A 62353-nucleotide genomic window follows, 5' to 3' on the forward strand; every position below is an offset into this window, starting at 1 on the left:
CTGGAGCTTGATGCCCTGAAGATGAGAGGAGACAAATCAGGTTATTAGATATAGAAGACGTGGACCAAAAAGGACAAGTAGAGATGTCAAAATGAAAAAAGGAGGTGAGGGCAGCTCCAAAAAATCCTGAGGCTGCTGACACACCCATGTAGCTGGTGGCTACATTCATGCCTGCTAAGACTTGGATGTATGGGGTTGCTAGCCAATTCCAACATGTGCCCAGTGTAGGGGGCACACAACAACATATTCAAGCTTATGTACAAGGCATTTGAAGTTGAAAAAATACTGAGGCACTGTGCACTGTGTGCGTGTTTTTTGTGCATGAGACTATAACTCCTTGACCCTGAAAACAGGACAAGGAGCAGAATGTGTGATAAGGGGCGCTGAACACAGCCTCCTAAGAAGGTGGTTTGAGTGCTTTTAGATGTAATAAACAAGGCCATATGTGCCTCATGACATGACTGCAAAAAGCCACCTGGTGGATGTCTTTTGTTTGTCTGAATTGTAGTTTAACAAGCCTCTCAATAGACACTTGGTGGACAGATCTTGGAGCAGCACTCCCTGGAGGAGCTGATCCCTGCCCTGTTCAGCTGTAATTGTCTCAATACTTATTTCTTGGCATTCACTGCAGAGCAAGCTGCAAGTGGTGACCCCAATGTGATCGCCGTGAAATTTCTCGTAGAGTAGAATGACACACCAATCTTCGGGGAATACCGATAAGGGACAGTCCTGACCCATTTTCTTTTCTTTTTTCTTTCTTTTTTTTTTTTTTTTGAGATGGAGTTTCACTCTTGTTGCCCAGGCTGGAGTGCAATGGTGTGATCTCAGCTCACCGCAACCTCTGCCTCCCAGGTTCAAGCAATTTTTCCTGCCTCAGCCCCCTGAGTAGCTGGGATAACAGGCATGCGCCACCACGCCTGTTAGTAAAAACACTAATTTTTTTTGTATTTTTAGTAGAGACGGGGTTTCTCCATATTGGTCAGGCTGGTCTCGAACTCCTCATCTCAGGTGATCCACCCACCTCAGCCTCCCAAAGTGCCAGGATTACAGACATGAGCCACTGCTCCCGGCCAGTCCTGACCCATTTTCAGGACAGGACCGATGTGTATAATACCAGGGCTTGGGTTACCATGGGTCAGAAATTGACCAAATAGCAGAAAGTATTTTTTAAAATGGTGCAACAACTGCTTAAGGATATCCAGTGCACCATAGAGTCTGAAGCTTTGCATAAGCTTACGCTTTTAGTTTGGCAGGAATGCCCTTGGTTCCCTAATCAAGGAACATTAGACTTAAAGTCATGGGAGCAGGTGGGTCGTTGCCTGAAAAGAGGATTTGAGCAGGGCCATTTTACTAATGTTACCATTTTGACCACCTGGAGTATGATCTGCATTATACCCCCTTTATATGCCAGATCGCAGTAAGTCAGACCGCCCATTTTCTCCACCTGAAGGGAATTCAGAAATTTTAAAGAGAAAAGAAAAACAGGAACCAGAACAACAGGGAGGGGCTCCTCCCCCCACTTCACTCCCTTCTGTGGGGCATAAAGAAAAAACTTTTTCTAGTGATGATGAGGACGGACCGGAGCTTTTTTCTCCCCAGTAAAAAAGCCATTGCCCTTACCTGTCTCATAACCCCTCTAAACACATACAAAAGACCACAGATTTAATAGCTTCTTCTCGTAAAGGAATGCTGACGTTGCATCCAATTGTCAGAATATGACCCTGCTACTCTTTTCCTACCTTTAAGCAAGTAATGATTTCATACTCTCCTAGCTTGTGATCTTGATTAGCAAGTAGCAATGGCCGATTGTATTGGTAATGTCAGCTTCCATTTATCAGCCTCTAAGCTCCTGAACGTTTTACAAATGTGCCTGTTAAATTTGTATCTATTGTCTCTAACCCCTTGCTTCATGCCATTATTGTCTTTACAGATGGCTCAGGAAAAACTATAAAGGCACCTACAGTGTGGCAAGATGCCATGCAAAACTGTAGCACAAAATCCAAGAACATTTCAAAACCATGCAACAGGCAGAGTTAAGTGCCCTAACTTAACTTTTCTCACCAAGACATAAATATAATTAGTGATTCCGCTTATGCGGTATATCGTATTACTCATTTAGATCTTTCATATGTGAAGAGCATTACTAATGAACCCCTACTAGCTTTATTTCTTGCAGCATAAGAGTTCTTCTATGCCTGTCATCACCCTCTTTACATCACACACAATCACTCTCATTGTAGGCTACCTGGTCCCTTGTCAGAAGGAAACGCTTGAGCTGATGCTCTGGTACAACCACCAATGTGGCTGGCAGACTCTCCTGCCTTTTTGTGAGCTCAAGCTAATCATTCCTTTTTTCACCAGAATGCCCACAGTCTTAAACGGTAGTTTCATTTGATGCTCACTCAAGCTCGCATGATCATTAAAACCTGCCCTGATTGCGAATGGCATTCTCTCTCCCCTTTTTCATTAGGACTTGGTGCCAACCCACAAGGTCTAGTACCTAATGCTATTTGGCAAACTAATGTTACTCAATATCCACCCTTTAGATGCTTCAAATTTTTCCATGTTACTGTAAACACTTATACGGGCTTAATACATGGTATCCCCCAGACCAGAAAAAAAAAAAACTAAAGATGCAATTGCTCATCTTTTTGAATCCATTATGGCTTTAGACCTTCCACAAACTATAAAAACTGATAATGGACCTTGCTGTCTTAGTGCTCAATTTGCATATGCATTGCAACTTTGGCACATACAACACAAAACCCAGATTTAAAATATGAATCCAGATTATTACATGACCCAACCTTCTTGTTTCTTCTGACCTGCAGCCAGAGATTACTGGTTGGTTCAAAGGAATAAGCAGAGTTAACTTAAAAACAACTGATGAGACTAGAATCTAATAACAGGTGTACCATCATATTCGAAACATAATTTTTCTCTCTCTAGCCCTAATCTTTATTAAAAACAAATTACAATAGGGCAGATTTGTTTGTCAAATAAGCTTTAGTATTATTATACTTGGCTTGATTACTTGCATAAAGCACAGCAAGAATAATTATTTGCCATATAGGTTCCTATTAAAATTGTCTTTGATGGAACTTTGTTTCATAAGGAATTTCAGATAAGATGTTTTTAAAGCCTGGAGCCCAGTCATGGGTTTGTGCCATCAAATATCTATATTAAGTGGGTAAATTTCTCTCCTTTTGAGGTCCCAAGATAACTTGGATCTCCTGGGCCTGTCAGAAAGTGACATTCTTTACTTACTACAGGACTGGAACCCTGTACAGGGACTGTGTAGACAAGGTATGAGGCCAGTTTTCCCAAAGAGCTTGTATTGGCTTTATAAGTCAAATTTGATTCTTTAAAGGAAAGCACACCATTCCAGTCAAAGCCTTGGTAAAATATCCAGTTTCTCCAATTGTGTTTTGTTGCAAGAGAAAACAGATTCTTATTGTACTTATGCAAATAACTGTATTGCCATAAGTTAAGAATACTCACAAATAGTTTCCAAATCCTGGAGAAATCCAGTAGAGAGAAATATGCTCTAAACTTTGTTTATAGGAGTATACTTTACTCATTTGTTAAGAGCTATAAATAGATGGATTATTTCAGTCTTGTATTACTTCAGTCCATGCAGTTAACTTCTGTTCTGCCTGATATTCATAAACATTTCAGGTATCCATGAGAGTCCTAAAAGTTTTTCCTTTATTCTACTGTCACAGTCTCCAAAGTTATTAAGAATCTGCATTCAAGATCACCTGTCAGAGTTCTATAGATGATTACAAAACCACCTTCTAAGGGGATAAAAACAAGACAACAATTGTCTATATAAATAACAAGGAGTCTTAGGGCAGCCACAGTCAAAGACACAATTGACCAAGAAATTTATTACCTCTGTGGCACCCAATAATTTAATGATTATAATTATTACTAATAATATATACTAAGTTATATCAGAATTATAGGAGTTTCACATAATTTTGAAATATATACCAATAACACATTTATAAAGAGCAGGTTAATACTTTAATAGAACTCTGTTGTGCTTTTATTCCAAAGTTCAATTTACAGAAAATCTAAATAATATCCCTTTAATTTTTAATCTGAAAAGAGGATTTGAGCAGGGCCATTTTACTAATGTTACCATTTTGACCACCTGGAGTCTAATATGCTCTGCGTTATACCCCCTTTATGTGCCAGATCACAGTAAGTCGGACTGCCCATTTTCTCCACCTGAAGGGAATTCAGAAATTTTAAAGAGAAAACAAAAACAGGAACCAGAACAACAGGTAGGGGCTCCTCCCCCCACTTCACTGCCTTCTGTGGGGCATAAGGAAAAAACTTTCTCTAGTGATAAAATTTAATTTTAGCTAATATGCTCACACACAGAAATTCTTTTGCAAGATTAATCTTTCATAAGCCTTCTACCACTGGCTTAAAGCTTCAGCTTTATCTTAGCTAACTTAAAACTATCCTTTAACCTTCTAAACTAGGCAAAAAAAATCCATATTCCCATGTCTTCTTATGATCTTTTACCAAAAGCACATTCTACTTTCCTTAAATGCCTTGCATGTAAAATTGTTTTTCCAGTAGTCTCAAGCCTAGAACACCAGGGAGGAATGCAGATAAGGTCTGACTCATTCCCACATAGTTAGGGGGCATGGCTAACTCTATATGTCCCCAAGCCTTAACTAGCTTTAAAGCAGGCCAGTTGCACTGTTAAGAGTCATACTAGCAGTGTATGAAATGCTTAGTAGGCCTAATAACCTTTAAAACTGTATAACATTTCTTTCATACATTCCCTTTCACAACTTACACAGACCATCTATGCTTTGACTTTTGGACTTGTCCTAAATGTCCTTCTTTTTAGACAACCAGTTATTTTACTTTAGGACAAGAATTTACCATACAAGACCCTTGTCATACAAAATATATTTTCTTTTAATGTTCCTTACCCAAAATACCCCTTTACCTTTATAACCTTTGAATTAGACAAAAGTCATTTTCCTTCTGTTAGAAAGTTAAGGTTTGTACTGCATGTTGCTGAGTAAGTCCTGTGAAGGGGAAGAAAATTAGGAAGTTATCTGTGTACTGTAGAAGTTATCCCCCCTCAAGAGATTGTTCATTTAGATTTTTCTAGGACTTGTCTGAATAAGTGTGGGCTATTTGTAAGCCCCTGAGGTAGAACTGTCTAGATTGAAGTTATTGGTTAAAGATCTAGGTAGCTTCCCCAAGAGAAATAGGGATAGAGAGAAAGATGAATTCAGAGATTGGGTAAATATTTAACAGGCACACATCTTGAAAAGCATATTTTTGCCCCAAAGAGGTGTGGGGTATTTAGACATTACGAGGGACTGGTGGGAGAATGGCAATTAGCCCCTTAAGTAATATAAAGGAGTGTGAATCTTTTCTTTTGGAGGGAGGGGTGCCATTTGTCCCCTTTACCTGACAGAATTTGAAGGAGAGTTGCTCAGAGAAAAAGATTAGCACAAAGTAGGCAGTTGTTGAACCTGAAAGGGAATTATAATTGTACTTGCCACCTCCAGAGTTTCCCTTGACTTTGTCCTATTGATGGTGGTGTGTAATTTGGAAGCCAGGCAGAGTAGAGAGAGCTCAAGGCTGTCAGGCATTGGGATTCTGTCCCAGGGGCCCTTTAGCCTTTTAAAGACAATCCTTTTTCCAGTGGCTGAGCTTGTGGTAGAGGGGACAAGCCGTGCAGGTATTTTTCCCATTTATCCCATTGGGGCAGTTTACCTTCCAGCGGCCTGTCTTCTTGCACAAATGGCAGTTGCCTGGAGGGGGCTGGAGAGCTTGTAAAGCAGCCAGTAGTTGAGACTGCCTCTTGTCCCTGCATTTCTCCTTCTCTTTGGTTCTGTCCTCCTTATTCTGCTCTCAGTTATAAAAGACTGAGGAGGCTAATTTGAGGATTTCCTGTATAAGGGGACTGGGTTCTAAGGGTGACTTTTGTAATTTTCTCTGTTTATTTTTAGGCCAGACAGTATTACAAAGGAAAACTAGTTTCTTGTTTCAAGGGTTGAGGAAATCAAACTTTTCTCAGTTTTGGGGGATGCATCCAAAGGTCATGTCCTGTGGTATGGAGACGTGATTACCTGTCTGTGAAAAGAGAACAGAACAGAATAAAAGGAAAAAAGAAAAAGAACATGTCCCCTCTTACTTCCTTTTATCCGGAATAAGGTGTTCCTCTAGTCATCCTTAGGGTTCTGGAATGAACCAGTCTTACCATTTACCCTTAACCTTGGTCCTGTCTCATCACAATTACCCACTTGAGAATAGAGGAGATACTGGAGTGAAGAGGGGGACTCCTGTTCATTCTTGGGGCTCCAGAATAAGCTGGTCTTACCATGTGCCCCTAACCTTGCCTTTATCTCTGTTCTAATGGTAATCTGTTAGCCTGGGACCAACCTTCATCTCTGTCCTATGACTGTCTTACTCCTGTGGCCTTGGGCCGGGCTATATCCTTGTCTCCATGACCTTATAGTGATGCTTGCTTGGAGCATTCTAGCAACAAAATGATTCTCTCTTTTCTCAGATTCCCATTTCCCACATTTTTTAAGTAGATAAGAAGACTTTTTTTGATTGTTTGTTTTGTTTTGTTATGTTTTTTTTTGTTTGTTTGTTTGAGACACAGTCTTGCTCTGTCATCCAGGCTGGAGTGCCTGGCATGATCTCGGCTCACTGCAACCTCCACCTCCCGGGTTCAAGCCTCCCAGAAGCCTCAGCCTCCCAGAAGCCTGTTTTTTAGCTAGTCGGCAAGTAGCTGGACTTCCCTTTCTTTGAATAGGACCTTGAAAGCTTTGATGAATGTTGTGAAGGGCGTGGAAGTGGTTAGAGAAATGGAGGCTACTGGAGGAAGAGGGAGGAAGTGAGCGAGATACTCACAGAAAGGCTTCATGTTCTCACAAAAACAGCAGCCTTTGGATTTGAGAGGACAACATTTATTTGCCCTCTTAACATAAAGTAGTAACCTCTGGAGGACTTGAGGCTTGGAGTAAAAATGCACAAATGGCAAAGGAAGAATTTTCCCTCCTCCCAAAGGGGTGCTAACTCAAAAAATCAAGTAGGCAGGGTTCTTAAAGGACCACAGAGTGAGGTCCTACGTGGGTAGACAAACTGCTTCAGAAGGCACCAGAAAATTTGGCCCTGGGGCATAATGGGGATAAAAAGCATATAGTAAGTCATAAGGAAATGGCAGAGCTGAGATTCCCATTAGTATCTGTCCTGGCAATGTGCCAGCAGACAGGGGAAGGGTTGGAGGTCATCTGAGCTGGTAGGGTAAGAACAAATGTAAATCTCGAGGCATATCCAGAAGGGAGCCCATGTCTTTGCTGCTACACAAACACAGCAAGAGCCATGGGCCACAGCAAGAGCCACGGGCACAAGAATAACAGGGAGTGTGTGCCTAAGAAGTTACATGGCATGCAAAATGAAAACAGAGAAAAGGCAAACTTGCCCCTGGGGTGGACGGTTCAGTGAGTGTGCAAGGCCGTTTCAGAATACATCCAGAGAAAACAGGAGAATAGGCATCATGGGTTTTGGGGAAAGAGCCAATTTTAGTTGAAAAAGGGGAGGAAACCCCAGAAATTGCACAGTCTCAGGCTTTAGCCCTATCACTCTTGCAAGCCTCCTGTCCAGGACGGCTGAGAGGAATTGTTTTAGGGGTTGGTTAGTAAGCAGGAGAGCAAAAGGGAGAAGAAAACCACATATGTGGGTTGAATGACTCCAGCCAAAGAAGGCGAGGTGTAGAGATCTCTTACAACCAGAGAACAAATCTGAGTCATGGAACCAAAGTACTTTAGTGTCCCTTCTCCCTGATTCTTTCCTTGGAGTGGGCTGTCTGTGTGCGCAGTGGCCTGCTAGTACTTGGGAGGGGCCACACATTCAGTGTGTTCACCGGAGTTGTATGCACGCTCACTTGAGGCGTTCTTCTTCTCTTCTTTCTTTTTTCTTTGAGACAGAGTCTCACTCTGTCTCCCAGGCTGGAGTGCAGTGGCATGATCTTGGCTCACTGCAACCTCGGCCTCCTGGGTTCAAGCGATTCTTATGCTTCAGCCTCTTGAGTAGCTGGGATTACAAGTGCTCACCATCACGCCTGGCTAGTGTTTGTATTTTTAGTAGAGACGGGGTTTCACCATATTGGTCAGGCTGGTCTCAAACTCCTGGTCTTAAGCGATCCGTCTGCCTTGGCCTCCCAAAGTGTTGGGATTGTAGGCATGAGCCGCCATGCCCCGGTGCTGGCTGCGACCAATTATTATTTTAGAGAGGCACATTAACAATTGCCTGACCATCACCTGATGGTCGCCTGTCATTGCTGGTGGTGTGGGAGGCTCTCTCCTGCCCTGCTCATGTCTGCCTGACTACCTACTGTAACATTAGCCACCTGTTCTCATCAATTGTATCTTCTGGGAGATCGACCCTGTTCCTGTCTTTGCTCTCATTGTTTTTGGGGAAAATTTATTGGAATGACTTCGCTTTCTCTCACTCTCCATGCACTAGCAAAGCTGTGCCCATTGCGGCATTCAAGGCCCTGCTTAACCTACCAGGGGTCTGTCTTCCATCCTCAGCTCAATATGATACTCCTCCTTGAACATTTTTGGGCTACTCAAGGCCCTATATTCTCTGAGTTCCTAATTTCAGATTGGCATGACTCTCATAGTGTTTCTTATGTGTTCTCCATTTCTTGTAGGCATATTGCAGACCCCTTGATGCCCAGAACCTTGATAACCCCAGAGTCTGTGTGCATAGTAGTTAGGCATGCCAGCTGGAGCATCAGACAGATGTAGATTTGAATTTTGATTCTGGCTCTAATTAGCAAAATGCCCTTGGGCAAGCCATTTGACTTGTCTGAACCTCAGTTATCTCTTCTGTAAAATAAGAATAGTGTTTATAAATATCCTCATTGGAATTTTGGAGGATTATTATTTTGTTGTTTTGTTGTTGTTTTTGTTTTTGAAAACTGCTCCTTCTGTAAAATGTTGGAGGATTAAATGAGATAATATAGGCAAAGGTCCTGGCAAGTACTTGACTTAGTAGATACACAGAAAATAATAGCTTCTGTCATTACTATCACTTTGTCAAAGTCAGGCAGTAGGTCGAGTGCCCACCAGATTAGATACTGAGAGGAATGTGTATTTTAATTCACATCATGAGGTTTGTTGACCTGTACTTCATCTTCTAGGGTCTTTGCAGCCCCACCTCTGGGTATGCCCAAACTTCAGGGATTTCTGCAACCAGGGCTTTGGTGCAAGAACAGCTGATTCACCTAGGGCAGGGAGAGGGCTTCTGAGCTTTTATTGGTCACTCCTCTCAGACTTGTTTCTGAATCTATGCAGAAGCCTAACCAGCTAGTCCTGAACCTCAGAATGGGCACTCATAGTACTTCAGTGCCCACTGTTACCATGCAAAAGGAGGAAGACTCCTTGGCTTAAGTTTATATTTCATCCTTTGTTTTAACATCAGCCCATATCCCATGGCTATTAATTCACATCTAAGCTGACTGTTGAGAATTATTTAGCTGTTTACTTGTCAATCTAAAAGGAAGAGGCTGAAACACAAAATATGATTTGAAGACTTTACTTGAGCCAAAGGGAGGACAGCTGCCTGGAAGACTCAGACCCAAGTAACCTTGGATTTGAGCTCTGCTCAGCCTTTGTTACAAGCAGGTTTTTAAAGGCAAAAAAAAGTGGGACAGGGAGTGGGCTGATACAAAGTTGTTTTTTTGGAATTCTCATTGGTTTACAGAAATAATATTAATTAGTGATTGGTTACATATTGTTAAGCTGTAAGGTGTGGGTTATATGTCCAGTGCAGCATTATTAGATTAATTTATGGTTACTTACAGCAATAGCAAGTAGTTTTAAGAGATGAATACATAGTCCAAAGGTGGAGTAGGGGGAAGTAAAATGTGATTTCTGTCTCATTTAAATGTCTCTCTGATAATTTGAAAGGGCTCACATTCTTCAGATAAAAGTTCTTTCCTTTCTTCAACTTTTCACAACAATCTTTAAAGGAGGTATTTTAACATTTATTTTTATTTTTACTTTTAGTAGAGATGGGGTTTTGCCATGTCGCCCAGGCTGCTCTCAAACTCCTGAGCTCAGGCATTCTGCCCTCCTCGGCCTCCCAAAGTGATAGCGACAGGAGACAGACAAATTCCTGGGCAGACAGAAAAGGGTCCCTGTTGAAACCAGACTTTCAAGCCAAAGACAGTTGAAAGCCTGAAAACTGGGCTGCCAATTCTGGGTAGAGTACACAACTAGAGTGAGAACTTCCTTGATACCTTTTAGCTAATCGAATGGTGCTTTCTCCAGGCCTGCCTATGGACAAATCTGAGCCCATGAAAACCCCAGACTCAGACTCACAGAGGGCTACCTGTTTTTGGGCCCCTCTCACACAGTGGTCTACCCACTGTCAGGTCCCCTCTTTGCTGAGAGCTTTCCTTCTGTCACTTAATAAAATTATTCTCTGCCCTACTCACTCTCCGTTGTCTGCATGCTTTATTCCTCTTGGTTGCAGGACAAGAACCCGGGACCTGCTGAGCTGCAGGTGGCAGGAACAAGCTGTAACATACCCCTATTTGCTGAGCTGTGGGCACTGGGACCAAGTGAGAGCTGTGACACACCCCCATTCACTGAACTGCAGGCAGCAAGACTAAATAAGAGCTGTGACATGCCCCCATTTGCTGAGCTGCAGGCAGTGGGACTGAACAAGAGCTGTGATGTGCCCTCGTTTGCTGAGCTGCAGGTGGCAGGAACGAGAGAGAGCTATGACATTTCTTGGGGTCTCAGACCTTGGGATTCCCCAGGCAGAGCTGTAACACCCTTTGGGGCTCTGCAGTTGCTGGCATCTCCGAGTTTCTTAGTGCCACTGTGTTCCCCTCATTTAGACACTGGTGCCTAAGGTGGAAGCAGGTCACAGCATGCCCGGTCCTGCCACTGACTGAGTGTGGATCCCATGGCTCAGGAGTTCAAGACTAGCCTGGGCAACATGGTGAGACCTCATCTCTACAAATAATTTAAAAAAAAAAATAGCCACGCGTAGTGGTCACTGTACTCCAGACTGGGTGACAGAGTGGGAGCCTGTGCCCACCTCCCCCCAAAAAAGAGAATGTAACATTAATTTACAGGGTCTCTTTTAAAAATTTAACACAATGTTATCTTTTTCTTGCTGAAGGAGCAGGGTTGTATCCTAAGGTTAAATCAATTTACTAGGAAAAATATAACATCCAGTTCCAAAGTGTAACAATTTGACCAAGAGGAATTTGATTCTGGCGCTGTTTCAAATTTTGCTTTGCAGCGTTCTTTCTTTTCACTTTTATGTTTTTTCCCTTTTATTTTTAGTTGCCATATAATAATTATACATATTTATGGGATACAGAGTAATATTTTGATACATGTATACAATGTGTGATGATCAAATCAAAGTAATTAGGATACCTATCACTTATCACCTCAAACATTGATCATTTCTTTGTGTTGGGAACATTCCAAATCCTCTCTTCTAGCTTTTTGAACATATACATTAAATTATTCTTAACTGTATTCACCCCATAGTGCTACAGGATGCTGGAACTTATTCCTCTTCTCTAGCTGTAACTTTGTATCCATTAACCAACTTCTCCCCATCCTCCACTTCCCTCTACCCTTCCCAGCCTCTGATAACCACAATTTTACTCTCTACTTCTATGAGCTCATTTTTTAAGCTTCCATATATGATTGGGAACATGTGGTTTTTATCTTTCTGTGCATGATTTATTTCAGTTAACATAATGTCCTTCAGGTTTGAGGATTGAGAAGCGCAGACATTTTATTATTCATCTCCATGTTGAGAATCAGAAATGTCCCCAGTTGAAAAATGATTACAAATATGTTATATCAGGAATTGTGGCTTGCCTATGGGTCCTGGGTGGGCAAATAACTAATTTACATTCAATAGGAATGAGCTTGAAATTTCCTAGACCATGATATGATTTGGCTGTGTTCCCATCCAAATCTCATCTTGAATTGTAGTTCCTATAATCCCCACATGTCATGGGAGTGACCCACTGGGAAGTAAGTTAATCATATGAGCAGTTACCATCATGCTGTTCTCGTGATAGTGAGTTCTCACTAGATCTGATGTTTTCATAAGGAGAGGGCTTTCCCCATTGTTGCTCAGTGTTTCTCTTTCCTGCCACCATGTGAAGAAGGACGTATTGGCTTCCCCTTGCACCACGATTGTAGGTTTCCTGAGGCTTCCCAAGCCATGCTGAACTAGAAGTCAATTTAACCACTTTCCTGGCCAGGCACAGGCCCATGCCTGTAATCCCAGCACTTTGGGAGGCCAAGGCAGGTGGATCACTTGAGGTCAGGAGTTTGAGACCAGCCGGGCCAACATGGTGAAACCCTACTAAAAACACAAAAATTAGCTGGGCATGGTGGTGCTTGCCTGTAATCACAGCTATGTAGGAGGCTGAGGCAGGAGAGTTGCTTGAACCTGTCAGATGGAGGTTGCAGTGAGCCGAGATTGCACTGCTGCACTCCAGTCTGGGCTACCGAGTGAGACTGCACCTCAAAAAAACAAAACAAAACAAAACAAAACAAAACCCCTCTCTTTCCTTCATAAATTACCCAGTCTGGGATATGTCTTTATTAGCAGTGTGAGAACAGACTAATACGGACCACAAGGGTGGGAAATCCATTCTTTTGGGCCAAGTAATCTTACTTTTCTTCTGATGTTCAATGGATAGGCTGATGTCAAGCTTCAAATAGTGAATTATCATAAAGGAAGAAGAGCAGAGGGTGGTGCTGGGGGTAAGAGATGCAGCACAAAGGCTGTGTGGGTCTGATTTCCCAGACTTCCTGCTCTGAATGACACCTACCAAGGCTTGACTGGGAACCTCCTATGTCTTAGCCCCTGAATTAATCAGAGTGATTCCTGCCTGGGAACAAAAAGCAGATATTCTCTATCAGGGTCCCTTAATCTTTTCTGAGTACTGGCCCCCCTGAGAGTACAGTAGAAGCTATGAATCTTCCCCCTACAAAAAAGCACTCATGTACCTTCAAACAAAATTGTTCTCAGTTTCCGTGATGCTCTTAGACAAAAAAATTTACAAGGCCTCCTGTTTCTGGTTTCTGGGGCCCCACACAAGTGTGCTGGGTGGAGAAAAAAGCTCAGTGGTTTTTTTTTTTTTCTCTAACCCTGTTTGGTAAGTTCCGTTTTTAGCTCCGGCCTCTTTCTAGCCAGGCTTTCAACTGTCTCCTGCATTGCTGGGAAGTTCTGGAAGGAAGCATGTGTTCCAGAGGTTGGGATTCGTGTCTGGCTCTGGAATTGCTACTGCTGCCTCTGTCACTCCTGGTGACCAGCATTCAAGGTACTTTCCACAAACTGTGTGCCTGTGATTGTGCACTGAAGGCATGGTCAGTTGGGAAAGGGGAGATGGGATGTAGAAGCCAGATCTGGTGTCTGGAAAGCAGGTATTTCCATTCCAATAGCATGGCCATGGCATGGTTGAGGAGCCTTTCTTAGCACTGATGAATTGAGCTTCATCTCCCTTCCCAAGGGGATGTGACCAAAACAGGAACCTGGGGAGCAAGAGAAGTAGGCTCCTCATATTTTGTCCCATGGTTGGTGGTCCATGAAGTTGTGGAAAAGTGTTTGTTTTTTCATTTTGAATAAGAAGAAGCTCTACACTGACAGCTGCCGCATTTTATGCTCAGACACATTGTACTCCCTTAGGCATTCTTTGAGACCTCTGTATATGTGAGGTGTTGTGTCCTGAGCCAAGGTAAATGATATTGTCATTGACCCAAAGAAAAGAGAGATCAAAATTATAGGAAGAAAAGCTTGGAAAGGATTGCTGTCTGGGGTCTCTGAATGAGGGTCTGAGAAGAGGCTGGAAGTGCGTCAGCATCAAAGGAACCTTAACACATCTGATTGCTAAGAGTTAAAGTCCATTCCTCTGCCACAGCCTGTTCGGTCCCCAGCATGTGACCAAGGGCTGAGCTAACTTTCCTTCTCCTGTTAGAGCTGCCTCACCCTCTTTCTTTATCCAGTACCTCTCTTCTTATGCCAGCTGAGAAACAGCAGTGAAACCTTTGACTTTCTTGCTATTCCCCCAAGTAAATACTCAAGTCTTTTTAATTTAAAGGGCTTTAATGCTCACCACTCTATGTAAAACAGTAAAAATGAACAAACATGCGGTAGTTACACTGTGGCATAAAATGATGATAGTTTGTAACTTTTGGGGAGATGAGGTAGAATGTGTGGAGGATTGGTCTCTCACATATTCACCTCTCAGGTAGAGTCCTTTGGTTCATGACTGTGTGAGTCTACGGCTATATGGGTTCTGTGGGCCTGACTCAATGCATAGGACATTGGTATGACCTTGGGAGTGGGGGCTGACATGAAGTATTCATCTAACTATTGGGAAAAACAGGGTTGCCAATGAGAATTGGAATATTTTAGGACTTTCTCTAGGCATACTGAAAACATCCTGACAGTTGGTCTTTCTCTGACTTCTTTTCTAGATTTCATGTTGGTCATTTATTCTTCTTTGAAACAATCAGACCACACCTGATTATGTTATCCTTTGAATGGATAATATTGGTTTTGATGAGGTTGGGTTATCTATTTCTATAACCTGGGTTAGTAAAATACAAACTAAGCACTTACTGTGTGTCAGACATTGTGCTAGGCCTTTTGCAAACTTTTTCATTTAACTTTCATTAGAAAATAATGAGGTGGCTATTACTATCTACATTTTTCAGATGAGAATACTGTCTTGCAGAGAGATTAAGAAATTCTCCTAAGGGCACACAGGTCTAATTTCCAAACCATTGTATTATGATTATGCCTTTCCTAGACTAAGGCGAGAGAGTCTTGATGAAGGTCAATGTGTCTAAATCTCTTAATTTTACTGTTTGCCTTAAAAGAGGTGTTTTCTCTTAGCTCTGGGCTTATGTACATGCCTTCTTTCCACCTAGACTTCCCTCCCTTCTCCCCTCTCCCTGCCTCTCTTTTAGGCTTCTGTTTTCATGTGACTTCTTCTTGGACTGTCTGCCTGTGACTGTGTTCTGAAGGCGTGGTTAGATGGGAACCTCAGGCTCCAGATTATGGTTTGTGAATTGCTTGGTTGATCATCTGTTTCCTTGAAATTTTTGAGGACGGAAACCATGTGCAGTGTTGTGCTGCTGAACTTAGCACAGGCCTGGTGTGTGGCATGTGCTCAATAAATAATTGTTACACAAATGAATGAACAACTTCAAAAAACTTCCTTTTGGACTACACATCCATATCTTCCTGAGAAGTGCAAGTAGTTCTCTCCTCTGCAGTAAGGGATGCTTCTGTGGAAAAGTTTGAGAAACACTCTTAGCTCTCTTCTTCCTTCTCTCCTCAGACTCAGGTTTCTCAGTTCTTTGGTTTCAAGGCAATGATTTAGGGCATGCTCCACAACTAGCCAATTCCCCATCTGTCCACAACACTTAGCAGGATGAAGTAGAAAGAGTATTGTACTAGAAATGAGATGACTTAGTTCTATCTGGGTTCCATGCTGTGGAATTTTCAACAAGTCATTAAAGCTTCCTGAGCCTCAGCTTCCTCAACTCCATAATGGGTATAATAATCTGTTCCTCATTTCTTCAAGGGGTTGCTATTAAGATCAAATAAAATAAAAAATGTGCAATTGCTTTGCAATTGTGACACACACAGAATCTGATACAGATGAAAACCTGGGAAGAGCATCAGTAAATTCTTAAGCCCCAAGCAGTCTCCTGAGCCCAAGACCAGAACTTCTGTCTCTTAAACATCTTCTCTAGACTCTCCAGACACGTGTCTAAAACTTAAGTCATCATCTCTGTTTCCGCTATGTATTGCTATTTAACAAACTGCCACAATACCGTGGCTTAAAATAATAGCAATGATTTACTTTGCCCACAGATTTGGGGGAAGACTGTTCGTCCTGTCTCACTTTCATGTGTTTGCAATCAGATCATGGTGTGGCCTAGAGTCATGCAAGGCTCTTCACTCACAGGGCTACTGCCTGAACTGAGGGAGGCTCAAAGAACTGGGTGGCTGGTACCACTCAGTGGAAGCCTCCCAGAGTTGGTGTCTCAAGAGAAATAGGCAAATGCTGCATGGTCTTTTCTAACTTAGCTTTGCAGGTCACACTTCCAGTGTATTCCATTCATTGAAGCCATCACCAAGCCTACTCAATTTCAAGGTGAAGGGGCATGAGTCCATCATTTGATGAGAGGACCGTCAAAAAATTTACAGACTTAAAAAAAAAAATACTACAATCCTTCTTCCCCCAAACCTACTGCTCCTCCACTGTTCCCCACCTCTATAAATGACATCTCCACTTGTCTAGTTGCTCAGGCCAGAATTCTAGAAGTCATCCTTGATTCTTTTCTCTCCCTTGCTTCTCATGCCCAATGAGTAAGTCCTGTTAATTCTACTTTCAAAAATATCTCTCAAATATGTCCAATTCCATCCAGCCCCATGCTACCTCTCTTAGATCAAGCCACCATTTTCTCTTATCACCAATTTCCACAATGATCCACTATCCTAACTGCTCTATTTACTGCATTCTCTCTAGCTAACCTATTCTCTACCCTGCTGTCGGTATACATTTTCTAAAATGGTTCTCTGTTTGCATCACTCTTCTGCTTAAAATCTTCAGTAGCCACTGTGGGAAATGAGAAAGCAGAAGCTGTGAGCGTAAAGTTCACATTTCATAATAAGCTCACTTCCTACCCTCCTTAGTCTATGTTCTAGCCAGTGAGCTACTTCCTATTCTGCAAATGAATCTCATTTTCATGTTTCTGGGTGTTTGATTCTTTTTCCCTCTTGTTGGAATATGCACTACCCCCAGTCATCATCCTTCCCTGGTTTTGTCCCACTTAGGCTAATTCCTCGTACAGAAGCCATTCTCAACCCCCAAATTCAAGTGATGTGCTCCCTTTTATATGCCCTCTAAGCATTCCGTATTTTCCTTTTCCTAATACTTATCACCAATAGCAAAAGCATCTGATTAATTGTATTGATTCACTGGAATGAAGCTCAAGGGAAGGAGCTGCATCTATCTATTGCATCCTTACAGAGCCAAGCACATAGTAACTGCTTACTGCATAGTTATTCGATGAATGAATACATGAGGAAGTTCATGTACTCATGGAGGGATGGGTGGATGGAGGGAGGAAGGGAGCAAAGGAAAGAGGGAAGGAATAAATTTTGAGTCATTCTTTCAGTCAAGCTGGGGTCTCAGAGTAGATCTTACTGGCCCTGATAAATTCTTTCTCCCATTTCCCACAGTGGCTATTTCAAACTTTCACCCTATCCTCAAGGCCCCTTACCTCAGTCCTCTGCCCTCTCAGCAAAGCATGTGCCTCCTTCTTTGCAAAAGAAATCAAAACTAGAGACCATTAGGCAGGAAGCCCTTCAACTTCCTGCCCGCTATCTTCAAACTGGTAACTTTTCTCCACCATCAGCTGTCTTTCCTCCTCCTCTTTCCCTCAGAGGATGAAGTATCCCTCCTCCCAGCCAAGACCTGTGCCATCAGCTCTGCTCTGAGCCCCACTAGCCCGGGCTCATCAATCACCTCCCTTCTCTTCATGTCTTCCCTCCACTGAATCCTTTCCTTGGCCTACCATAGCTTAGGTCTTTCCCTACTTGAATAACAAAAACAAAATACTCTCTACTTTTTCATGACCCTTTACATACTGCCCATTCAAATTGCAATGTCTGAAAAGAAAAGTCTATTTTTATTGTTGTTTCTCCTTCCTCACCTTCAGATTGCATTGCAGTGTTGCCCACTGAACTCATTATAGTTCCCATCTCAAAAAATAGTAGCCTGCTCAGCTTCTCACCAAGACACAAACCTGAGGTCTTGGTAGCTATTGCAAAATTACTTCCTAAAAAGGGTTGTACAGGCTTGTTAAATATTTATTCTTATGAGAGAGCTCCAGGTAACTCTGTCTCCACATCCTTAACACTCATCTTCTTTTCTTCCTTAAGAATTTTACTAGAAACCATGTGTTTTGCTTTTATTATTTTTATTTTTCTCAATATACAAGGAAACCAAAGAAGCCAACCATGTGTCTTGTTTTATTGGAGTAACCAGAACTTACTCTTTAAAACCTTTCTCTTTCCTGGGGAGACTCTTTGGTATGGGATTATGACTTCCTTTGATCTGAATTTTTTCCCGTTACAATTCTGTTTCTCTACAGACAAGAAACATGGGTGGGCACAGGCAGGATCTGGATCTATTTCTTCTCCTTTTTTTAAAAAAAGTGAAAGCGAGTTTATTAAGAAAGTAAAGGAATAAGATCCAACTTTGTTACTTTATCCCAACCATCCAGACATATCACCAAATACTTCCTGTTAGAATTAAATCAAAACAGTAGTTTTTAAAAGGCTGCTTCACCTACTTCCTAAAAGATGGAATTGTTAAGAAGGCAAATCAAGATTTTATCAGCAGTTAATCACTTCTTTATTTCTCAGTAGGAAGTTACAGCCAACCATCAGGACAGCCTTTTTGGAATTGTTACACATGGGTGGTTAAGGAGGGAGAGAAGAAAGATACAATACTGTATGCTTACCTGTCATCAGCACTCATAATATACTGAAATGGGCTGGGCGTGGTGGCTCACGCCTGTAATCCCAGCACTTTTGGAGGCCGAGGCAGGTGGATCACCTGAGGTCAGGAGTTTGAGACCAGCCTGACCAACATGGTGAAACCCCGTATCTACTAAATACAAAAAATTAGCCCGGCGTGGTGGTGCATGCCTGTAATCCTAGCTGCTTGGGAGGCTGAGGCAGGAGAATTGCTTGAACCTGGGTGGCAGGGGTTGCAGTGAGCTGAGATTGCACCACTGCACTCCAGCCTGGGTGACAAAAGCGAAACTCCATAAAAAAAATTATATATATATATAAATGATCTGTCTGGTGTTACTACCTGCCTCTGTCATCAGAGAGTGGATTGCGCTATCTTCCTGAGTGTATGTCTGAGACATGCTGGGGAGTCTGCCAAGGATGACCTAGCTCAGTACTTCTCAACCAGGGTGAACGTGGGAGAATTTGGTCCCTCAAGGGACATTTGGCAATATCTGGATACATTTTTGGCTGTCACAACTGGACAAGTGTTACTGGCACCTAGTGGGCAGATACCAGGGATGCTGGCAAACATCTTACTGTGCACAGAACAGCCCCCTACAAAAAAGAATTATGTGGCCCAAAATGTCAATAATGGCAAGACTGAAAAACATTGATCTAGACTGACTATTATGACCGCTTCTATTAATTCATGTGGAAACAAGTAACAGAAGAACAAATCTGGAATATGTCTAGTGATTTTAAAATCCTAGAAAGAGTGTCCTCCTAGGCTGTAAGCTCCAAGAGGCAAGAGACTCTATCTGCCTTGCTGACAGCAGAGTCTAGCACAGTGCCAGGCATATTGTGGTTGTGCGATGACTGTTGCTGGCTTGAACTGATTCTGTCAGAGGGATTATAGGGCATGGCCCGGACCAATCAGAAGCACTGTAGAAATGAATGCCTAGGTATTTCTGTGTACCAACCAGGACAGGGTAAATGCTTAATAAATGTTTGTTGAATAGATAGATGAATGGTTGGAAGGCTGAATGGACAGGAACTTGAAAGCCCTGGGGTCATAGACATTTTTATCTTTTAGTGGTTGAGAATGTTTTTGGAAATGATGGATATGTGGAAAGTGAACAGCTAGTATATATCATGTTGAAGAGTACAACTGAGTTTTTGTGTGGCAGCCTATGACACCAGAGTGATATAGGACATATTTCCTCTTGTACCTTTAGCTTTTATTCCACAGCTCTTTTTTTTAGCATTTGTATACATATTCTAAGTTCTCCCTCCACAGAAAGGATCAATGGACCTCCTTTCATCTTGTACTTTGTCCTTATCATCTTTTCTTTCTCCTTACCTTAACCAAACCAGGTTTTTAAAAATAACCCGAGGCTTATACAGTTTGGAGTATTCTCATGAAAAGAAAAATAAAAGAACAAAACTGTAAATACAAATAGGAACAAAAATAAATTCAATTAGAATAAAAAAAAGAAATCCCAGGGAATTAGTTCAAGTTTAAAAAATACAAATACTACAAAGAACATGACAGCAGAAAAAATAGCACCATATTTTTAGTTAATGAAATGCCTTCGTGCTTCCATAATACTTTGCTACTGAATAGCTCTGGCTGTTGTTCACTTCCAACCTGCTTTCTCCTCTGCTTCCCACCTGCAGCCCGATTGCAACATGTCCGTGGCCATTGCTGGTGAGTCAGTGCAGAGGGCAGCAGGAATATTCCTGGATGCCATTTCTTCACTGAAGTGGGTAGCAGGAACTTCACACACAAGAGTTTGCGACCTTCATACGTGTGTCCCACTAACCCCAACTAAGTACTTCCCATTTCTACTTCGCCTTGGCCAGACCTCAAAATGCCCATAACTGAGATGCCACCCAACAAAAATGCAAATGTGATGAAGGGGATGTTAGAGTAGACAGAGGCCATGGTCTAATTAGTGTTTAAGATACGCTTTGTAAAATGGATTACATGAATACTTCTAGTGCTCCTCCAGGGCCATCCAAGAAGCCCTGAAGCTTCAGCTTCATCAGTTTCACAGGAAATCTGCCTCTGATCCAAACTTTGTGAAATAATAGTTTATACAGTCTCCAATTTGTTACCTTCTAATAACTTGCTTCTAAATACATTGTAAATGCACACACAAGACATGAGCCACTTTTACAGGAAAGCATTTTTTTTTTTTTACAGGAGAAGACATTATTAATAAAGCTAAAATGTCTTAATCTACTCTCCCCAATCCCACTCCCTCTCTGACTGTGTCTCTCAATACCCAATCCCCTTGTTCACTCCACACTACCCACTCACCGCCTCCTTGCTGTTGTTTATGTATGGCAGGCAAATCCCTGCCCCAGGGCCTTTGCTCTGGCTCTTTCCTCTGTCTGGGTCCCTCTTACCCCAGATATCCTCTTGGCAACCTCTCTCCTCCAAGTCTTTGCTCAGATGTGACCTACTTATCACCTTATAAATGAAGTTCACCCTTTTACCCCTACCAGTACTCGTGACTCCCCTTACCTTATTCTAGGTTTTCTCCTCTGTCATGGCAATTATCATCTCCTTACATACCACATAGTGTATTCAGTTAGTATGTTGATTGCTTACATTTTTTCACCCCACTCTAATGCAAGCCCTGTTAAGGTAGGGATCTTTGCCGCATGTACCATAGATATGCTAATTCTTCTGTCTTCAAACCTCCAGCATCAGCTAATGGCTCCATGACCAAACTACACTTTACCTATCATTCTCCAGGCCCTGCCCCATCCACTACAGCCCCTCACCCTCCTGTCATTTTGGTTCCTCAACCAGTCTGTGTCGATATGCGCAGTTCAATCTTACCTTTTTAAAAGAATTTAAGGATGCTTGTACTCAGTATGGTCCTACTTCTCCTTATGTTAAGATGGTTTTACAAATTTTTTGTACTGAGGTCACTTTGCTTCCTTTAGATTGGGACCTTTTGGCAAAAGCTGTTCTAACCCCATCTCAGCATTTACAATTCCATATTCCATACCTGGTGGTCAGAGGAGGCCTGTTTGCAGGCTCAGCTAAATAGCAGTAATGACATTCTAATTACTCAGGCTCAGCTCACAGGCTCCGATAGTTTCTCTGATGCTTATGCCCAGTTAAACTTTGATGCCCTTACCACAGAACAAGTAACAAAGGTGTGTATGAGAGCTTGGGATAAATTAGGTGCTCCAGGCCAAGCTCCTGTTCTTTTACCATGGTTAAACAAAGTCACTCTGAATTATACACAGATTTTTTCGGCTAAATTACAAGATGCTGTTCAAAAATCTGTCTCTGATGAGCACACTCAAGGCATTCTCCTTTGTATGTTAGCTTTTGAAAATACAAACCATGAATGTAAAATGGCCATGCGTTCTGTCCAATGGCAAAATTTACCTGATCATGAGGTGTTGCCTGCATATATTAAAGCTTGTGAAGGCATTGGATCAGACACCCACAAAGCTATTCTGTGGGCACTGGCCATGAAGGATGCCAACTAAACTGGTCCCATTAATTTTTTTCTTGGAGCCTGCTATAATTGTGGCCAACTTGGTCATATTCAAAAAAATTGCACTGTTAAAAACTTACAAGCAGCCAAGTCGGTTCAACAAACATGGCCAAATGCTGCTCCTACTGTTTGCCCACATTGTTGCAAAGGTAAACATTGGGCAAATGTTTGCCACTCTAAGCATGATATAGATGGAAACCCCCTACCACAATACCACGGAAACAGGGAGCGGCGCCTGGGATGGCCCCGACGTCAAATAGGACACTTCAAACTAAGACCAACATTGCGTTTCCACTTCAGGCGGTCCCAGTGCAACCCCCAGCACAAACAAATCTACCTACAGCCAAACCAAATAGGTCCCAGCCTCTGCTTCTGTCTCAGTACAATGCTTGTCCACCTCCACAGTAGGAGGCGGGGCAGTTGATCTCTGTAGTACTATTCCTCTAAATTTACTTCCTGATTCTTTGCCTTTGATTGTCCCCATGGAGGTCACTGGCCCTTTACCTCAAGGTTCGGTGGGCCTGGTGTTAGGTAGGGCATCCACCTCTGCTAAAGGAATCACCATTTATACTGGTCTCATCAATTCTGATTCCGTTGATGAGATTAAATTAATTGTGTCTGCCAAGGTTCCTATTTCCATTCTGGCCAGTGAGTCAATTGCTCAATTGCTTTTACTACCTAATATCATTTTAAACAAAGGAGATAAGACACGTGGCCCTGGGATAGGCTCCTGCGGTGAAAAGGCCACTTATTGGATTAATGTAATTTCTAAACAATGGCCCACCTGCACCATACACATTCAAGGAAAAAGGTTTGAGGGCCTAGTAGATACTGGTGCTGATGTTTCTGTTATTTCCTCTAGTTTATGGCCTTCCTCTTGGCTTAAACCTCCTGCTAACGTAGGACTAGTAGGTGTTGGAAAGGCTGAGGAAGTTTATCAGAGCACATTTATCTTGCCTTGCACTGGCCCTGATGGTCAAAAAGGTATAATTCAGCCCTATATCATGCCAATTCCCATTAATCTTTGGGATAGAGATTTACTGGCACAATAGGGGGCTGAAATTAATATTCCACATAACTCTTATAGTGCTTGCAGTCAGTATATGATGGAAAATATAAGGTTTGTTCCTGGACTCGGTCTCGGTCCAAAGCATGAAGGGATTACTAAACCCCTCCCAGTTACTATAAAAGAAAACAGGGCTGGTTTAGGTTATCCTTTTTAGTGGCGGCCGCTGCCACGCCTCCTGATCTCATTCCCTTACAATGGAAAATCTAAAACTCCCATTTAGGTTCAGCAGTGGCCGCTTTCTAAAGAAAAACTGGAGGCTTTAAATCAATTGGTTTCTGAGCAGTTGCAACTTGGAAATGTGGAACCTTCTCTTTCCCATTAGAATCATCCTGTGTTCCTAGTAAAAAAGAAGTCAGGCAAATGGCGGATGGTAACCGATTTAAGGGCCATTAACGCTGTAATTAAACCTATGGGGGCCATCCAACCTGGCATGATTGCCCATGCTTTAATACCTAAAAATTAGCCTCTCATAGTTATAGATCTTAAAGATTGTTTTTTTCATATTGCTTTACACAAATCAGATTGTGAAAAATCTGCTTTTACTGTACCATCTATCAACAATCAGGAGACTGCAGCTCATTATCAATGGAAAGTACTTCCTCAAGGAATGCTAAATAGCCCTACAATCTGCCAGCTTTATATTGGACAAGTGCTTTCACCAGTTCGAGCCCAATTTCCTGAGGCCTATATTCTTCATTATATTGGTGATATTTTAATTGCTGCCCCCACTGATAAAGAATTAATTGACTGTTACCAAATTTTGAGCTGCTGTGTTACAGAGGCTGGATTACACATTGCTCAAGATAAAATTCAACAGACAACTCCTGTTCAATATTTAGCAATGGTGGTCGATAAACAATGTATTATTCAACCTCAAAAAGTTCAAATTAGGAGAGATTCTTTAAAAACTTTAAATGACTTCCACAAACTTTTAGGTAACATTAATTATTTAAGACCTACTTTAGGCATTCCAACATATGCACTGTCTAACTTGGTCTCTATGCTGTGGGGAGATTCCGATCACCACAGCGCCAGGATTTTGACCCCTGAGGCCTTACTAGAACTGGAATTTGTAGAAGAAAGAATCCAGACTGCCCAGTTATCTAGAGTACAGCCATTTCAGCCTTTTCAGCTTCTAGCTTTTGCTTCATTACACTCCCCTACTGGACTAATAGTTCAACATAATGATTTAATGGAGTGGTGTTTTCTTCCTCATTCTGTGTCAAAAACTTTGTCTGTTTATCTAGACCAAATAGCCATATTAATTAGACAGGCTCAGTGCAGAATACTTCAAATTTCTTGATTTGATCCAAATATAATTGTGGTTCCCTTAAATCGGCTCGAAGTTCAAGCGCCTTTCAACATTCTGTACTGTGGCAAATTCACTTGGCTGATTTTATTGGCGTTATTGACAATCATTATCCAAAAAACAAATTATTTGATTTTATAAAAATGATGTCTTAGGTGGTTCCTCGATTAACCAAAAATCAATCCATTCCTGAGGCCATTACAGTGTTCACTGATGGCTCCAGTAATGGCAATGCTGGCTATAGAAGTCCTACAGACAAAGTTATTTCTACCTCTTATACTTCTGCTCAAAAGGCAGAGTTAATTGCTGTGATTACTGCCTTACAGGATTTCCCCAAACCTTTAAATATTGTCTCAGATTCCGCTTATGTTGTACATGCCACTAAAAATGTAGAAACTGCTACTATCAAACATATTGATAATTCTGAATTGGCTTCTTTATTTTCAAGGTTACAACAGGTGGTTCACCAGTGTGGACACCCTTTCTATATTACACATATTAGGTCTCATACCACTTTACCGGGACCCATGTCTGCCGGTAACCATAAAGTCGACTGTTTGGTCTCTTTTATGACCCAAGAAACTCAGGAGTTCCATAATCTCACTTATGTCAATGCCACTGGCTTAAAAGATAAATTTGCTCTTACCTAGAGACAGGCTAAGTTTATTGTTCACAGCTGCCCTCAGTGCCAGGTCTTCGTACTTCCAAATCAGGAACCTGGTGTTAATCCTAGAGGCCTAACTCCTAATGATTTATGGCAAATGGATGTGACTCATGTTAGCTCCTTTGGCAGACTGTCATATGTGCATGTCTCAGTAGATACCTTCTCAGGTTTTATCTAGGCTACTTGACAAACAGGGGAAGGCACGGCCCATGTTTAAAAACATCTGTATTCTTGCTTTGCAGTTATGGGGCTTCCATATCAAATAAAGACAGACAATGCCCCTGGATATGTTGGTAAGGCTTTTGATTCATTTATACAACAGTAAGGAATTTCCCATATTACTAGAATCTCTTACAATCCTCAAGGACCGGCTGTGGTGGAACAGGCCAATTGCACTTTAAAAACCCAATTGTCCAAACAGTCTGAACAACCAAAACATGATTTAACTACTCCACACTCCCAATTACATTTGGCATTGTTTACTTTAAATTTTTTAAATGTTCCTAAAGATAATACTCCAACTGCAGCCGAACGCCATGACACAGGCCAAAAATTTTCCTTAAACGAAGGCAAGTCAGTGTTATGGAAAAACTCCCAAACCAATACTTAGGAACCTGGCACAATTATAATGTAGGGAAGAGGATATGCTTGTGTTTCACCAGGAGATCATCAATCCCCTGTCTAGGTACCCACCAGAAGACTCAAGCTTCAGGTGAATACTGACAACTAAAACCACAGACAAAAAACGTCTGTGTCAGAGACTGCCTTCAGACGTGGTGAGATCTGTGCTGACTCCTCAGAAACAGGCATACCAAATCACAATAGGTGTAAATCAATCCTCCCTGATGGCAATGGAGACCCATCTAACTAATCCCACTTCTCCTGATTACTTTTCTTTTTCTCCTTACAAACCTAAAAATCTCACCATTTCTATTAGCCTGAAAATAACAGACCTCTGTTCTTCTCTTCCTCCTTCAGCACTCAATCTCGCTTACACTAGGTTTTATTTAATGATTCTCCTCCTTATACTTTCTGTCTCACCAGTTTCCTCTCACACTGATTTACCTGCTACACATAATTATTCTTATTAGGTTTATGTGCCTTTTCCTCCACGTATTCGACCTCTCACCTAGATAGATGCTCCTGCAGAAATCTACACTAATGATAGTGTGTAGATGCCTAGAGCCACAGATGACCGTTGCCCTGCTCAACCAGGAAAAGAAGGCACTGCATTTAATGTTACCATAGGTTATAAATACCCCCCTCTGTGCCTCAGACATGCATCTGGTTGCATCCATCTAGATACTGAATTCTAGGCTGCTTATCTTCCGAAAACATCAGCTACAGATAAAACAGGACATTTAGTCTCTGGCCTCTCCCTTTCTCCTTTAAAACAAATGAAAGGAGAAGTAATGGGAGATACCCCATACTTTCAATATAAACCTGCAGGAAAACCATGCCCTAAAAATTTTGAGGGCCCATCTAAAACTTTAATTTAGGAAGATTGTGTTAACTCACATGCAGTAATATGAAAAAATGACTCATATGGTTTAGTAATAGACTGGGCACCAAAGGGCTATTTAAAAAACAATTGCTCCTTTAGTGGAAGGGAATGCCTGGAGGCTACTTATTTTATTTCTTATCAGGAGAATGAGAATCATCATTCTACTTTGCATAGGAGGATCAGCTCATTCTTTCCCTTAAAATGGGAAGATAAAGGCATTACCCCCCCGCCCCCAGGCCTCGTATGATACTCCCCATTCTGAGCCCAGAACACCCAGAACTTTGGAAATTGGCTACTGCCATGTCTGGATTGCGAGCATGGGAAGGGAAAACTATTTTGACTGCTGTTCCCACTACCGTCCCACTCACTCACTCTCTCAGTATCAACGTAGACCCAGACATTCTGCTTTACTTACCTCCAACCTGACTATTCCCATACAGAGTTGTGTTAAGCTTCCTTACATGCTGTTAGTAGGAAATATCAAAATTTGGACAAATAATCAAACTGTCCAATGCATTAATTGTCATCTATACACTTGTATTAACTCCCATTTTGACTCCAGGAAAAGTATAATGTTGGTTTGAGCTTGAGAAGGAATCTGGATTCCAGTAACTTTACTTAGAACTTGGGAATCCTCCCCCTCAATACATTTAATTAATGAAGTGCTACAGCAAATTCTAAAAAGATCTAAGAGATTTGTTTTCACTTTAATCGCTGTTATCATGGGCCTAATTACAGTCATTGCAATGGCCACCACTGTCGGAATGGCATTACATCAATCTATTCAAAAGGCTCATTTTGTTAATGATTGGCAAGCCAATTCCACCCAAATGTGGAATTCTTAACAAGGCATCGATCAAAAATTGGCAAGTCAAATTAATGATTTAAGACAGTCTGTTACTTGGCTTGGAGATCAGGTAGTGAGTCTCAAACATCGCACACAAATGCAGTGCGATTGGAATACTTCGGATTTCTGCGTCACCCCATATTCCTATAATGAGACTGATCATTCATAGGACATGGTCAAAGGACACCTTCTAGGTAGAGAAGATAATTTATCATTGGACATAACTAAATTAAAGAAACAAATTTTTGAAGCCTCTCAAGCTCACTTATCCATCATGCCTGGAGCTGAGGCATTAGATCAGGTGGCAGAAAATCTTTATGGATTAAACCCCACGACTTGGATTAAGTCTACTGGGGGCTCCACTGTAGTAAATTTTGGAATTACATTTCTCTGTTTAATCGGCTTGTTTTTAGTGTGCCGGACCACTCAAAGAATCCTGCATCAAAATTGAGAGAATGAACAAGCCTTCATTGCCATGGCACATTTATATAAAAAGAAAGGGAGAAATGTTGCGGGAAGTCAGGGACCCCAAATGGAGGGACTGGCTGAAGCCATAGCAGAAGAACATGGATTGTGAAGATTTTATGGACATTTATTAGTTCCCCAAATTAATGCTTTTATAATTTCTTATGCCTGTCTTTACTGCAATCTCTAAACATAAATTGCAAAGATTTCATGGACACTTATCACTTCCCCAGTCAATACCCTTGTGATTTCCTATGCCTGTCTTTACTTTAAATCTCTTAATCCTGTCAGCTGAGGAGGATGTACGTCACCTCAGGACCATGTGATAATTGCATTAACTGCACAAATTGTAGAGCATGTGTGTTTAAACAGTGTGAAATCTGGGCCCCTTGAAAAAAGAACAAGATAACAGCAATGTTTAGGAAACAAGAGAGATAACCTTAAACTCTGACCACCAGTGAGCCAGGCAGAACAGAGCCATATTTCTCTTCTTTCAAAAGCAAATGTGAGAAATATCGCTGAATTCTTTTTTTCAGCATGGAACATCCCTGAGAAAGAGAATACGTGCCTGGAGGTATAGGCTTATAAATAGCACCCCCAGGTGTGCCTGTCTCTTATGGTCGAAACTGCAGAGGTGAAATAGACTTCAGTCTCCCATAGTGCTCCCAGGCTTATTAGGAAGAGGAAATTCCCGCCTAATAAATTTTGGTCAGACCAGTTGATCTCAGAACCCTGTCTCCTGATAAGATGTTATCAATGACAATGGTGCCCGAAACTTCATTAGCAATTTTAATTTTGCCTCAGTCCTGTGGTCCTGTGGTCTCGCCCTGCCTCCTCTCACCTTATGATATTCTATTACCCTGTTAAGTACTTGATGTTTGTCACCCACACCTATTCGCACACTCCCTCCCCTTTTGAAAATCTCTAATAAAAACTTGCTGGTTTTTGTAGCTTGTGGGGCATCACAGAACCTACCGACATGTGATGTCTCCTCCCAGATGCCCAGCTTTAAAATTTCTCTCTTTTGTACTCTGTCCCTTTATTTCTCAAGCCAGCCAGTGCTTAGGAAAAATAGAAAATAACCTATGTGAATATCAGGGCAGATTCCCCGATAGCTGCTTAGTTCATTGATGTATCCCAAGTGTCTCAAATAGTGCCTGACAGATAGTTCTCAACAAATATTAGCTTTTAATCATCCTTTGGCTTACCCTAGTGGTCATCTCCTCCAAAGAGGTTTTTCTTAGTATTTTCTCCATTTTCTATCCCTAACCTCCAGATAGGAATATATTCCCATAGCACACTGTGTTTATTGTCAGGACCCAGGAAATGATGCCCCAAAATGATGGCCTCAGAAGCAGCCTCAGAAGTGAAAGTTTTTCTCTGACCTTCTCCTGCCCTCCTGTCTATCAGTCCCATTATCCCCTAGGCTAGCCATAGACACTGTAATCCCTCTTTCTCAAGGTGGGCCATAAAAGCCAAAACCCCTTTTCCCCAAAGCCAGTCATAAAACTTAAGTATACCACCCTAACTTTCCTTGAGCCTTTCTATGTAAAAAAAAGAAAAAAAAAATAGCCATAAAAAAAAATTATCTGACCTATCTTGTTTGATTGTGAATCATAAGACCCCCATTCTAGAGAGGGCCTTCCCCACACATGGGAGGAAGGAAAGAATCTGGCACAGAAAGGCCAAGCAGAATCTAGAAAGACAGGCCTTGCTGGGTTCCCCCAGTCAGTCTATTGGCATTTGATCATACCCTTTTTGTCTGATCATATTTCTCCATGACTGTCCATACTTTGTTGAACCTAAGCATAAAAATGGACAATTTGCCCCGTATCTTTGGCTCTTCATTCCGAAGGCTCTGCTTACATGTTAAGTTCATCTGTATGCCTTTCCTCCTTAATCTGCCTCTTGTCAGTGATTTTTGGCAAACCTGCAGAAGGTGAAGGGGAAGCTTTCCCTTGGTTCCCACATTACCTTTATTATAGTCATCAAGATAATATATTAGGATTATTTGTTTGTGTGTCTGTCCTCCCACATTGGTATATTAAATATTTTTAAATAGAATCATGTACTTTTTATGTCTATGCCTCTAGGGACTAACAAAATGCTTACTGAACTGACAATAGATGGGGAACACAAGACCAGAGAGCAGATATGACTTGTCATCAGTTTATTTGAAAGTCTATGGGTATGAGAGTAAGGGAGAGAGCCAGACCAAACCTCAGTTGGCCGTACTCAATTCTTTCATTTTCTGGGGATAGTACTAGATTAATTATAAGCAACATCCCCTTCCCCCATGCCCACTTTTCAAGCTCCAACTTTTCTTGAGTTCTTGAGCAGGAGACCCGGACCTCCAGAGAAGACCATACTCACTGCTCCTAAGCAGAAATCCCTTCCTTCTCACCTGTTCCACCAGCCCAGGCTATACCCTGGGCCTGTCAGCAACACTGCCTTCTCTAGGGCAGGTCTCACTCTGAATCTCATTGGCAGGTCACTGGGTACATATGACCGTGGTCTCCGGCAGCAACGTGACTCTGAACATCTCTGAGAGCCTGCCTGAGAACTACAAACAACTAACCTGGTTTTATACTTTCGACCAGAAGATTGTAGAATGGGATTCCAGAAAATCTAAGTACTTCGAATCCAAATTTAAAGGCAGGGTCAGACTTGATCCTCAAAGTGGTGCACTGTACATCTCTAAGGTCCAGAAAGAGGACAACAGCACCTATATCATGAGGGTGTTGAAAAAGACTGGGAATGAGCAAGAATGGAAGATCAAACTGCAAGTGCTTGGTGAGTCAGGGGAGCCAAAGAGCAAATCCCCACTCCAGTGGCCCTGGATGGACCACTGTAGGGCTTCCTGGGAGGCATGGGGCACTCTCAGGGAGGAGGAGAGAAAAACCTCAGGACAGGTTTGATTCATTTTTCCTTGATCCAGTTCTATTTGGGAGTGAGCCTAGGTCAACAGATCCCCAAATTAACAATCTTAGGACATTTAACACCTCTTCTGAAGTTAGTGAGTCTAAGCTTTGAAGAGAAGGAAAACTAGAGATTTTTCCTATTTCCTTCATATTGTCCTGTGATCAACCTAAATCAGCTCAGCTCATCTTAGTTATATCTCTGAAATTAGGCTTCATTGGACTTAAGAAAGAGAGTGTATTAATATAACGAATGGGGCAGGAGTTATCAGAATTTTTCAACTTTCATAATGGGCAGGACAAAAAAACTTCCACTCATAGCTCCAGTCTAACCAGTGTATATGGAATAAGGACTCAGGTATTATACCTGGAGCCAGACAGACTTGGGTTCAAAACTCTGGTCAGTTGCTCACTAGCTGTGCAGCCTTGAAAAAAGATCTTCACATCTCTGTGCCCATATTAGGTAAGATTCTTTTGATAGCAAGTAACAGAAACTAATTCAATGTACCTTTACCAAAAAAGGAGAATTTAGTTTAAGAAACTAGGGCTATTTAAAGCAATTCAAAGAGTTTAAAAGAGCTAGTAAGCGCTGAAGGGGAGAAGATTGAAAACCAGGTTCAGGCCAGACCCCCTAGCTTCAGGAATCTGTGGACTATGCCTATGGATTTGGATTCCTGACATTTTACACATGTTATCTCTCAAAACTTAGACTTTTGCTCCTCTGAGTTTCAATTCTCAGGGCAATTTAAAGAGAGAGAAACTGATAGTCCCAATTTAGTTCAGGTATGTGTACCTGATCTAAACATTTTTGGTGAAAGGATCAGATTATAAGGCAGAAACATGGATATGGGGAGGGCTCCAGGGGTTGGGGTATGCAATTCTTGTAGAAGAGCAGGGCTAAATAATCCAAGAGTGGTGTTCCCTTGAGAGCCTTGGGTTCTTCATCATATTATGAGAATAATTCTACTTACCTTTTAGGATGTCATTAGAGTCAAAGTAGATAAGGAAAGTGAAAACATTTTTTAAAATGTCAAAACATGCAAATGAAGAGTGTTGTATACATTCAAGTTCCACCAGCCAGACAGTCCCTGATCCAAGCAGTCAGATTCCCCTTCTAACTCTTCTTCCATGTCATATGGGCTGAAAATTCAGAAAGTCCTGGGAACAAAAAGATTCAAGGTCTCTTACAGTGGTGTTCTGGTTAACAAGCTCTACAAGATTTAAAAACAAAACAAAACAAAAAAGCCCTAAAGTGTTTCATTTACCAAATTTGTAATTTCTGTGGTTTAAATACTGCTACCACAGTTGATTTCAATAAACTAATGGTTTCACAAAAAGCTTGCAAAATTTCTGAGTACTTAAAAATCCACAAACTGGCTTGGGCTTCAGTACATCCTGCCTGAGGGTAAGATTTCCAGGAAGTGATTAGCAGAAAAAATGGTCCTCTGGTCCAGCCCAAGCATTTCTGACAGCTCAAAGCGAGCATCTTGGAGCTGGACAACCCAAGCTGGCTCAATTAATTCCATCAGCAAAGTGCCCAGTGCTGTGCTGATCACCATGGGAAATGCAGAAGGAGTGTAAGATATGAGGCTAGAACACAGGAAATGGTGAAAATCAGGATAAAAATTGCTCAATTAAAGCATATAGGGGAAGTCCAGGAAACTTCTATAACCTCTGTAGTCTGAGCAATCTTTTAGCCATCTGAGATCAGCTTCACAGAGGAGATAAAACTAGAGTTCTACAGACCAGATTGGTAGAGCTTCTAGAGCCTCTCCACACATACAACCAAGAGGCAAGCTCTGATCTGGTCAATTCTCTGCCATCTTTTAATCTTATGGGATTTGAGTTGCATTGATTCTGCAGATGTTTTGCCCTTGACCAGAATGAAAAGATCTCAGAAGATTGCAGGTAAACCAGCCTTAGCCAAGGAAGGACCAGATGCTGGGACTATCTCTCATTCTCTCTGGCAGCAGTACAACAGTAATAATGGTAAAATGACCTCTAGAATATATGCAATACTTACACTCTGCAAAAAGCAATTATCCATAACAGGTGACATTTTATCTTACTAACATTGTGCGATGAGGTAGAGTCAGTTTACAGATGACAGCAAGGGGGTTAACTACCTTGCCTAATGTCACTCCACTAGAGTCAATTCCAGGACCCAGGCTGGTCTCACTCCAAAACTAGTGTTTTTGTGCCTACTTGCCTCCCTCCCTCCCTTCTTTTTCTTTTTCTTTTTCTTCTCTTCTCTTCTCTTCTTTTCTCTCTCTTTCTTCCTTTCTTCTTCTTTTTTTTTTTTGAAGGTCTTCTCCTTACCCAGGCTGGAGTGCAGTGGTACAATCATAGTTTATTGCAGCCTGGAACTCCTGGGCTCCAGCAATCCTCCTATCTCAGCCTCCTGAGTAGCAGGGACTAAAAGTGCACACCACCTCACCTGGCTACTTTTCTTTTCTTTATTTCTTTTTTTTTTTTTCTTAGAAACTGAGTCTCTCTATGTTGCCCAGGCTGTTCTCTTAACTCCTGGCTGCAAGCAATCCTCCTACCTCAGCCTCCCAGATTGCTGGGATTACAGGTGTGAGCCGCTGCACCCGGCTGTGTTTTATCCTTTCTATCTCATAAGTACTTTATTCATCCTTTCATGAGATACTTATAGAATACCCGCCATGTGGCAGGGATTGTGCTAGACATGGAGATACCAAAGTTAGCAGACCAATCTGTTTATCACAATTGATGTGGCTGGAAGTTACACGAAATTCTTCTCTGTAGCTCTGCCAGAGTCTAGAAGGCTGGCACCTGCACTGGATGGTTGTGCAAAGGACTTTGCCACGTGCAGGCAGGTACCTCTTACCTTAGGACTCTTGCTGAATCTAAGCCCGATAATTGGAGAGACAGACCAGCCAAGGTGCCCGCCATGAACCATTGCTAGAGAAGGGTCCCTGAGCATCTCAGACAGTTGGTATACTAAGTCTGACCCCAGAAAGTCTCTGGGCTGTTTGTTCAGGCTCACACATGATCATAACCCCATTTTGTTCCCAGAGCATATAATGGACTGTGGCGCCCCCTCCAGGACCCAGCTTAGCTTCACTGCCTAGGAGCTGCTCTTGCAGTCTGTGAGGCCTCAGGAGGTCAAGACTGCTCACTGGCTCCCTCTGTAGAACTTCTTCTTCATGACTCTGCCTCCTGGGGCACTCAGGCCCCTTCCTTGGATCCCTCCGTTCTTTGCTGGCTAAACCTTCACAGCATGAATGCCTCACTGTTTCATCTTACAACATCCTCCTCACTTTCAGACCCTGTACCCAAGCCTGTCATCAAAATTGAGAAGATAGAAGACGTGGATGACAACTGTTATCTGAAACTGTCATGTGTGATACCTGGCGAGTCTATAAACTACACCTGGTATGGGGATAAAAGTCCCTTCCCAAAGGAGTTCCAGAACAGTGTGCTTGAAACCACCCTTAAGCCACATAATTACTCCAGGTGTTATACTTGCCAAGTCAGCAATTCCGTGAGCAGCAAGAATGGCACGGTCTGCCCCAGTCCACCCTGTACCCTGGGTAAGAAGGATCCCTGGGAGCTGAGGGGGGCACAGGGTAACTGGAGTTCTTTTGAACAAAGAAAGTCTGGGTGTCCTACTCAGCCTCCTTGCACAGTGTGGTGGTGAATCCCTAAGGTGTCTGGGAGAGCTGGGAGACATGGGTTCTGCCACCAGCTCTACCACCACCTCCCAGCCGGCTCACCTCAACTTCATGGGGCTCAGTGTTCTCACCTGCAAAGGACATTTGGCAGAGATCTCTGATACTCCTCTTCCCTCTCCTGCTCTAACAAAGCATAGTCCTAACATCTGAGGCCAAGGTCATCATAGAGTAGTCTGAAACATCAGGGTGAGCAGGGAGAAGGAAGGGCAAGTGGGTGAGCAGCTGTCTAGAGGGGCTTCATTAGACAGCCGAAGTCAGCCAAGGAAAGAGGGACTGAGGTCATTAGACAGCCAAAGTCAGCCAAGGAAAGAGGGACTGAGGAGACGGGCTTGAGAGAGGCTGTCGAGCAGGCATGAGAGCCTGAGCCTCAGGCGAAGCTTCTCCTCCCCAGGCTGATGTTCCTAGATGAAGTTAGGAAGCCAAATTCCCCTGTCTCCTGGGAGGATCCACTCATTGGAGTGTCACACCTGGCTCTAGATCAGGCCTACACTGGTGCTAGCATGGGACAGCTAAGGCCGTGAGTTTTAGAGTCAGTCATACCTGGGGTCACTTCTAGGACTGTCACTTACTAGCTAAACAAGTTACTTAGCTTCCCCAAGTCATGTTCTTCCTAAATAAAGGACAAAATAACAGTTCTTATCTCGTGCTAAGGATTCAGTGAGACAAGACACGTAACCTGCCTATCACAGTGGCTGACAAGTCCTTAGTAAGTGGGAGCTAAATGAGATGCTGTCTCTTAGAGTTTTGGGGACCCTTAATAAACTTGGATCAATATCTCCAGCACTCTGGGCCCCCTACCCTCCACAATCCTGAAGTCAGATCCCTGAGCCCTAGCGTACACATTCTTCTAGAATAACTCAGACCTGAGGTGCTCACATTCACCTGTGACGCCTGTCATGCCCAGTCATCAGGGATCCTGGCCTCTGAGAACATTGCTGTTTTGTGGTCTTCCTGGGCTCTGTCTACCCTCCTTATCTGCACTGATTTCTTTATCTCTACTCCCACATGTGGACTACGGAGACTGTATGCTCTTCCTTATTCTTCCTAACTAATTGGCCCTGTCTCTACCAGCCTCTCCTGATATGCCCTGCTCTTCTGCCACCACAGACCCACTGTGACAGTTTGGTATCTGACCATGAGAACACAATTTGGCTGGTGGTTCCAACACCACCCTCATATCAATATCACATCCTGAGATCCAGAAAAAGGAAGAAGCACATTCCCTGTCCTCTGTAAAATGGGTGTGACTGTTCATCCAAAGAGAGGATAAAAGCAATAATAAATCCATTTTTGGAAGGATAAACCCTTCTGTCACTTTTTAGTCACCCAAATTATCCTAGAAAGCCCCCTCAAACTCCCTTCCCTATGGTAACTCTCATTCCTTTTTTGTTTTGATTTTCTCCAGCTCAGCCCTTCCCCACCCCAGCATCTAAGCTTTCCTTCCATCCCTTTTCTTTTTCCTTCCTTTTCTGTCTTCCTTTCTCTTCCCTTCTTCTTCCTAGTTGGTGCAGATACTTAGTGGGGTGGAGAAACAAGGAAAGGAAGTGGTCCTTTTCTCTCTAAAGTCAGCTGTGCATTGTATCATGTGGTCATCTGTCTGTACCTGAAGATCTACCCTACCTCGTTGATGTCCAGAGTAGGGGAGCGATGCTTTCCCAGGCCACAGATATGTCGAGGTAACCTTTGTGCACGGGACCCAGGTAAGCCAGTGATATTTAAGGAATTTCTGCACTTTTTATACTTTATGTTTGGGGAGATTGAGGAAAAGAATGTCCTAGGCAAATAGGATGGGATTCAGGGAAGAAATTCATTCCCCTGCTCTGTGAGCTCCCACACCAGTGTCCAGTACCCTTGCCCCTTCTCAATACATTAGTCGAAATAAAGATACCTAAGTGTATAGGGTTTTCTTGCTCTTTCAGCCCGGTCCTTTGGAGTAGTATGGATTGCAAGTTGGCTAGTGGTCACGGTGCCCACCATTCTTGGCCTGTTACTTACCTGAGATGAGCTCTTTTAACTCAAGTGAAACTTCAAGGCCAGAAGATCTTGCCTGTTGGTAACCATGCTCCTCACCAGGACAGAAACTGTATAGGCTGACCAGAAGTGTGCTGCTGAATTATCAACGAGGATTTTCAAGTTAACTTTTAAAAACTGGTTATTATTTAATTTTATATCCCTTTGTTGTTTTCTAGTACACATATAGAGATATAGAGATACACATGCTTTTTTCCCACCAAAAATTGTGACAACACTATGTGAATGTTTCATTATTTTTTAAAATAAACATTTGATATAATTGTTAATTAACTGAATTCCTGAAGTTGTCCCAAATCTGTCAGACAGTGCCTGCTCCGTCAGCTAGGAGAAACTGGAATCTGGAGACACAGAAGGAAGAGCCTGGAGCCACGGGCTCCTGTGTATCAACACTGCTGAGGAGCCAATTTGTGCTACATCTGACCCTTATTCCAACATCCATGTTAAGCTTCCTGGAGCTCCAGCTCCCCTGCCAAGCTTTTGCCTCCTTCCCAATGGCTTGCCTTGCTCTGGCCCCTCTGAGGGCCACTCTCCTTAAGTCTGCTGCAAACATAGGTTCAGTCTTGCTCTCGCAGAAGGAAGGATGCAGCTCTGTCTCATAAGAAGCCTTCCTGCCCCACAAGCCTCGCATAGGGAGCTGAGTTCTCTCTCCTCTTTTCCATTGACTCTGTGTGGGCAACTCTTCAACTCCTAGTTGTTTCATGGGATCCAAAAAAAAACCATCAGATCGACACAGTGGTCTCACCAGAGTTGCCCACTATATGCAGGTAGGCGCCCCCAGGCCCACCACTGACATAACACCTGGGATTTTTGCTTAATGTCTCCTCCTATAAGTCTCCTCATGTGCCTGGAGCTGAGAGGGTTACTACAGAATGCACTTCCCCTTCAGAAAACTGCCCACCACAGACTGCTTGCCTTTCAAACCAGACCAGCCTCCCCCACCTCCCTCGTGGCCCTTCCCTCCTCACCCCATCTCCTCGGTGACAGAGACAGTGCTGTGTGTTTGCCAAACCTTCTCATATTCCCCTGGGTGAGTGAAAAAACTCCTTTTCCCAGCTACTTTTGCGTTTAGCTGGAGCCATGTATGAAATCTGCCCAATAGAAAGTGGGTGGCAGGGATGTGGCAGGAGTGAAGGACTTCAGAAAGTCTGGCTATATGATGCAAGCAACTGCATTGGAGCCATTGTTTGGAAGGCAGCTGCCTGCCCTGCATTGCACAAGCATGATAAGAAAGGTAGGGTTTTGTCTTTTCCACAAGACAGCCTGGGCTCCCGAAGAAACCCACCACCCTGAGCCCAGCCTGTAGTTCCATCCAAAATCACCCCGAGCAGCTTGCATCCCCATCCAAACTCACTTCTGAGCAGTCTGCATCCCCATCCGAACACACCCCTGAGCAGCCTGCATCCTCATCTGAACTCACCTCTGAGCAGCCTGCATCCCTATCCGAACTAAGCCCTAAGCAAACTGCCTTCTCATACAAACTCACCCCTGAGCAGCCTGCATCCCCAACCAAAATCACCTCTGAGCAGCCTGCAGTCCCATATGAACTCACCTCTCAGCAGCCTGCAGTCCAATCCAAACTCACCTCTGAGTATCCTGCATCCTACAGGTGGACCATTTCCATCCCCTTTCTGTAAGCAGCACCCTTTTCCTTCCCCTCACTTTTCTCAGTGGAAGAAGAGGGTTTTGGGGGGAATTTCACGCACACACACACACACACACATACACACACACGCGAGCGCGAATGGGATAAACAAGCAGTAAGAAGGAAACAAATGCCACCTTCTGTCACAAATAAGCACATTCCTCAGCTGCTAAGGAACCAGCGCACCTCTGTGGACATTGTATTTGTATTATTTCCAGTTACTTGGAAACCTGAGGTAAATCTCACCTTAGACGGCTCAGGTCACAGACACCAACGGTTCCCTGCTCCTCCCATCCCTCAAGGCAGTGCCAGATACATAATTTGTGGGGTTCAGTGCAAAATGAAAACGTTGGCTCCCCTTGCTCAAAAAGCAAGGAAAATGTGCCAATAAAAGTACTGAAATATTAAGCCTTTTCTTTTCTTCCACAGTCTCTCTACTTGAGATGGTATTTTTTTTTATTTGCTTGCTATTTAATGCTGTTCTAAGTAAAGGCAAATTAAAAATTTTAATTATCGTGAATTTTACTTTCTATATTTTAAAATGTTAGTTTTAAATGAAAATAGAATATTTAATTCATATTTAGAATCATTGCAATTACTCAATTTATATTTCGTGGCTCATGCATGCATATATATTTTGTTCTTATTGGAAGTGTGAAAACGCTGCAAAAACCCAACTTAACTTTTTTATTTTACTTCTTGTTGCATACACATTCTTCCAACACTCTGTGAAAGCCAGTGGCACCCATAACGTGACTACTTTGCACTTGCTTTGAGTTTCACTGAACTCCTATATATTTTGGGTAGGTCCGCTGGAGTGCTGTGCTCATGGGATACGAAAAAGGAGTAACAAGGAATGGTGGCAGACGTGCAGATTACACGTATCTTCCCTTCTCACCTGCATGCTCCATTGTCCCAATGGACTTCACTGAAAAAGCGGAAGCTGAAAGAGAAAATTATCAAGAATTTCCAGATAGTGACAGCAGCAGCAGAGCACTAACCCAGGTTCAGGGACCTTCTGACCTGGGGCCCCGTGTCACTGCACAGGTCACAAGCCCGTGAAGCCAAATTTACCTCAAGGACAACTAATATCTTATACCAAGACAACGGCCTTCTCTGGAAGTCACAAGGCCTGGTTCTTATGTTCCCCAGCCCCTCATATGTTTCTATGCATCAAAAGTTAGTAGAAGCTGGGCGCAATGGCATACACTGTAGTCCCAGCTACTCCCAGGGCTGAGGTAGGAAGATCACTTGAGGCCAGGAGTTGGAGGTTGCAGTGTGCTGCGATCGCACCTGGGAAAAGCCACTGCCAGTCCTGCCTGGGAAACAAAGCAAGACCCTGTATCTTCCAAAAAAAAAAAAAAAAAAAAGGTTAGTGGGTTCCCTTATCAGTATACACAAGCCCATTTGTCTTTGTGCAAAGAGGATACTCCAGAATTTGCCTCAATTTCCAGTCATGAGTATACTCTTGTGAACTGAGGTCTCAGGTTAAGTTGCTTCCCCTTGGCCTTCAGGCAGCTCAGGCAAGCTCCTGCACTGCCCTCTGCTGGCTCCACCACAGCAAGTTTAAGTAAAACTTAAAGCCTTGGATTAGGTCAGTGCTTCTCAAACTCTAACTTGCCAGCAAATCACCTGCGGATCTTGTGAAAATGCAGACTTTGAATCAGTAGGTCTGGGGTGGGAACCAGCTTGTCTCAAACAGCCAGCATGAGGTTACACATGGAAGGTTGGCAAGGCCAGGAGCTCCTGTGGACTAAGAGAAAGTAACCCTCATATCTGGCTTTGCACAAATAAGCAGCTTGGATTGGGCCCTTGTGTTGGGACCAGGTAGGGGTACATATAAATAGACCTGGCCCCTCAGATCAGTGAGTTCATTCATTTACCACCTATATTTACCAAGTGCTTACCTATGCTAGGGGTCCCATGCTGGAAGCCACTTATTAAGAACGAACACTGACTACCACGTATGTCCCAGGCTCTGTGCTGAGCTCATTACCTGAATGGCTTTCTTTTTTTTTTTTGAGACGGAGTGTTGCTCTGTCACCCAGGCTGGAGTGCAGTGGCGCGATCTCGGCTCACTGAAAGCTCTGCCTCCCAGGTTCACGCCATTCTCGTGCCTCACCCTCCCAAGTAGCTGGGACTACAGGCACCCACCACCACGCCCAGCTAAATTTTTTGGCATTTTTTTAGTAGAGACGGGGTTTCACCATGTTAGCCAGGATGGTCTCGATCTCCTGACCTCGTGATCTGCCCATCTTGGCCTCCCAAAGTGCTGGGATTACAGGCGTGAGCCACTGCGCCCGGCCATGGCTTTCTTTAAGGAACAGGGCTGTGGGTTGTTTAGAGTGAAAGTGTTTCCGAAAGTCTTCATTGAGGATTTGGACTTTAGATGGTTTCCTTGGCCAGGATAATTTTATACAACTGTTGGTATGATCAAAGCAGCCTTAGAAAGGTTCCATCTCTCATTGTCCCTTCTTGTCCAGGAATAAAAAGATCAAGCTCCTCCACAGTGTTCTTGGGCTATCTTCAAGTGCGTTTGTTAAAGTGGCAGCTCCTGCACCTGGAGAGTGTGCTCTCTCTTCCCCACAATTCTTTCTACTCCTCCTCCCCCATCTCTAATCTCCTTAGAAGACTGCATGGTGGGGCAGAGGATGGATTTAGCCCAGAGCCACCTGCACCAGCTGGCAAATGCTAACCACAGGCTCTATTCTCTTTCACCAGCTGCTCTGCCCAGCCCTTTGCCCCAGTTGGGTGAGTGACAGCCCACTCCTTTTGCCTGGTCCCCTCCCCCCAACTCCAGCCTGCCTGTCTTTCCTCCTCTCTCCTCCACCATCTTCTCCTCCTACAAATTTTTGTCACCATCATGTTCTATTCCCATCATCTTCTCATCTCTCATTTTTCTGTTCCTCTGTCTCACCCCATCCTGCTGATTTTTTTTTTCATAACTCCCACTTTTCACCCAGACCTCACCATGCCAATTCTGCCTCTGATGTTCCAGCTGCCCATGAGGGTCTGCACATCCCCTGACAGGAAGTCCCTTGGTTTGTTTCCTTCCTCCTTTACTGACACAGGAAACACAGTCCCCTCAACAAGTGTCTCCTATCCCCGTGACTAACTTGGTCAGAGACTCAAAAGGAGCCGACAACGCAGCAAACACATTGGTTGGTTCTCTCAACAGATATTTGCAATAGGATTTCCAAAGGCACTTTTCCTAATGCCTCATATTTAGAGCTAGGACAAAAAGACTTCACATTCTAGAAAGCTGCAAATAAATTGGGGCAGCACCACCTCTAGGGCTTAGGAATGGGTGACTGAACTGGTTCTACTACCCCAGTGCTATTCATCCCCACTCTATATAAACAGAAGACTAGGGAGAGAAGAGAGAAAGAGGATCATCAGGATCAAAAGTGTTGGAGTTTGGGGAGTCCTGCAGCCTTCCCCTTCCCTTCCTATGGGTAAGGTTCTCCACCCATAGTGCCACATGAAAGAGACCTCTAAGAGTGCCACGTGAGAGGTTCAGGTATGCAAAAGAAAGGGAGACTAAGGTCTCAATTCTCGGTTGGGTACTGGATCCACTGATTTTCTTCATGGTAGAAACATGACATTGCAGCAAGATTGGGAGCAGCCTGCATACTCACTGTTTGGCATGGCAAAGATGTAGTAGTTTCCACAGTGGACGCTGCATAGTCAAGCTTCACTTGTCTTGCCACCCTGGCCACCAGGTAAGCAGATCCCAGCAGCAAGAGGTTTTATTGATACATCATTGGTGGGAGCTGAGTGGGAGGAGGGCCGGAAGAGGCCAAGCCAGAGATCTCCCACATCAGCACACTACTCAGTGGAGAGTTCCCCACCCCCACCCTGAAAGCCGTTACACCTGTGCTCTACAAAAAACAGAGACAACCACCAGCAGCCAGGTAACTAAGATATAATTTGGTCCTCTCCTCTTGGCCCTATATGATTTGAGAAGCTGGAACTAGATGAGGTAAAATAGAAGGGGAAAGATCAGACCACACCCTCTTCCCTATTACAGATTTTTAGATCATGAGACAAGCTTGGGCTGAAGTGACAGGAACAAGTAAAAGGGGAGTTTTACATCTGAGCCATACTGTTAAGTTACTGGAAGTGATAGAAATGAAAGTGAATGATTTTCCCAAAACATCCTTAAGTGATGGGAGGCAGATTTGACACAGTCCTCATGTGAATGGGGGAAAATAGTTCTTTGATGTTAGCTCCCAACACACCAAGTTCAGACTGTGCAAAAAACTGGTTAGATGTATTCATTGAGCAGCTGCTATGACTCAAACACCTTTCCAAATTTAACACTGAGAACGGCAGGTGTAGTTCTTTCCTTCCAACATGTTTTGTTCTAGTCTGGAAGATAGTCATAAGGAAAATTAGTAATTTAATCCCAATGATGTCAATGGCTGCATGTGTCAAATATGACAATTGCTAGATGGAAGAACTATTTCAGACTGAGATAAGTCAGGAAGATTGAATCTTCTTTTGAGGGTCAGATTCCTTTTGGAATCGGGACTGAAAAAGGAGAGGTGTTAGATAGGTCAGAGGAGTATGTGTGCAAAAGCCTTCAAAAGGAGGAGGAAGTAGGAGAGTGCAAGGATAGCCGAGAAGGACAAAACAATCTGGCTGCTGGAAAGATTTGCATAAAAAGGTATCTAAATAAAGCTGTTGCCTAATTTCTAGATGGTAAATAGCTATCTTGACTAGTGGCTCTGGAAAAGTAAACCAGTTCTCAAAGTATGAAATATTATTTGTCATAATAATTCTGGGGTTATGATTTCACAAAATCAGAGTCATATTAATGAGAGAAATCTCTTTTCCTAACGTAACTGAGGCCTGCTTATTTATTTAGAAACCTAGTGAGAAAATCTCACCGGTAGGGAGATTCAGCTAGAATGCAGTGGACCCATCTTCTGCCTAATCCTTTACATCCGTGTTTACCTTTCCCCAGTTTAAAATCAGCTTTGAGTGAGCAAAGGAGAATTTCACTTAGCATCTGGCCAAAGATGAGGCATTTGCATTTGTAAAAGATGAGAAAGGATGAAAAGGACAGAAACTGTGCCTCCTATATCAGCTGGTTGTATGCAAGATACCCAAATAAATACAGGTGGGAAAGAATTTTATGGGAAAGGTTTTGTAGTAACTTGAAGAATCAAGAGAAAAGCTAAATATTAGCATCTAGATAGCAAGATTTAATGTGCAAAACTTTAGAATTCTTCGTCAAGATGAATCAGCCCCAATTGTTTTCCAGGCTTTTGATACTATGCTTCATTATGCAAATTTTTATAACCTTTGTTCTTTCTCAAGTTCCCTGTTCTTTTGAGATCTACTGAACAATTCAGTAAAGAACCTTATATATATATTCATTGTAAAGTGGGGTGTATTTTTTTCTAAGGAAAAACTAGTAAGGCAAGAGACACTGAAAAAGTCAGTGATCCCTCCCCAGTCTCTTGCAAGGGCTTTGGAGGGGTAAGACTGGAGAATAGTTAGCTCTATTCTTTTGCAAATTTCCAGGGAAAGTCAAAGATAGTTACTGGTAGCACTGGCCAGGTCCTCAGGCCAGATATACTGTACACAACATAGCCGCTTCATTATTATTATTATTGTGTGTATACATTTAGTTTTATTGTAACAAAGAAATCTGTACACTTTTAATGTTTAAAACTGAGCATCATCTTTCCTTTCCAGTGAAACAAAAAGAAAATTTAAAAATAAACATGCCAAAGGAGAAGCCATGTTGTCAAAATGCCCACTTAACCCACCCAAACATCTCATACCCACCCTTTGATGACTTTCTATAACCTCATTTTTTAAAGGTTTTTTTTTTTTTTTTTAAACAAGAGAAAGTAGACAGATACATGTTGGTAAATGATGGTCCATAGTCACATAGAGACACACTGTACTCTCTGAACCCAATATACAGAGAAAGGAGGAAAGAAGCTAGAATTCTATGCACTGCTACACAGGGGTCTGGCACTCTCCAGCTTCCAGCAGAGCAAAGGGAGAAGGTTTTTCTTTTCTCCCACAGAGCTTGGTGGTGTTGATTCCATACAGTTTTTGTTCAGACAGGAAGAGATAAGAATGAATTCTGAAGAGAAAGGGGTAGAGAATCTTTTCCCATTGTATTATGCTCAAGGCATTTCCCCCCAAATAAGTTGAAAACCATGGTGTAGAGAAAAGAGACCTCAAGAACAGAGCGACTGAGCACAAGAGGGGAAAAAGAGAAAAAAGACTGCAACTTGCTCCCGGGGATTGGAGAAAATTTTTAAAAAAATTGTTCAGAACATCAGTGTTCTGTTAGTCATCTTCTCCTTCATCCTCCTCTCCTTCCTCAACTTCATTATCATCTTCCTCTTCTTTGCCTTCATCCTCATCCCCTTCTTCATCAATATCTTATAATCCTTCCCCATCTTCATCATGATCATCATCTTGTTCTTCTCCTTCTTCTTCATCATCCACATTGGGAACCAAGCAGCACTGTTACGGGTTTGGCCAAGTACTACCTGTGATGACCTCTCCTAACTCACCAGCACCTGCATCAGAATGGTCAGTAAAGCAGGTCAAGAAGCTCTCTGGTGCCTCAGGCTGCCTCTTCCTACTGGCTTTATTCTTCGTTCGACTTGAACGATTCGTTACATCCTTTCAAGATTTCCATTTGATTTCAGTGGACTTTGAAGATGGATCACCACCCTTATTTAGATGAAATTCTTTGGAGAGAAGTTTATTTTCAAAGTAAGGATGTTCATCAAAATAAAAATCTATTCTGTAACCTGATTTAGTATCTTCAAATTATGTCACTTCAACGCTGGTCAAATAATGCAGTGCCTCTTCATCCTCCTCCACAAGCAGTGCAGACACTTGTGGGTGGTTGACAAATGATGTTACCCAAAAATGTGGGATTTGGGCAATCAATGATCAATTCTGACCTCTTCTGAAAAAATGATTGGCAGGGTTTGTTCTATTTCTGTTCTACTTTCAAGTTCTCCTCACTGGCTTGTTCATGAAGTCTGTTTCATTTTGTACTTCACCAATGTGTTCAATTGCTCCTTGCTATTCTTTTTCTGAGGTCTCGTCTGCCCGGTTGCGGTTGGAGTTGAGCTCCTTTCTACCGACTTTAGCCATTGGCACAGACTTGGTGCTGCTCGGAGTTGGGGGGCAGGGGGGAGGGGTGTGGTGGGGGGGAGAAACGGGAAAGGGGAGAGAAGGAATGGGGAAGCAGGTCGGGGGTAGGTGGCTTCCCCTCACTCCACACATGCTGGTGCTCGCTCGGTCAGGCCGCCTCCACTCCCCGTTCGCTTGTTCTCCCAGCGTTTGCTCGCGCCTGCTGCCCTGGCATACGATACATAAAATGTACATAAAAGACAGTATAAGTGTAGTTTTTGTTTGTAGTTTTTTTCTCTTATCTGATTTAAAAGACAATTTTATAGAACAATAATTATAAATCTGTGTTAATGACACACGTGTATAAAGATGTAATTTGTATGACAATAACAGCAAAAAATGGGGGCAGGAGAAAAAGCTGTGTGAGAACAAAGTATTATATTATTGCAATTAAGATCACTGTAATCTCCAAAGCAACTATGAAGAAAATAAATACAGTAAAAAAAATGACAAGGGAACTTAAGTGTACAGTAGAAAAAAATACATTTAATACAAAAGAGGGCACTAATAAAGAAAGAGAAGAATACACACACAAAAAACCTATAGAAAACTAATAGGAAAATGGCAAACATAAATCCTACCTTATCAGAAATTACATTAAATATAAATGGATTAAACATTACAAATAAAAGGCAGAGATTATTAGAGTGGATTAAAAAAATGGGCTCACTATATATTGTGTACAAAGGACACAGTTTAGATTCAAATACATCTACAGGTTGAAAGTAAAAGGTGGAAAAAGGTATATTATGTTATGGAAGCAATAACCAAAAGAGAGCTGGGTTTAGAAACTGAGATCAGTCAAAATATGATTTAAGACAAAAATTGTTGTAAAGACAAAGAAGGACATTTTATAATAATAAGAGTTAATGCATCAAGAAGATATAACAGTTATTAATATATATGCACAGAGCCCCAAACTACATGAAGCAAAAACTTACTGAATTGAAGGGATAAATAGACAATTCAACAATAATAACTGGAGAGTTCAATATCCCATTTTCAATAGTGGATTGAACAACTAGACATAAAATCAACAAGGAAATAGAAGACTTAAACAACATTATAAACCAACTAAACTTAAGCAAAGTCTATAGAACACTTTACCCAACAACAGCAGAATATGTGTTTGTTGTTCTCAAATGCACATGGAACATTCTCCAGGATAGACTATATGTTGGGCTATAAAACAAGTCTCAACAAATAAGAAATGACTAAAATTACAGAAATATCAAAAGTATGTTTTTAACCACAGTGGAGTGAAATTATAGATCAATCACTGAAGGATATTTGGAAAATTCATCAAGCTACATACTTCTAAATCAAGCTACATACTTCTAAAACTAATGGGTCAAAGAATAAATCATAGGGGAAATTACAAAATACTTTGAGATGAATAAAACTAAAAATATTACATATCAAAAACTTATGAGATGCAGGAAATCAATGCTTAGAGAAACTTTTATAGCTGTAAATGCCTAAATTAAAACAGAAAGATCTCAAATCAATAATCTGACCTTCTACCTTAAGAAACTATAGGCTGGGATTAGTGGCTCATTCTTGTAACCCTAACACTTTGAGAGGCTGAGGCAGGAGGATCACTTGACCTCAGAAGTTCAAGACCAGCAACATAGTGAGACCTTGTTTCTACAAAAAAATTTTAAAAAATTAGCCAGTTGTGGTGGCTCATGCCTGTAGTCCCAGCTACTTGGGTGGCTGAGGTAGGAGGATTGCTTGAACCTAGGAGATCAAGGCTGCAGTGAGCTGTGATTGTGCCACTGTACTCCAGCCTGAGTGACACAGTGAGACCCTGTCTTAAAAAAAAAGAAAGAAAGACAGAAAGAAAATAAACTAGAAAAAGAAGAACAAACTAAGTTCATTAAGAAACTATAAAAAGAATAATAAACTAAGCTCAAAGCAAGCAAGAGGGAGAAAATAATAAAGATAAAAGTGGAAAGAAATGAAAGAGAGAATACAAAAATAAGAGAAAAACAAATTTAAAGGTTGGTTATTTGAAAAGATCAGCAAAACTACAAATGTTTAGTTAGACTGATAAAAAGAAAAATGGAGAAGACTCAAAGGACCAAAATCAAGAATTAAAAGGGGATATTACTATTGACTTTAAAGGAATAAAAATGATTACAAGGGGGATAGTATGAACAATTGTATGGAAATAAATTAGACGAAATGGAAAAATTTCAAGAATCACACAGACTACCAAAACTGACTAGAGAAGACAGATGCGATAGATCAGATAGATAAAGGGAGGGTTCTTGCTTGCAATAGATGCCAAATATGGAGTGAGGTGCTAAAGTGAAGAAAGTTATTATTTTGAAACTATCACAATTAAGACAGGCTCAGGCAAAAATTATCAATGGATGCTAAATCTCAGAGGAAATTTTGATGAGGAATAAGATGTCTGCATGGCCTTCCACTGTATGCCAACATATAGTTATTAGTTAAAACCAAAAAAGAAAAAGTAACTATACAATAGAGAAATCTGACAATGTGTTGGCAATATATTGGCCAGGTAATTAAAATTAACATTATTGATGAGAAGACATCAAGGGTCTCTAGATGTGATACCTTGAGGGTACAACGTCACTTGTGTAGTACCTAGTCTGGGAATGCGTAATGTGAATCTAATCATAAGGAAATACCAAAAAACCCCAAGTGAGGAATTTGCTATTAAAAAAGAGAGGCTGTAATCCCAGGACTTTGGGAGGCTGAGGCAGGTGGATCATGAGGTCAGGAGTTTGAGACCAGCCTGACTAACATGGTGAAACCCCATCTCTACTAAAAATACAAATACAAAAAAATTAGCCGGGTGTGGTGGTGCATGCCAGCTACTCAGGAGGCTGAGGCAGGAGAATCGGTTGAACCCGGGAGGTGGAGATTGCGGTGAGGCGAGATTGCAGTGAGCCGAGATTGCACCACTGCACTCCAGCCTGGGTGACAGAGCGAGACTCCGTCTCAAAAAAGAAAAAAAAAAAAAGAAAGGGTGGGAAGATTGCATTCTTCAAAATATATCCATGTCATAAAGGAGAAGATATAGCTGTGGAAATGTTCCGGTTGAAGGATAATAAAGAGATACAACAACTAAATGCAATACGTGATACTGGACTGGATCCTGACCTGGAGGGAAAAATATGGTTACAAATGGTCAACTGACGAAATTGAAATGCAAACAGTAGGTTAGACAAGAATATTGTTATCGATGTAAAATTTACTTAAGTGATAACTATATTGTGGTTGTGTCAGAAATTATCCTAATTCTTTACACTGATGTATTTAAGATAAAGAGCCATGACATATGCAACCTACCCTATAATAGTTCAAATAGAGACAGAAAGAGAGAGAGAGAGCTAGCTAATATTAAAGCAAAATGGGCAAAACATTACAGAGAGGTATTCACAGTCACAGCCAACTTGTAGCCCACTCCCTGCAGGATATTTATAAGGGTGTTCTTTGTACTATTATTAATAATAATTTTTTCTTGCAACTCTTTTGACATTATTTTCAAATAAAAAGTTAACTACACAGATTAATGAAAGGTCTGCAATACTTATTTCCCCTTGATGGTCCTTCAAGATGCTGAGGGTCTGTTCTGCATTTACCACATCCTCTTCTTTCCTTGTATAGGCCTCTCCTTTTATAGACCTGTGAGTTCTCAGAGTACATTATCATTTTCAACCTTGAATTCCCATTGAATCCCTTGAATTCCCATTGAATCATCTGCCAAAGACGACAGTTTATTTTTCTGTTGATCCAATCAAGAAAAGGGGAAAGCTTCCATGAATAACAAATAGATGGGGACTACAAGTTCCTGTGACTCTGCTGGGCTCTGCCCAATGTGTCTCTCCATTCTGGCTCCCAGGCTACAGGAGCACAGCCTCTGTCAGTCTTGCTATCTCTGGCAGAAGACAGGAACACAGAGCAGAAGGACCTCTTTAAAGCCTAGGTTTAATAATGACAACATTTTCATGCTTAAATCCTTCAAGGATAGGCTCATTGGAGAGCCTACAGGGTTCTACTGATCCTTATGTGGCTTGGTTTCTGTGAATTTCTCCTGTCCAATTTCTAGTTTGGCCCCTCCTTTGCACTGAATGCTGCAACCTTCCTGAACTGCTAGCAATTCCCCGAATTTACTTAATGCCTTTGCTCAAGCTTTTACACTTCCTGGAATCCCCTCCCACTCCTCGTTGGCCTAACAAACTCCCACTCATTTGTGAAGACTCAAACCAATTGTTGCCTCTCCAAAGTCCAAGAACCACTTCTTAGGAATAGGACTCTCTCCCTGGTCCATAATCACTGTTTCCCACCCTCTTTGTGAGAGGAATGATTACTACAAAGAAGACTTGGAAATCGTCAGCAGGGAAGCCCATAACATTTGCATTTCCTAATTTTCTGTAATCTTGGTGGAGGAAAGGAAGGAAGTGGCCAGCCCAAGGCCATCTGGCAAGTTACCAGCAGGGCTGAGGCTGGAAGTCAAATACACATTCTCTTTTCTTTGTTGATACTACTGGGTGCTCCCTGGGGCTTGACCCATTGCCCATCCTATGTTCGTCAGTGTCTTCTGGACTCTGTCAAACCCTAGACCACTCAATTTTGCAGGACCTTCTGGGGGGCAATGTTGGAGGGCTTGTTGGCTCCTAGAGAGAGCACTAGAATGAACATGTTTGGTTGGTCTTCAAGCTTATACCTAGTACCCAGAACCACATTTCAAACTTCTGGGAGGTTGCATGGTGTAGCGTAAGGAGCATGACCTTTGGAGCCAGACAGCCTTGAGTTTGAGTTCCAGAACCATCATTTACCAGCTTCCAAACCTCAGGAAAAGTAAGCTTTCTAAACCTCAGTTTCTGTATGTGGATGATTTTTAAAATCAGGATTAAATGAGATAACCTCAACAAATCATTCCACATAAAGTCTGCCATACAGTAAGTGCTCAATAAGTATTAGTTGCCTTCCTCTGTCCCAAACTTCTCTTTCCTCTCTTCTGGGCTGGCAACTCTAATTTGAATGAATTAAGACAAGATATCTTAGCCTAAGTTTCCCCAAGTGTAAAATAAGAGGGAAATGATTGTATAACTCATATGATCCAGATCACGGCTTCTTTCTATTTTGCTTTTATCAATCTTCTCAATCAGGTCTGTGCACTGAGCACAAAGGCTGCCCATGGGTGTGACATGAACAACGGAGGTTTTGCTCTCAGAGGAAGTGGAGAGGGGTTGGGAGGTACCTGGGGAAATGCAAATTTCATGGCTAAGTAGGACTTCCCTAGGTCTGCTGACTTCCAAGATGCTTCTGAGGTATAATTCCAGTGACGATGTGAAGATGTGGGGCCAGTTCTACCCCCACCAAAAAAGGCCACAATCAGCATATTCATTCCACAAACAGTTTTAGCACTTGCTGTATGCCAGGCATTGTTAGACTGGGGAACCATGAAGGTAAATAGAGCATAATGAAACTCAATCAGGATATGGGTGGATTGACCTAAACCCAAGAGATTTGGTTTCTGGTTACGGCTTTTCAAAAACTAGCCACATGGTAAGTCCCTTAGAAGTTTTAGTCTCTAAGTATTAGCTTTCTTGGGGTGAAATGAAGGAGTTGAAAATATGACTTCTAAATTTGTTTGCTTTACTTCAGATTATACTTCTCCTCTCAAGGTCAGCTCTGTGTTTTCAAATAGCCCCTGGAAATCTCCATATGCATGAACCATAAACATTTAAACTGACCGTATCCCAAGCCAACAAATAATCTTATACCCCTTGCTCTCAATTTTGCCCCAAAGTTATCTCCACCTCTTATACTTCCTTTCTTAGAGAATGGCATTGCCATCTACTGGGAAACTGAACTGGAAGTTTAAAGGCCATAGTATATAGGCCACTCTCCTTCACAGCCCACATTCAATTAGTCACCAAACCCTGAAAAATCCACCTATGAGATAACTCTCCAATGGCCCTCCTTCTCTCCCACCTCATTGCCACTTCTCCAGTTAAGACCCATCATTTCTTCGAATCTGTTCCTAGACTGTAGGTCTACCTAAATCTCTCTCACACTAAGGCCAAAGTAATCTTTTCTTTTCTTTCTTTCTTTCTTTTTTTTTTTTTTTTTGACAGATTTTCGCTCTTGTTGCCCCAGGCTGGAGTGCAATGGTGTAATCTTGGCTCACTGCAACCTCTGCCTCCCAGGTTCAAGTGATTCTTCCATCTCAGGCTCCAAAGTAGTGGGATTACAGGCACATGCTACCAGGCCTGGCTAATTTTTGTATTTTTAGTAGAGATAGGGCTTCATCATATTGGTCAGGCTGGTCTCAAACTCCTGACCTCAGGTGATCTGCCCACCTCAGCCTCCCAAAGTGCTGGGATTACAGATGTGTAATCCCACCATGCCCAGGCAAGGTAATCTTTCTAAAGCAAAAATATGAACAGGTCACTCAGCTGCTTAAAACTTTTGGTGGCTTCCATCAAAGAATGAATGGCTTTCCAAGAATGTGTTTAATTATTTGTGCACGAAAAGGAGTTTTGATCAGGTGAAAGGGGAGACACTGCCTCCTATGGGAAGTCCTGGGTTGTGTATCCTTGCAGGAATGAAAGAAAAACAGATCAAAACAGTGAGGAAGAGAAGAGAATAGCAAATATTGAGTGTTCACAATATAGCAAATACTGTACTTTATATATACTGCTGTTTTAACATTCAAAAAGCATGTTAGGTATCTTTGCTCAGGTTTTCAAAAATCAGACTCTGAGATGGAGATTTGTGTGTGAAAAGTTTATGGAGGAGTGCCCATGAAATAATCAATACCTGTGAGGGAGTGAGGGAAGTAAGAGTGAGCAGAGGAAGAAGTTGAGCTGTGGATGCAGTTGCAACAAACTCCTCAGCTGACTCAGTGAGGAGCCCTGGAGCTGGAATGACCCTCAGAGCTGTTGCAAATTGAGGCAAAAGGGGGCTGGACTTTTATATCCTTTCATCAACCAATTGGCCAAGTTGTTTGATGTGGGTTCCTCAGGGAAGGAACTGGCTAAGGGCAGATCCTGGGGAGGAACTCAGCTGAGAGCTGTCAGCCACCAATACTTTCTGCATGGGGAATGACTGCTTTGGTCTTGAGGGGGAGATCTGAACAGCACATCATAGCATCCACTATATGAGATAACTTGTAGTGCATTATTTTATAGATAAGAAAACTGATTTTTGCCAACATCATGACTTATCCAAGGTTGTAAAGTAATGAGTGAAATCCCTGTGGTTCTAATTCATATTTGTCTTCATGTTCCTTTAGCTACATATAACCATGCAATGATAACCTTTTTTGATGAAGCTAGCAGTACAAGAGAAATAACTAAAATCAGAGCAAAAATAAATGAACCCAAAACAAACAAACAAAAAAACCTCACACAAAGGATCAAAAAAATAAAGTTGGTTGTTTGAAAGGATGAATAAGATTGATAGATTGCTAGCTAGAATAACCAAGAAAAAAAAAGAAAAGATCCCAAATAAGCACAATCAGAAATGACAAAGGTGACATTACAATTAATATTGCAGAAATACGAAAGATCCTCAGAGACCGCTATGAACAGCTCTATGCACACACACTAGAAAATCTAGAGGAAATGGATAAATTCCTGGAAATCCATAATCTCCTAAGATTGATCCAGGAAGAAACTGAAATTATTAACAGACCAATAATGAGTTGCAAAACTGAATCAACAATAAAGAAAAACTACCAACCAAAAAATGCCCAGAACTAGACGGACTCACAGTGGAAATCTACCAGATGTACAAAGAACAGCTGGTACCAATCTTACTAAAACTATTCCAAGAAATTGAGGAGGAGGGATTCTTCCTCAATTCATTCTATAAAGCCAGTATCATCCTGATATCAAAGTCTGGCAAGGGCACGACAAATAAAGAAAACTACAAGTTAGTACTCCTAATGAACATAGATGCAAAAACCCTCAACAAAATACTAGCAAACTGAATTCAGCAGCACATCAAAAAGACAATTCATCAGGATTAAGTTGGCTTTACTTCTGGGATGCAGATATAATTCAGCACACACAAATCAATAAATGTGATTCACCGCAGAAACAGAATTAAACAGAAAAACCATATAATCATCTCAATAAATGCAGAAAAAGCATTCAATAAAATTCAACATCTCTTCATGAGAAAAACCCTCAACAAACTTGGCACTAAAGGAACATACCTCAAAATAATAACAATCCATGACAAAAACCACAGCTAACATCCTATAGAATGGGCAAAATTTGTAAGCATTCCCCTTAAGAACTGGAACAAGACAAGGATGTCCACTCTCACCACTTGTATTCAATATAGTACTGGAAACCCTAGTCAGAACAATCAGGCAAGAAAAAGAAATAAAAGGCATTCAAATAGGAAAAAATAAAGTCAAATTATCTCTGTTCACTGACAACATGATCCTGTACCTAGAAGGCCCTAAAGATTCTAAAAGGCTCCTAGATCTGATAAAGAACCTCAGTAAAGGTTCAGGATACAAAATCAACATACAAAAATCAGTAGCATTTCTATACACCAATCACATTCAAGCTGAGAACCAAATCAATAATTCAATCCCATTTACAATAGCCACAAAATATAAAATACCTAAGAATACATTTGACTAATGAGGTGAAAAATCTCTATGAGGAGAGCTACAATACATGGATGACAGAAATCACAGATGAGACAGCAAATGGAAAAACAGTCCATGCTTATGGATTGGAAGAGTCAATATCATTTAAATGACCATGCTTCCCAAAACAATCTATGAATTAACAGAATTCTTATCAAATTACCATCATTTTTCACAGAATTAGAAAAAAAAAATTCTAAAATTCACATGGAACCAAAAAGAGCCTGGCTAGCCAAAGCAATCCTAAGCAAAAGAATAAAGCCAGAGGTAACACATTACCCAACTTCAAACTATACTACAAGGTCATAGTAACCCAAACAGCATGGTACTGGTACAAAAATGAACACATAGATCAATAGAACAGAACATGAAACCCAGAAATAGAGCCATAAACCTACAACCAACTGATCTTTGACAAAGTTGACAAAAGTGAACAATGGGGCAAGGACACTCTATTCAATAAATGGTGCTGGGAAAACAGTCTAGTCATGTGCAGAAGAATGAAAGTGAACCCCTACCCCTCCCCATATACAAAAATTAACTCAAGATGAATTAAAGACTTAAATGTTAGACTTCAAACTGTAATAATCCTAGAAGAAAAGCTGGGAAAAACTCTTCTAGACATTAATCTAGGCAAAGAATTTATGACTAATATCTCAAACACAAATACAGCAAAAACAAAAATTGACTAATGGGAGTTAATTAAACTAAAGAGCTCCTGCACAGCAAAAGAAAAAAAAAATCAACAGAGTAAATACAACCTACAGAAAGAGGGAAAATATTTGCAAACTATGCATCCATCAAAGGACTAATATCCAGAATCTATAAGGAACTTAAGCAAATCAACAGGAAAGAAACAAATAACCCCATTGTGTTAGTCAATTTTGCATTGCTATGAAATAATGCCTGAGACTGGGTAATTTATAAAGAAAAGAGGTTTTTTTGGCTTATAGTTCTGCAGGCCGTACAAACATGGCACCAGCATCTGGTGAGGCCTCAGGAAGCTTACAATCATAGTGGAAGGTGATGGGGAGCAGGCATGTCACATGACAAGAGAGGGAGTGAGAGAGATGCCATGCTCTTTTACACAACCAGCTGTTTCATGAACTTATTATTGTGGGGCAGACACCAAGCCATTCATGAGTTATCTGCCTGTACGACCCAAACACCTCCCACTAGGCTCCACCTCCAACACTGGGAATTACATTTCAACATTTGGAGGTGAAAAACATCCATTTATATCAACCATTAAGAAGTGGGCAAAAGACATGAAGAGACATTTCTCAAAAGAAGACAGCAAGTGGCCAACAAACATATGAAAAAGGTTCAGTATCACTAATAATCAGAGAAATGCAAATTAAAACCACAATGAAATACCATCTCACACGTGCTAGAATAGCTATCCTTAAAAAGTGAAAAAATAACAAATGTTGGCAAGAATGTGGAGAAAAAAGGAAACTTATACACTGTTGGTGGGAATGTAAATAAGTTCAACTCCTATGGAAAACAGTATGGAGATTTCTCAAAGTTATTTTAGAACTATCATTTGATTCAGCAATTCCACTACTGGGCATCTACTGAAAGGAAAAGAAGTAGTTTTATCAAAAAGACACCAGTACTCATATGTTTATTGCAGCACTATTCACAATAGCAAAGTCATGGAATCAACTTAGGTGCCCATCAACAGTGGGGTGGTTAAAGAAAATGTGGTATGTGTACACAATGGAATACTATGCAGCTGTAAAAAAGAATGAAATCATGTCTTCTGCAGCAACATGGATGCAGCTGGAGGCCATTATCCTAAGCAAATTAACACAAAAACAGAAAATTAATGATCACATGTCCTCACTTGCAAGTGGGAGCTAAATAAAGGGTACATACAGACATAAAGACAGAAACAATAGACAGATACTGGGGACCCCAAGAGTGGGGAGCAAGGGAGTAGGGTAAGGGTTGGAAACTACCTATTGGGTATTATATTCACTATGTGAGTGATGAGTTCAATAGAAGTCCAAACCCCAGCATTGCACAATACACCCATGTAACAAATCTACACTTGCACCCCTTGAATCTAAAATGTAAAAAAAAGAATCTTACTTGGCATAAAAATTTTATTAGCATAAGGTCAAACTTGAACCCTCAGATTCTTTGGGTGGCAGTATAAATTGTCCAAATATTAATCATTCAAGGAAGAGCAGAACTGGGCAATAGTGGAGCCAAATATCTAAGATCCCAAATAGAGAGCCATGAGTTTGTCAAACAGTGGAAGTAAAATAGGAGGTGGGACTTGACTCTAGAAGCAGGGCTCAGACACAGGACCAAGTTGAGGACTAGCTGAAACAGGGCTGGAGTGGAAGCAGTTTTCCATAAGACACACCCACCAGTGTACCATGTCAGTTTACCATTGCTATGGCAACACTCAGAAATTACTGCCCCTTTCCCTGGCAATGACCTGACAACCAGGAAGTTACCACCCTTTTCCTAAAAATTTCTGCATAAATTGCCCCTTAATTTGCATATAATTAAAAGTGAGTAGAAATGTGAGTGTATAACTGCCTCTGACCTGCTATTCTGGGCACACAGCCTATGGGGTAGCCTTGCTCTGCAAGGAACAGTGTATGTCCTGCTGCTGCACACTGTCACTTCATAAAAGTTGTTAACACCACCAGCTCACCCTTGAATTCTTTCTTGGGCAAAGCCTAGAGCCCTCCTGGGCTAAGCCACAATTTTGGATCTCACCTGCCTTGCATCAGAAATATCAGGGCCTGTGGAGCCTCAGTGTATAACTCAGGATAAGAAGAGCAGAATCATGCTTACGGCAGGCCCCTGATGAGTCTGTTTGTTGACCTGGGCCAGTGGCAAGAAATCTCCTGGGAGCTAGACAGGTCAAAGGGCGGAAAGGAGTGGGGAGAAAGAGAGAGCCCCAGGCCAAGGCTGGAGCAGTTTCTAAGAAGACGGGAAAGACTAAAGGAAGTCAAGAGTCAAAAATTCTTAGTGATAAGTAGATTAGGATATGGGGCAAGAGCTTAGAAGGAATGTCATAAAGAGAGCGCATAGGACCACGCTATTCTCTTTCCCTGGTCTCTCCTTATCTGGCCTTCTTGCCCCTAGATATGAAGGACTCCAATAATGGCTTTGCTAAATAGCATGTATCCTGAGCCAGTGTGGTAAGAGGCAGTAGAGATTATATCCAAGTGCTGCGTCTGCTATTTATTTACTGTGTGACCTCAAGCAAGTTATTTAACTCTCTAAGCTTCAGTTTCCTCATCTGTGAATTACCTGTGGATAATAGTAAAGTTAGACCTGGTGCTGAGCTCTTGGAAAAGTTCAGCTGTACTACTGTAGGATTCTCATCTTCTTGTAGTCCCATGACATACCATACTTCCGTGAGCAAGCCAAATTAAGGACCCATGTTCTTAAAATAGATTCTTGTGTTTTAAAGAGTTCAGTAAACAATATAGGAAGCAACGGTAATTGCTTGTCTTTCTCCCAGCCCTCTGTTCCAGGGAAGGGTTTTCTCATGGAGTGGGAGTCTCCTCCAGGAGAAATAGTAGATGTTCTAAGCTGCAGGGGAAATGTCTCCACAGAAACTTTTGCTGGAGGTTCTGGCTGGAGGGTAATCCAAGAAGGACAGCTGGGTCTCAAAATGCCATCTGAGCATGCAGCACAATATCCCAGCCACTTGGGGCCCAGACAAGACCAGAGTTCATTTTAATAGTCTTTATCCAGGTTCTGTCATCAGAACTGGGCACCATGAGCCGTCCTTCTTAAAGACAAATACAACAGAAAAAGAGGCTGCCTCTTTAACTGACTTATTCACCCCTATGAAAATTTCTTAAGATAAAACATACTCCTTGTTGTTTTAACTCTATTGTCTTGCTCAACAAAGCAAAATTTAGAAACAATAAAACTAAAGAAGGAAGTGTCTATCTCTGAGTATGATCTTTACTTCTTTTACTCCATAGAACGCTTTTTAAAATTTGACATTTTAAACAATCTCATGATCTTCATTTGTTCTTTTTTCAAGGAGAGATAATGAACACAATGTTCTTTAAGAAATTGTTCTTCATTAAACTAGGCAACAACATGTGAGTCATTGTAACGTATTATGTTAAATTTAAAAAAATACAAAACTATGTGCAACGCAGTGACTGTAGTTACAAATGTTCTTCTGGAATGAATAGCCCACTGAGGCAAGAAAAAACTTCACTTAAGCCGTTGCTTAGTAAAAGACACTTGGTGTCTATCCCAGGCACCAGCATCTTACCTGTAATTATTATTTGAGATTAGCCTAACTATCAGATGTTTACTTACGATGATACCTAGAGGTATTTTTTACTTGAAATTGTATAATAAAGCAAAAAGATAAATTGAAGTGACCGAGCCCACCATACAGAATGAGAACCTCAGAGGTATTTTATACAATGAAAATAAACACTAACTGCATTTACTGTACTGTATGATTTTGGTATTGTCTTCCAATCCCTCCACACGTGGATTCTGTGAAACTGCATCAGGTGTGGCCAAGGGTTCAGTTCACATTTTCATTCTGTTTCACATTTTCTGTTCTGATTCATAGTCTACATATATAACTCTTCCTGTTACATATTATACACTGATATTTTCTTTATGAAATGTGATAGTCTATGCTGAGAAATTTCAATTCTTTTATAACAGGGCTTTAAAACACTTATCACATCAAATCCGTCTCTCTGTCTTCAATTGCTAAAAGGTCTTAATAGTCTATAGTGTGTTTTTGTCCCTAATTTATGTTGCAAAGTTATTGTTGCCTCCAATAGAGATGCCCAGGAATGACATTCATTTGTAGGGTGCCTGAAGCATTCTGCTCCATGTCTCTGAGGAGTGTCCTTGATCTTGACCACACAGCAGAACTTCCTGTGCATCCCCAGCTGCAGCTTTATGGGGTTCGTCATTTAATTAATCATGACCACCTCAGGAAACCATAAAAAGTGATAGACACCAAATGCAAAATGGCTTTCACATGTCAGGTGCTGCAGTGGACATCTTACTTGCATTTATGCCATTTACTTCTCCTAACAATCCTATGAGATTTTTTTCCATCTTAACTCTGTTACTGATGAGGCAAGCGTGGCTTAGAGAGATTAAATAACTTGCCTAAGGTGGGATGATTTATAAATAACAGAATGGGGATGTGGGCCCTGGACTATCTGACCATGTAGCCAGAATTCTAAACTCATCTGCTGCCTTATAAAGAAAGGTTTGGAAAATTGCAAACTTGAAAGCAGTTGTGACAGTTTAAAAATGATGGCAGATTTTCCTTTCTTTCTTTTTTCTTTTTTTTTTTTTTGACAGGGTCTCACTATGTCACCCAGGCTGGAGTGCGTGGTACAAACATAGCTCACTGTAATCTTGAACTTCTGGGCTCAAGCAATCCTCCCATCTCAGCCTCCTAAGTAGCTGGGACTACAGGCATGTGCCACCATGCTTGGCTAATTAAAAAAAATTTTTTTTTCTGTAGAGCTGGGGTCTCATTATGTTGCCCAGGCTGATCTTAAACTCTTGGCCTCAAATAATCCTCCTGCTTTGGCCTCCCAAAGTGTTAGGATTACAGGCATAAGCCACTATACCTGGATCACATTTTATTTTCTTTCTTTTAAAGACATTTCCTTCAGTGCTATATTACATTTGTGATTTTTAAAAGAGGAGATGAATATTAGTTAGGGTTCTCCAGAGAAACAGAATCAACAGGATATATATACATAAAAAGATTTATTATGAGGAATTGGCTCATGTGATTATGGAGACTGAGAAGTTTCATGACCTGCTGTCTGCAAGCGGGAGATCCAGGAAAGCCAGTGGTGTAATTCCAGTTCGAGTTTGAAGGCCTGAGAACCAGGGGAGCTGACGGTGTAAATCCCAGTACGAGGGCTCAACAGGCAGGCGGGAAGCAAAAGGGACAAATTCCTCCTTCTGCCTTTTTGTTCTAGTCAGGCCCTCAATGAATTGGATGATGCCCACCACATTGAGGAGGGCAATCTACTTTCCTGAGTCCATGATTCAAATGCTAATCTCACCCAGAACCCCCTCACAGACACATTCAGAAATAATGTTTAATCTGGCCACTTCATAATGCCATCTAGTTGACACATAAAATTAACAATTGGAGGATGGAACCCTAATGTCAAAAAAAGACTACAATTCCTAAATATTTTTCTCTTAACTAGCAGTGTTATCTGATAAAGCGATTAAGTGGTAGACAATTAGATTTGTCACTCCTTGTAAGTATATCTATATATCATTAAAGGATGTTTAGAGTCACTATATTTTAAACCAATGGAATGGTTTTCTCATGGTCAGTGCTGGGGCAAGCAGGTAGATGGAGAAGAGGTGGGTGGATGGAGAAGAGGCAAGTGGATGGAGAAGCAGGTGGATTGGGCTTCCACCACTCGGCTTCATCTGGAGTTACTCTCCACAATTCACCTCTCTCTCCAGTGGTCCCAGTTAGAATTCTTCACTGAAGATTTCTACCCTATAGCTAGCTTTTCCAAGCAGCTTAAGTGTCCTAGCTCTCCCCTCTTTCCTGGACTTACTTCAGGTCAGGCCACCTCTTTGGTGTGACGGTGCAGGAATCGCTGCTCTGGACTGCATAAATGGCCCATGAGTATCTCAGAGGGTCATTAAATGACTTCATGGAGCACACGGCCCCCATTTCCCCAGCTGTCTCTGTTTCTCAGGGAGGTCACTGGTTAGTTAAGGACCAGAACTATTCAGAGACAGAAATGAATTCTGCTTCTCATAGTGGTTATCCAGGGTTTCCAGGGTACTTTGCAAATTATCCTCATATTTACCACTCTAAGAACACAGACCAGGGTTATGGGAGGCAGTTTTTGGAGCACAGAAAAGATCTGAGGCTGGTGACTCAATAGCCACTGTCACCAGTTCCTGAACCCTATTCCTTCCTAGAAGGAGTAGAGTGGCATGGGCATTTCCCTTTCTTTAACAATGTATGCCAGTAAAAAGCAGGCTAGCAAATTACATGACTGCCGCATGAGGTCATTTGAAAGGTAGTAGGAAGCACCCCAGTCCTACCATGAATGCTTCTAAAAATGCTGTGGAGAGAGTCTGTGAAGCAGTGACTCTTTCTCAGTCATAGTCACCCCTTAAGGGACATGAAGAATTCAGAGTCAGTTCAGCGCAGGCCCCAGGAAGGGAGGGATCCCCACATATTGCATCTGGGGTCTGGAAGGATGGAGGAGCATCGGTGGAAATGACAGCAGTTTGGAGAGGAAGTCCTCAGATGGTGAAGACCCTCAGATGTCTCTCCACTTCCAGACTCCAGTTCCCTAAAGCAGGTCTGAACTGCTGGAGGAGGTACTGATGTGAGACACCTGGTGAGGGCCTTGCAGTGGGCAATCCCAGCACCACAGACAGGATACGGGGAAGAAGGCACTGCCAGTGGGATTTTCAGCTCTCCTCCCCAGGCCTGATCACTCAGCTCATACCATCTGGCCAGGGAGCTGATGGCAGGCATGAACATTCAGCATAAAGGAGCTGAGTAGAGCCTGGGCCTGGATCTGGGCTACAGCCACTTCGAAGCCCAGTTTTCTTTCCACTCTCCCCTCAACCCTGACAGCCCCAGTGCCACAACAGGGCTATCTGGTTGACTAGTCTGCTCAGCCTCCATATCAGCCATCTGCCCTGTGGGCTTCCTCATCTCACCCAGCAGGGCAGACCCCAGGGTGTTTTTTCCCAGTGCTTTCCCCAGGCCAGTTTTAGACTCTTCAGTCAGGTCTACTAGGAGAGGTTTCGGAGTTTGGGGGAATTCTGTATTTTCATTTTGGTTTTGCAGGTTTTTTTTTTTCCTTATCCAGATAAATGTGCTCATCATGAGCTCCATGTGGCCAGGTGATCTGGCCTTAGTGGCCCTTCTCTGTGGGGTCAGTTCATGCTATAGGGGACCTCTGGTCAGAGGCTGTGATGATGACGACCTTTGGCTGGGAAGCCAAGACACTCAGGAGCAGTCCAGACCAGACACTCTCAGGCAGGTGACGTTGGCACCCCCAGCCACAGTGTCAGGAGAGAGAGTGGCAAGTCTTAGGGACACATTTAAGAGTTTAAGAGGTAGGAGATGGCTTCGATGCATAACCCACTTGAAGTTTTTTGGGGAAGGCTATTTTCTACAGAAGTATAGTCCTCCTCATTCTCAGGCTGGGGCTTTGCATCACCAAAGGGAAAGAATGGTGCTGAGCCACAGACACGGGAGGCCAGGATGGG

General features: G+C 42.0%; 1 protein-coding gene and 1 pseudogene across 3 annotated transcripts; one reads left to right on the forward strand and one right to left on the reverse strand.

Annotated features, from left to right (window-relative positions):
• Positions 1–13087: 13087 nt before the first annotated feature.
• CD48 (CD48 molecule) lies at positions 13088–40774 on the forward strand. 3 transcript variants are annotated; one of them, XM_054526930.2, is made up of 4 exons: positions 13088–13372; positions 30464–30766; positions 34182–34448; positions 39073–40774. In XM_054526930.2, the coding sequence occupies exons 1-4, from the start codon at positions 13291–13293 to the stop codon at positions 39195–39197; spliced, it is 777 nt and encodes a 258-aa protein (XP_054382905.1). In that variant the 5' UTR covers positions 13088–13290; the 3' UTR covers positions 39198–40774. The 3 variants fall into 3 exon arrangements, with proteins under 3 accessions (XP_054382905.1, XP_009240334.1, XP_024108398.1); XM_024252630.3 differs by lacking the exon at positions 39073–40774 and adding an exon at positions 36509–36898 and having other exon boundaries at positions 13165–13372; XM_009242059.4 differs by lacking the exon at positions 39073–40774 and having other exon boundaries at positions 13091–13372; positions 34182–36898.
• A 3727-nt stretch (positions 40775–44501) lies between these two features.
• Positions 44502–45405, reverse strand: LOC100447198 (protein SET-like; annotated as a pseudogene).
• Positions 45406–62353: the final 16948 nt, after the last annotated feature.

Source organism: Pongo abelii, chromosome 1 (genome assembly GCF_028885655.2).
Source record: "Pongo abelii isolate AG06213 chromosome 1, NHGRI_mPonAbe1-v2.0_pri, whole genome shotgun sequence".
Lineage (NCBI taxonomy): Eukaryota > Metazoa > Chordata > Mammalia > Primates > Hominidae > Pongo > Pongo abelii.

Bases quoted from the DNA above. Each gene is read 5' to 3' on its own strand.
- CD48 (XM_054526930.2), top strand. From the start codon at position 13,291: ATGTGTTCCAGAGGTTGGGATTCGTGTCTGGCTCTGGAATTGCTACTG. The intron at 13,373-30,463 runs GTACTTTCCACA...TCTCATTGGCAG, and splicing joins CCTGGTGACCAGCATTCAAG to GTCACTGGGTACATATGACC. The intron at 34,449-39,072 runs GTAAGAAGGATC...TATTTTGGGTAG, and splicing joins CAGTCCACCCTGTACCCTGG to GTCCGCTGGAGTGCTGTGCT.